Below are 72,089 nucleotides of genomic sequence, written 5' to 3' on the forward strand. Positions count from 1 at the left end.
GTTTTAAAACCTTTCATATCTCAAAATAGTTTCAAATGCAGGATTTCTGGCAAGTACACATGTATACTGTATACAGCCACCTCAGCAGCTTCATTTGAGGTTGCAATTCATAATTGTTTATCATCATCTTGTTGCTTTTTTGTTGTAAAACACTACACCTACGTAATTCCCAAAACTATAATCAGGTAATAGAGAAATATATAATGTATTTGTTTGAAATGCTACATAATCAATTCCTTGAACGCTTTAGCGCCTATTAACTATGGCAGCTTAGCTACAGTGAGTTAATAATATGATACCAAGTATCAAAGCGCAGTTCAGTATATGCACATAGTAACTGCGCTATATGAATAAACATTATTATCATTTCAATTATCTATGTCTATGAATTATCATAAATATACATTAAGAGAATAAACCAAATCATCACCAATTTTTATACAAATTCATTTTCTGAATCCGTTGAAAGTTAGAAATGTTTGCATTGGATTTCAGTCACTCATTGAAAATTAATGTACATGATAAAAGAATACAGTCAACAGCTGATGTTTCAGAAAGCTGTTATTACATTTTGCATGACTTCACGAGCTGGAATATGCAAGCCTAATGTTTTTTTTTCAGACACTTTAATTGCTCAGGCATATAGGTCTAACTTTACAACCAACTTCCTGGCATGACTCAATGTCCAGTATATATACTCACTAGTTATTCCAATATATTAATTGAGTCTATTATTATTCAGAGCTGCCAACCTGAACAAGAACATTTCAGTATTTTAAAAGCTGAAAATCAGTATTTTGGCGAGGAAATCAGTATTTTCAAAGAAATACCATAGGAAAACACATAAAACTGAAACTTGAGAAATCAGTATTTTGCATGACACCATCAGTATTCTTCTCATTTTCAGTAATAAATACTGAAAATCCGTACTACTTGGCAGCTCTGATTATTGTATTTAAACAGTCATTTGGTCCAATGATATCTTGTCATAAATGTTTATCAATTTCATGAACATAAAGTCAATTATAATCATGATTGGTATAAACTGCCCATGAAAGTCATAAATCAAAAACTTGTTGAAAATCCATGGGAGGCTATCTTAAAGTAAAATTTATTTGCCAATCCCTTGGAATAAGTAAAAAAAAAATATCAGGTCCAAATATCATCAATATATTTCAAATATTTTTTCTGATTTCTCCCGGTGTCACCTTACTTGAAACTAAAAGTAATCAATTCAATGACCAAGACCTTATTACACCAAGGTTAGTGATCAATTCAAACAGTCTTTCTGATAGGCTACTGGCCAATCTCTTGAACAGGTTGAGCATGCACCACTGACCTTCATTGGTCAGTTTTATTTTGTGATCAATCACAAACCAGTGTGTGTTACTAGACCCACATTGCCCTGAAGTCAATAGCACAATGAACATGGGTCTCTTCATAAAGTTGTGACATTTCAGCAATACTAATTATACTACACATTGTTTGTATTGTTTGAAGACTGTACATTTCTTATTCAGACTTACATTTACTTGAAACTTTGTGCTGTTTATGAATACGGTACTCATTTTTATGAAAATATTGAGCAAAACAGTGTATAATCCCGTTACATGGCCTGGAGTGTCCATGTAACATCAGGATACATGCATTTAGTCCCAACAAACACATTATGGCAACTAGGTTGGCAAAAACTTAATACAATATGCATGTATAGTATAATTAGTATCGAGTTATGCTGAAATGTCATACTTTGTGTCCCAACATCACGGAAAGACCACATACACATACAAGATAAGAAATATATAATATATTTAGTATAAATTTTAGTCATCCCATACTAAAGGTTTTCATAATTCAAAACAAACATGGCTGCCCATCTTTGACTAAAGGGAGCAGGTAGCAATTAAAAAAATTGGGTTTCTTTTTTCTCTACATTGTCATATTTCAAATTCAAGCTCTTACTCCAGGCAAAATTTTATACAACAAGGTTCACAGCATTTCAAAAAAAAATCCCTGATAATTATTTAAACACATTCACAGTTTCACATGTTTTGTGAAAAATAAGTGAAACTTAGAATGTCATAACTTTCTTATTTTAGATCCGACTTTGATGAATTTTTTAATAGCATTATGCTACATGTATGTTGATTTTTCTCTATTTATTCCAATTAACGTTTTACATTGGTGGACTTGACCTTTAAAGACATCAGTTAGATAGACTGTACGATGAATCAAAATAAACCAAACTATAGAATGACATCATGTCACATAATCAGGCCGGCCAGCATTCCATGCATGCATGACTACTCAAACTCAATGGAGTATTTATTGACGAGTCGGTTGTAATTTCGTATCACAGTCTGAAATTCATAACAATTATGAATTGTTTAAATGGTTGACATTTACCTGCTTCCTTTTGATCAAACGAGGGCAGCATACATGCTTGCCCTTCTAAACCTGACTCAGAGCTACAGGATACGAACTACCCAATTTATTACCCATGAAGTGAACAACGATCTCAACATCATAGTCCTCAATCTCCAATTGGTTTGGTCCATTCTTGCCGATGAAGTACAGAATGGTGTATAGCGCCATCTCAAACTCTGGACTCGTACCGATGAAGGAACTCCCGACTGGTTTCACTGTGTCCTTCCATTTGAACTGGAGCGTGACCAGCTGAGCGCTGTTATCAGCAACAGCTCTTCCCTTTCCCTATTCACAAGGAAAAAAATATATAAGTACTATCGTTGCCTTAACCAATTTTTCTCTATTTGTTCAAATAAATTGGATGCTAGAATGACGTATCAGGACAACTACCCGCAGGACAATTACCCCCGGACAATCACCCCCTGAGGACAATTACCCCCCGGACAATCACTCCCCGGACAATCACTCCCGGACAATTTCCCGAGGACAATGTATCAATATAGTTGTTTAGCACCCCCCCCCTTGGAGTAAAGCAGATTGGAGGCACTGTGATTCTCCTATCAAAATTATACTAATAATACACATCAAAAATATACTGTTAAGGATTGCATGCAAGAAGAACGATGGGAACAACTTCAACACATTTGGACTGTACAAATGTAATGAGAGCTGGTAAGGACACAAGAAAAAGTGTAGCGCTACAAATGAAAGAAAATAGCCCAAAGTTAAAAAAATGAGTTCCTACTCCTGAAAGACTGTACTTACCCTCCTCCTTGGTCTAATCCATCCAGTGTAGTCCACATTCCCTCTCTTCTCCTCAAGATAGAACTGGATCCAATTATGGAATCCAGTAACTTCCTTGTTTTTCGTCTCTCCTACAAATACATGCTCAAAGCCTGAAGAATCGCATTCACCTCTCCTGAAAGCATCAATAAAATTGAAAAAATATCAATAACTAGATTGATCTTGCTTTATTCTACCATCTTTTATTAAGCAGCTGTCTATACAATAGCTGCTTCTTATTTCAATTTCAGTAGTCTATACGACAACTGCTTCTTCAATTTCTATATCATTTGAAAAAATCTAGTTCACCTGACCCGCTTGCATAAAATTACTATTATGGTAACTTTACCATCCAATGGTAACTACCATGGCAATGCTGATCAATAGCCAATCAAAATCAAGGATTACATGGAAGTTACCATTGCATGAATGGTAACTTTGTCAAGCAACAGGCTCCCTGGTGAGTGTTTCATGGAGCTGTTCATTAGTTACGAATGACTTTATGCATGACTGGTGATCGTTTATTGTGCTATAGGATCCATGGCTGTGTAGCTGACTTAGCATCCAAGAACATTTACCAGTCACGTGTAAAGTTGTGCGAAACTTTACAAACAGCTTTATGAAACAAACACTGTAAGGCAAAAATTGAAATACATGTGCTGACGATGAGCCTGCTCAAGGTAATGCACATTTAATATGGTAGTAACCTTGTAGGGTGATTTACTTGATCTACTTAGGGTGGCATACCATCATTGTATGATTTTCACAGAGATTCAAAATCTTTACATGGCTATTATTTTGCTTTATAGAGAGGAGTTGTACACATTTTTTTATGATTATACCCCTTCAACACATCAAGGGTAATTACATATACATTTTATGATTATTGCCAGGGGAGGGGGGGGGATAGGAGGGTGAAGAGGATTTGGAGGAGGGGATGGGAGGAATAGGAGGGGCGAGGGGAAGGGGTGAAGTGGGGGTAACAAGGAGAGGAAGAAGATGAGAGGCAGGAGGGGAGGGTGAAGATAAGGAGGAGCAGGGGGGGGGGTGGAAGAGGTCAAAGAGAACAAAAGTGTTAGGAGCGGGGGAGGGGAAGGGGGTGAGGAGGGGAACAGGAGCAGGGATGAGGAGAAGGGAAATAGTAAGGAGGAAGAGTAGGAGGGCGAGGAGGGGGAAGAATGATTAGAAAAGGAAAGCTACTTACTCCATGCCTCTTGTTCTTCTGTATAGTTTAAACCAGAGATCATACAAGGTATGCTTGAAATCCCTTACTGTACCAGATATCTTTCCCTTGTCTAGTAGCACTTTGTATGCATGCTGCATCACCTAGATTTATCATTAAAAAAGAAACAAGTAAAATACAAACTAGATATTGAAGAACAAAAGGTTCCAACACAAAGCATTTGATGTTGTTGACCCTAATACTACCAGACTATTTCTGGTCAAGTAGTGGATCCTGGGGGGGGGGGGGAGGGAGCATGTCTCCCCTTTTGAGAGCCATAGTCAAAATTTTAATGGGAATATGCCACTTTTACCCAAATGTGCCCCCCCCCTTAAAAGTGAGGACTTTTTATTCCTTGTCAAATTTCATCGTGAAAATGTGCCCCCCCTCCCCCCCATTGGAAGATCCTGGATCTGCCCGTTGACATATACCACACTGATGTGGGGCTTTTGTGCTAGCCCCCCCCCCCCAACCATCCCTCAAGATTTTGTACCCCTACCATGACTAAAGAAAGAGGCATGAAAGCCACCATGTAATCTGAAGGGCTGCATATCATTTCTTTTTATAGAATGTATTAACAACTGTAAATTTTCATTTTGCATTTACATTAAGACATCAAATAATACATTTGCAATGAGCCCAAATGATTCACAGGTAATCAAAAGTACTTTGAAATTAATTTCTGTTTTCTTTCACTTTGATAAATAACTCGCAAAACACACGTCCTGTCTTTATTCATTTAAAAATAATTTTCCTCAAGGAACCCCACTGTGTATTAGATCCATCACACTGTAGAAAATGATAAAAAACACTTGCTCAATTAATTTTACACATGTACATGTATACTGAATTACATATTTTTAATTTGGGTTTATGAAGCTGTGAAATATTTTGTAGCATTTCAGTAAATAAATTTAAAAGCCAAATTTGCATAGCTAAATTTCAGTAATAATTTGATTTTACTTTAATTACGCTAAAAATGAGCTGTTAATCTTTGAATAAAGCCCCAAATCTGCAAACTTTTTGTTTACAGACTCTTATCAAGTGTAAGTTGAAACAAGTGGAGCACCTCTGGCAGTCTCACCTGCATTACACGATTCAATATAGCAGCAGTGGTGACTTTGAAAACTACTATAAAATAATTATTCACAAAATGCACCATTCATATATTGATATAATACTATGTTCATTGACCCTGACATTTGACTTGATCATGTGACCTTAGACTTATCAGTGATACTTGATTATCCTTATAAATGTCCACATGTCATTGAATTTATCCATAAACTTTCAAAGTAATAATAGCAATTCAGCAATTACTCAAAAACACGGCCAAAGCTTATTGACCTTAGATGACATTTGACTTTGGTCATGTGACCTGAAACTTGCAGGGGATGTTCATTGATATGTGATTTACCCATAAACAGAATTGCCCCCCCCCCTGTTAGGCATCAAAATAAATGTGGCTTCTTAGAGGTAAATAACACCACATGAGTAGTGTGCAAAACTTTTCATAAAAAAAGAATGGGCCTTATTCTGGGTGCTACATAACTTTTAAAAAGCACTTGCCTGGTCAGGCAAGTAAATTTTTAAATAGTTGAAATATACTTGCCCCCAAATCTATTTCACTTGCCTGAAAAAATCCTTCACGAAATATTAATGGATTTCTTTTTTCAATGTGACTTTATCTTGCCTGCCATTGCCAAAATTATGGTCAGTATCATATTGACCCTAAGTTTTGTCCTTCTACTGTGAGAATTTCGATTGCCCAATTCGGGCAAGTAGTTTTGGTCTTTACTTCAAAACACTTGCCTAACTTTTACTTGCCTCGGGCAATCGGGAAAGTGCTTATGTAGTACCCTGCTTATTATATCCTAAATTTATAATACCAAAAGGTTTAAAAAGGGAAATAAAATCTCACCTTTGTTTCCATGATTCTGTCAATAAATATCTGGTTCTCTCTAACTTCTTCATCTGTTACTTCTTCTGACACACCTGTCTCGGATGCATAGTTGTCTAGAAGGCTGATAAAAGCTACAATAAATGTAGGGATACAGTAGTGCTCAAAAGTTAGTGTAGCCCACCAGAAAAATGATATATTCTATGAAGTCGGGTTTAACTTAAACTCAGGTTTAAAGTTTTGGTTTAAGTTTCGGAAGTCAAAAGTGTCATTTTTTTTTATTAAGTTGTATGTTTCTTATATCTACTGTGCTCTTTCCTGATTCATCAATGGTGAGGACAATAATCTTGTTTATACTTTCTAGACAATTATGAATGATTTAAGAGCCAAATGAGCTGAAATATGATATCTCTACTGTTGGTGATTTATGTGACAATTGGCTATCCATACTTAAACCACAACTTTAAACCTGACTTCAGAATATGGGCCAATGTGTTCAAGTTCTGTCATGTTCATAGCTATTTAATTGTAAAGTCAGGTGATCAAATATTACATTCAATAAGAGAACTCTGGGCTCGCCAAACATTGTAATGTTGTAGTCTTTATTCAACACTCACGATGAAGGAGTGCATTTTGTGAAGGGGTTCACTTAAAGATAAAATCCAGTTTTGGTAACGATCTAAAAATGACTTGACAGAATCCGATATGATGACCACCCAAGTGTCTGTTTGTATGGATAAAAAATATGTGCCAAAGGATTCTGGAAGAAATTGTGTAATTGCTGAGAAATAAGCAAAATAAGTGGGGATTTGGTCACTTCCGTCGGGTCTTTATTCCAGCAATATTAATACACTGTCCCATGTGTGCCTATCTGTGTTGGTGATCTTTAGTGTGAACATTTTTCAGCGTAGATTTCAAGATTTCACAAAGTTCAGCTTATGTTACTGTACCAGATCTAGATCCTCGATTATATTCTGACAATTAAGCCTGGTTTTACAGACTTTCTCATGAAATCAGTGTTTACTGCAACTACTGGCATTTCTCTTTAAATGTACTTTTGAGTACTACTGTATGCATAACATTATACTTCATAAGAATGATTTGCTTGATTCTTATAACACATAACACATAGCAGATTGCTAAACTACTAAAAGTATAGGAAAAATATGAAGGAAGAAGAAAATAACTAAGAAACAAGAACGTAAATTTACCTACAATTCATATCAGAAATTGAGCTTACTGGAAATAATTCAAGCGTTGAATACCGGGTATCTCTTTAAGAGAAACTTTCTGGCCAGAATTCACAATTGGTCAATGAGACCACTATTCGAACAGTGGACTCATGAATAAAGTAGTATGGATAAACCACGGCAAAAGGTGTCAATTTGGCACACTGTGACAAAAGCGTGCAGTACGTAGTATTGGGCATCTATACAGGAAATCTGGATAAACCATGGACTCAACTGATGGGTTTTAAAAACCACCTTGTGAAGTTACTTTGGTATCTAATGGAATCTGGAAGTGCAATCCAAAAATCAGTGGTGTCTGACAGTTACCATAGTAATGTTTGGTACTTCTCAGCCAATCAAAATCAAAGAAGATTGTCAAAACTGACAACTTGCCAGACAAAAAATAAGATGAAATGCTCTCCAAGTGACATTTTACAATTTTTCAAGTTTTAGTGTTGCATGGTACAACACATATTCTTTCATGGGCATAAGAAGGTCCTGAAAAGGACCACTCTATCTCAATATTTCGGCAAGTGTGTTCTTGTTGTCTTCAGGGAAATGAAGACGAGATTCTATCATTTTACAGAAGACGACAAGAACGCATTTGCCGAAACATTGAGTTTGCGTATTCCTTTTCAGGACCAACATATGCCCGTGAAAGAAATCAAAGAATACCAGATGTCAGTGAAATCACTGCACCCTTCTTCTTCACCATGGAAACCTTCAGAAGTTACATCAAAATTTAAACAAGTTACTTTACCTTTAAAGGTTGGTTTCTGAAGTACTCCTTCATCCACTCTGGAAAACAGAGGGTCCTTTGCTTGATCAACATTTCCCTTATTACCGTAGTAAGTATAGCGCTGAAGATCGATCTCGTAGTCTACTCCAGGTTCCAGACGGTTCTCATCTAGCTCCCACAGTTTGTTACATATCGCTGACAGTTCAGCATCAGGATTGAATTCTTGGCTGATTTTGGAGAATAATAGTTAGTATATTTCTATCTAGTTAATAATAGTAATGGCTTTTATGTAGGGCGATATCAATCTACGACTACTCAACGCTGTTCACAATTATTATTACCCGGTCACTGGATTCATAGCTTTTTTTAGCAGCCTGTTAAGCCTACAACCACAGTGACATTTGTTTCCTACCGGTAGGGGAGACCGGGGTTAGTTGGAACATGGGGTAAGTTGAAAAATTGTAATTTTCTTTAACGCCTGTAAAGTAAATTTATGCAATACTACCCTCAATTTATTGTTATTAATAATACAAGGCAAAAGTCAGAACCACTACACCATGGTTTTTCTGCAATGCTCATAGCTCTCAAAGTTTGTTATACATGTAGACTGTTGACGGCTCAAGATCAGGAGTAAATTCTTTGCTGTATTTGAATAGTAATTATAATTAATAATAATCTCTAATAATTATACTCATGAATATTGAGTATAGACCAGTTCGTAGTTACTTCATGGGCAATTTTGGTAAAATGACCTTTCATTTCTTTCATCATGATAGGCAGATTTCAAAGCAAGATATTACGTAAGCTTGCCTTACATAGCAGGATGAAGAAATTGAATAGACCAGGTGACTAGAATAGCACACCAATGAACACTTTATGAAGGTATTTGTTGCATTCCTACTTTGAATGCATATCTTAGCATGTTGCACAATGTACTTGACAAACTGTGAAATACCAGTCGTTCGTGAAAGCATTGTTGTTTTTTGTGGATGTAAATGAAAACGACAATTCAAAAGAATATATGAATAATCAACACATCAAAGTTGGTGCTTATCTCATTAGATTTTAAAGCACCATTTCACTTTAGTACAAATGACCTTCTGATCATGCGTAGAATATTTTGATCATGCGCAGAAAGTAGGGACAGTGATTTTCCGTTTCAAAAAATTGCCTTTTCCGTTTCAGAAAATCTCAAATTCCGTTTCAGCACGTCAGAAAACGGAAATTCCGTTTCCCCATAGACTTTGTACACACGGAAAAATGACAATTCCGTTTCCACATTGAATAGCAAAATTACACGTACACTCGCACTAGTCCAACTTTGTATCTGCTACTGTACCAACAACACAATAGAATCCGTTCTAATCGGATCTATGCGGGTGTAAATAATATTTTTACAAAGACATTTAGCATGCATACATCCTCACCTCTCATATCATTAGCATTATTTCACGGTGAAATGATTTTTCATTGATAATTTGGGGGTTTTTTTGACATCGTTATCATCAGTCAACGGTTTTTGCCGATCCGCCATCTTGGATTTTAAGACCACGATATCGTGCTGTTACATCTTCAAACGTAGAGGGCAGCAACACACGACCGTTCATAGTACTTTTATAGTTGGAACGATCTTTGGTACAGTGCAGTGAAGCCCAACACGGCCGGCAGGCCGGGTATGTACGGGCGTGGGGTACTGTACAATCGAGTGTGCTGATGTCGGGTGCAGTCATGATTTGTGAATTGTCATGATTGTAGCGAAGTGAGATCGTGTTTTCTGGGGTTTTGTGGCCATTTAATATTCTCATTTTGTTGTGATTTTGGAGTAATTTCTGTTGCTATTCTGTGTATTTTGAGGGAAAATGCGTTTTCCGTGATTTTCCGTTTGAAATGCCACTTTCCGTTTCAAAAAGCATTTTCCGTGAATTCCGTCCGTTTTCCGCGATCGCGGAAAATCACTGTCCCTAAGAAAGGAACTACGAACTGGCTTATTATAGATAAATGATTGGTAAATATTTTTCCTTCATCAGGTTCTAACCATGGTTCTAACCAAACCTCAGAAGAGGAATAAATTCAAACTAAAGGACTGTTTTACTGTCAGTCTTTACTCTTTATCATTTTGAATTTCTTGCTTTTAGCAATCTCCCATCATTTGTTGTTTTAGAGATAATCATACACCCAATGATATTGACAAACATGAGGAAAAAAAAGGAAATTTGATGAGAAGAAAGCTCTTCAATGCACAATCAGAGAAATCTGACTTGTTTTCAATATTTTATGTATCATAAATCATAATGGAATAATAGGCCTATCTGGGAATCTTGGTTTCCATTTTTGCAAGCAGTAATCTCTACATATATTACATGTATGTAACAGCGCCTTGAGCACATTATCATTGTGGATTAGAAATACTCTATATTATTATCATTATTAACAGAAACTTACCTTCCTTTGCTGGCCATGTTATTACTAAGTCCGAGTTGGAAAGTGTTGAAGTCTGAAAAGGAAGGAAGAAAGAAAAAAGAAATAAAATCAATAATAAAACACTTGTTCCTGTGTAAAGGCCTACATGTACACAGATAGGAGATTCACAAGGCTTTATGAACTGTACACTAATCGCACAAGAAAAAGGTATTGAACTGGGGTAGTATTCTGAATTTTAAAACATATCTCAGATAAAATAAAATACTTTTAATCTCTGTTATTAATTAGATAAAATATAGGCATAGGCTGTAATGTCTTCGAATTGGTATTCAAAGAACCCCTTTTTCTTCATATCTGCACAAGACACGTTATGAACAGGATGAAGCATTATCCAATGCGAAAGGCTGTTTGATAGCACTCACATCTCATTCAACCAATGAAAATCATTTTTGCTGCCAGGAGGTATGCTAAAGACTAAAGAGTTTTTTTTCAATTCAATTTAAATAAACATTTATTTTCCTCCATTTTACAAAGTTACATTCATTATTGTTCACAAGAATACACTTCAAATCGATTTCTATAAAGAATATAAATATGAACAACTTATGTGTAAAGAGGAAGGCGTATGTCCCTAGAAGCATATGCTTGTGGCGGGATACGCCTGTGGATAAATATATACAATACACAAAATACAATACAAAGATAAGAAGGGCTAGAAAAGGAGAAGAGAAGTAGAAAAGAAAACGGGAAGAAAAAGAGAGAGGGAGAAGTGAGCAGGAAGGCGGGAAGGTGGAAAGCAGGAAGTTTGTGTCTAATGCGCTCTGTATCTGCTAGGGCCTATAGTCGGGTAGATACATGTACATGTATGACCAAAATTATCCCATGACTATAAAATTGGGTATGTATGCAATTTTTTTGTTGAAAGTTGTACAATGTAGTATAGGGTGTCTACTTCAAGAATCCGATGGGTGCCACCTGGGCACCCTTGAGCAATTTTTTTTAAATTAATGTCATAGGCCACGCCCACTTTTTCACATACCCCTTGAATATGAATTTCATATTTTACGGAATAAACAAGTCATATTTGGTATCACATTGAAGCAAATGAATAATCAAATGCAAATCTATGGATAACTTGGCATTCAGATTACGCATATGTCAGCTTAAGGTCATTTACGGTCATAAAAGGTCAAATTGCATTACAAAAAGTAAAGTAATACACGTACATAATGCAGAACATCTTGTGTTTTACATACAAACAAGGTAGGTATTATATGCATTTTTGGCAAGATTGAAGGCATGGCGCGTGTAAAATTGCAACAAACTCCCGAAAATATCATTTACAGAATCAAGTCCTCCTACGAAACTTACTGAACGATGTGAAGTCGATTCCCCCTAATATGATAAATATCCCTCAAATAGCATCATTTACTTGTTAGTTTTTCTTCTCGTCGACAAAATACAGACCCTGCTTCCATCTCCCAAATTTTTGGTCTAATTAGCTAATGAGGGTGCGCAATTTATCTTCAAACAGATTTTCAACTAAAAATAAAAGGGCTTTTCATCAAATGGAAACAACCTCAACTAAACCAACAGGTGTACAATTACCAAATAATGTTATCCATTTAATTTAAACCCAACCCTATCTGATAAATCCATAGACTTTGTTACTTTTTACTTCATTCCATTCAACAATTGCATTCCTTGTAATCCTGTGTAACTACATTCTTGAAATTTTTACTTGACATCTCAACTGTATAAATACCAATGACTCTGTTCATAATTTTCAGGCTGAGGATGAGGTGCGACACCTCGAAACATGTTCCGTTTATTAAATGTTATGTTCTATTCTTTATTTTTATCTTCATATCAAAGACACTACAAGGGAAAGACTAGGCACAAAAATTATTTTACACGTAAATCTATGAAAAGCGTTACGCAAAGTAGGCAGTGTCCATCATTTTACTGTGAAGACATTGGTGGAAAGTTTATTGACAAACAAACAGTAGCACTGCGGGCTTCGTCCAACGTACTTAGAATTTTTTTGTTTAATTCGTCATTGCTTTGAATGTTTTCCAAAAAGTATTATCGTAGGCAAAAATAATAAAAAAGTATGTTTTTTAAGTTATTCCATTTATTGGTGTCTATATTTTATCAAAAAATAATCATGGAAATTGCACATACAATGAATCAAGAATCTAGTCTTAATTAAAAATACCAACAAGCTTTAATTCATATTAAGGTTGTGAATATTTAAGGCATGACGCATGCAAAATTGCAACACTTGCATAGCCCTTGCATGAATTTCAGAAAAGCTTTTGGGCCAATTATAGTATTGGTTCTGTTAAAAAAATTATATTTTGTGAACAAATTTAAGCCTGATGAATATTTTTGAAAAGTCAATGAAGTTTTGATACCCAATGATATACTAACCTCGAAATACTGTGATCGGGTTTCCAACTTACTTGACTAGACCCCTGCTACTAATACCATGGTCACATTTGTTGTACGGCGAGTCGAAAACAGCCGTTTTATCAATTTTGATTCAAACCACCTATATGTAGTTGGACAAAAAATGTTAAAACGGCCGTTTTCGACTCGCCGTATTACGGCCGCCGTAGAACAAATGTGACCATGGCATTACAATAATGTAGACGACTACCTGACTTTTGCAAGGTGACCCGGGGGGGGGGGGGGGGGGGTGGGGGCCACTTACATTGGCGAATGGATACCATGCGCGACCAAAAAAACACGTAAAAAGGATGTCTTTTTCACGATAGGGCACGCCAGTACGTACGTAACGTGATAAGGGTGTCAAAAACACAAAAATAATGAAAAAAGGGTATCTATTTTGCTAGGAAAATTATGTGTTTAGGGTCGAATTTGCGGGGATGATAAAACAAAATTAAAATGTTTTATAAAGGATGTCCTTTTTGCCCCAACACTTCGTGTTTAGAGTCCGATTTGCGCGAGGTGTAGAAGGTGGGGTCGTATACTAAACCAAATAAGGTAAAGCCGACGACCGAAGGACCCGTAACAATAAAACATTCCTGTACTTGTTTAGGGGTTCATTTAAGGGAATATTTGCCAAGAGTATCGTTTTGTTTCCAATACTTGTTAAGGGTAGGGTTTCACACGCCAATACTTGTTAAGGGGTGCATTTTCAAAATATGGAAATTACGTGTTTAGGGTGCTTTTCGAGACCCCATGGTCGCGCATGGTATCCACTCGTAAATGGAAGTGGCCCCCCCCCCCCCCCGGCCCGGGAAGGTGACTTTGGTGTTCTTCCAGGTTCCAGCCATGTTCTTCGGTGATATGATGATAAACACAAGTTCTGATAAAAATTGCAATCAGTGAAAATGACTTGTTGCCTCATACCCTGTAGTGTTTGCTGGTATTTCAGCCTGAACTTGAGTTAGTTTTTCCATCCATCATGTTTCATAGGCTTTGTACCTACGTACACAAACTAAAGCATGCACGCCCACGCCATCGCCACGCAAAATTAACACTAGAACAGAGGAGATGAGCCGAGGCTGAGCTGAATCAGTGACTTTTTTTTAATTTAAACATATGAATTCTTGATTCTTTTGGTCTATCTACCCTGCCTGAATGAAACTTATCGGCCAAATCGTGGTTTTGGGAACCACTCGTAGATTTGTTTACGCGCACTTGTGTACAAAGTGAATGGAGGTGGAAATAGGGAACCATGCGTGTTACTGATAAAGCGCTGCTGTATGAAGTGAACGGTGGTTCCCTATATCACGATAATGCCAACTTAGCATATTTCTTAATTACTTAATTACTACACTGCCGTATTTACTACATTCAGAATTCTTACCACTTCATCAATTGAAAAGGACGCTTGAGAGCTACAGCAGCTTTTCAGTGTAGAGCGGGTTCGCTTAATATAGGCCTATGTGAACGCGAGTTGCACCGGTACTATACGGTCGCTCCTATCAGATATCCCCTAGCTGGGCCTGTAGCGCAGGCACAGATCTTCGATGCGCCGCAGCGGCACAGCGAAGGGTGTGGCCACATTGCCACGCCTACATGACGTGGGCGTTGTTATTTGTCTATGACCTGGGGCGATCTCTCGATCGTCTTACTTTACGGATATTGTGATGATGATTGTTTTCTGATCAAAGGAAAAGGTAGGCGTATATAAAAAAGTAATAATAAAAAAGGTAAATAAAAAATGAACTAATCTCCGAAAGTACTTCTTTAATTGACATTGGAACAGGGAATACATAGCTAGAGAATCGGCAAAAAGAGAGAGAGAAAATTAATCACTGCCCCGCACAAAGGACCCGAAACGCTATTAAGATCGTGCTGATGTAAATTTTGTTCTCTATTACTGCCCATCTACCCCAAGCAAACAAATAAAATAAAATAACAGCACTCAAACAGCCTGCATTCCGGCAAAATTTTTATCCATTTCCGATCCATCGATGTGCCTGATGGCCTGCCGGTATTGTCATCACCATCATCATCATCACTAACCTAGCATCATCACATCACATCATCATCATCATAGGCGGATCCAGGGGAAAAGAAAGAAAAAAAAAGAAAAAAGAAGGGAAAAGAGGAGATAAAGAAGAGGAGGAAGACGAGTGAATAAATAAAGATAAAGGAAGACTTGGAAAATAATTTCAGAAATATTTAATGTCACTACAGTCATAGAGTATAAATTTTTCGCTTGCGCTTCGCGCTCGCATTGCCTTAGGTGATTTATATATCTTGCTCAATAAGGAGCTTAAATATCAAATTTTGAAAATTATGTTTTATCTTATGAATTTTAACATTTTCTGCTCGCGCTGCGCGCTCGCAAAATTTGATTTGTCTGGTACCTATTATTTTCCTGTATCATTCCATAACTGAGTTCTCAAATATCCCTATTAAGTTCAAATTGTCAAAACGTAACAGCTGCACACTCGCATTTTGATTGGCGATTTGATATGCCTGTATATCCTAAAAATATAACCAACTACATTGTACTTAAAGGGGAATCCAACCCAAATAAAAACTTGTTTTTATAAGAAAAAGAAAAATCAGACAAGTTGATATATAGGTGAATGTTTGAAAAATATTGGACAAATAACAAGAAAGTTATGAATTTTAAAAAGTTGTAAGTATTGGTAATCACTATACCCATGGAGACTTCAAATTGGCCGCTTATGTGATGTCATAGTGATGTAAGGCAAGGACTACTCTTCCATGTACTCCAATACATATTCTGGCTAAAATGTCATTTTCCCCCGGCTAGTTGCCAATCTTGCAAAGAGCTTCGACGAATTCTGGCAATTAACCAAACCGAACAGAGTGTTCACGCCCTCTCGCGGTACATCCATTACAGGATCAGGAGATACACAGATCGCGAGGTCTAGCCAAGGGCGGAGAAATTTCGGTAATTTACTTCAAGTTGATACAGATCGAAATCTAGAAATGGCGATCAAATATCTGAACAACGACCATATCAAAGGATTTGATAAATACAAGGTATGTAGAGTCCTCCCACGATGGTAATCGTACCTTTAAGAATATTTCAGGCTATCCATCTGCAGCTGCCCAACCACTTTGCCTGTTTCACGTTCACTAACCTCAGCCAGAGCTCCGCCGGCGCGCCGGCCGCCTGCGACGGTGGAGCTCAGGGGCCTGTTGCATGACGAGATGAGCGGTCGTACTCGTAGCGTAGGAACGTTGAGGGACTAGCCAGGCGGTTTCTAGAGAGTAAAAATCATTTACTGACCTATGCTTACTCTCAATGAAGCCAGGTATTCTGGCCAAATCGTGGTTTCGCCGTTCGGGAACCACTCGTCGATTTGTATACGAGCACTTCAGAGCTACCAAGTCTCACGCACGTGCGTGAGACTCACGCATTCAGGGTCCGTCTCACGATCTCACGCATGGCACCCATTTTTCTCACGCATATCGGTACCCAACAGAAAAAAAGAGGAAAAGTAGCATTATTCGCCAGATTATACGACTGGCTGACCGCCTTCGCGTCTAGCCCGGCACACGAGACGAATCAAAAGTGCAGTCAGCGCACAGCTAGTACGTGATACGATGACTAGCGTGCGTGCATCGCATAGTTTTGAAGCCATATCTCATGCGCGCGCGCGTTGCGCGCGCACCTTTTCGCAACGTAAGAGTGTAAGTACTGGCCGCGCGCGCTCAGAGACGTCGAGTCATGAAAATCTCACGCATTACATTTTTTTGAACTTGGCATCTCTGGCACTTGTGTACAACTACAAGTACAAAGACAAGTGAAATGATTGGAGGTGGAAATAGGGAAGCGTGCGTGTGACTGAATAAAGCGCTGCTGTATGAAGTGAATGGTGGTTCCCAATATAATGCCGGTATTCCTTCCAATTCATGTGCGTGTACCGCCAAAAAACCTGAAACTTTCGCCCCTGAGATTTCTACTTTCCTTCTATTTCTAGCCCTAAAAAATCACGTACCGTACCTGGCCTGGGATACAATTACAACTTCATTTCCGACATTTCTACCAATTCTACACCATCGATTTTATTTCTAAACAAGAATTCATCAAAAAATGAGAAAAATATGAAAAAAAGGAAGAGACTAGCCCGATGTTTACGCCACCATCTTGTTTCCTACTGTGCTTCCCCAGCGTTACAGACAAGACAAATCAGCGCTTTCCGTTTCATGAAGACAATTTTGTCTTCCAAGACAAAGTCCGTGACATCTATATCGTTTGATATCAATATTTATCGGGAAAATATTTAGTCTTCATCGTCACCTGAACCTTTTTGAAATTATGTTACGACTTTTCATATTACATCATTTCAATTAATTGAGATCAAATAATTTGTTGGTAATTACCCTTTGTAGAAATGATGTATGGAGCTTACTTTATGAGGTAAAAGGAGAACGAAAATTGAAGATTCACAAATAGGTCTGGAATCTGCTGGATAAAATTGAAATTTTGATTATTTCCCTTAGGCTTATCTAGAACACGGTGCACTTAGTTTTTAAGGACACCTTTCATCGATTTTCCCCAAAAAGAAGCCCTTGTCCGAAAATAAATTTTGAAATAACTAAGTAATTTCGGCATTGTATTATTCCAATATTCTGATTTTTGTAGAATACTCATTTAAAGTGATAATTTTGCAAATTATGCTTTAAATGTTATTTGTTGATGTGGGGTTGAATAGAGTAAACACAATTAAGGTGTCTGATTGTATGACTGTGAGGCTGAAAAGGAAAATATGAGAGTCTGCTTTGTGAAAATCGAATTTATTTTATTCATCAGAATATGCAAGAAATTCAAAAGTGAGTATTTAGGGGTATACATTTACATGAAATTAAGTTCAAATAACCGAGGACAAAAGAAACTTGCTGCAAACATGTCAAGTGGGTAAAGTAGCATTACAATAACAAAATATAGAAAAATATGTGAAATCAATTGAACAGGGAAAAATACTATTTACTTTATAACAAAATGCTAAAAATGACATCAAACGTTTGTCATCTTTGAAGTTGATAACTTCATGGAAGTTTATATAATATAAGCTTCAAGAATATAAAAAAATATCAACATTTCAAAATTAAAGAATCAAGACATCATTGCTTAATTTAGGGCCTACCCTAGGATTAACATGAAACAAATTGTTTGGGCCTAGATTACCGCAGAGAAAAATGACACCTGTTTTGAAAATGATGCCAGCCACGTGACTAGAACGGTTCTACGAAAGACCCTTTCATGCAACAGGCCCCATAGTACCTCAGGCTCAGGCGATGTTTAGTGTAATACCTATGTTGTTTAGCCATCCTGTATGAAAGATAACATTTCTATCTTATTGTTCATTCTTTGATATCTGAATTGTATGTATTCTTTCTGTTCTCTTCACTTTGCCAAATAAATAATAATAATAATAACATTATTATTATTATATTTATTATTAAGAGAGAATACAATTTTGATGTCAGGCTGTTCATCAATTTTTTTAAAATGTTGTTGAGAGAGTATGCATGCAATTCTATTACGTAACATTCGTATAAGTCTTCAGAGGATAGCATTTCCCAGGTGTTAGGCAGTGAACTTCACACAATGGAATTCAAAGCAATCAAAATTCCACACAGTCCAAGGATCTCTATAAAAGACCCATGTCAATGCATAGAAGAACCCATCTTTTTCAAGTGTTACGGCAGTGCGTACACATCTCCTTCCCGATGTCTACCGACCACGAAGACGACGTTATTACACAACCACGATCCCCTCGGGGAGAGTCGGGCGTGGAAGGCCGCCTTGAATCTCAGGCGAAGGAAATTTGGCAGCTCTCGGACACTTTGTCTCGATTTTTAGCTGACCGTAATGCGGCCTATCGGCATGCAACCATGCCAGTAAGGGTAGGAGGGCTCCTCCACCCAGAACCACCGGGTATGCGAGTCATACCCCTATGATGGACATGGGCGCTGCCCCGTCCAACTTGGACTTTGCTGACCTCGCGAACCCAATACTGTAAAAGCTGATATTTTCGCGTACAGAATCGCGGGTGTCCCGACATTTTCGCGGGTTGTTAAATTCGCGATCGGAAGATGTACGAATCATTTTCACAGCATTTCAAAGAAGTAAATCCAGTGCAAATCTTTACCACTCAAAATCTTCATGCTGATATGTCTTTTGTACATAAATATGTCCCTGTAAAAACAGTTAGAAATTATGGAAAAGGTGGCTTAAATTTCACTTTTTTAACCTTTAGATCTAAAAAATCATCATGCCACAGGATCTAATAGGGTTAAGCAATCTTTGGAATTTGTGTTTTGTTTGATTAATTTTTCAAAAAGTTGGTAAAAGTGCAAACTTGTGGAATTTTGTGAACAGAATCTTCACCCTCAAAATTCTGGTCATGTGACTTATGAATATTAATGAGTATGCAAATAGCTACCAATACGTGTGTATAGAGTCAATCAGATGACAATAAAATCAAATTATTTCATGGAAAATACATTTTATTATTACAGTGAGTGTATAAATATTGATAAAATAATGTTAGAAAATAATTTAGGCTCTGATTTCGTTCGAGACATTAAAAAAGTGAAATTCTAGCTAACTTTTTGAATCACTAACTGTACTTTCTAAGCCTTATTTTTTGTACTTATAGAGGTGCATATCTCCATTTTCTAACTATGCAGGAAGTTTTCAATAGCAAATCTTTGCTGTTGGGGGCATTGGCACTGACTAAGAAATGTGTCAATATTTTCGCGTGTTGTTAAATTCGCGGCCGATCGGCAATTCGCGAAATCCGCGAAAATAAAACCCCCGCGAAAATAACAGCTTATACAGTAGATCATAGCCTCGATGAGGATGATATACTGAGTCTCTTCCCAAACGACCCCGAAAACGACTTGACCTTGCTAGGCAATCACGATTCGGCATCGAGTCATGCAAATGATTACGACCCTATTGAATTTATCTCTGATGTTGCACCTATTTCAGCCCAGAAAAAATCTGCTGATATTGATAATTCGTTCGATTTTGATATCTATGATTCTAACCCTGATCTTGGCTCTGCCAAGTTTGACAAATTAGCAGATTTGTTAACAAAAGCAGTTACTCTTCCCCCTAAGAAGGAGAGTCTTCAGAAGATATCTGAACGATATTTAACCCCCTCCAACGCTGAAGCAGCTACTACCCCCAAGATTGATAACGAAATATGGGCAATCCTCCCCGGGAAAGCCCGCGGAACCGTTGTCAATCTTCAGAGATTGCAGCAAAATGTTGTGAAAGGTTTTCTGCCATATGGAGATATTCTAACTGAAATCTACGCCTCACAATCTGAAAATCGGCCAATTGATACCAATCGTATCAAGCAGATAGCAATCAACGGTGTGACCCTCTCAGGATTTGCCTCATACGAACTGAGCATGCATCGTAGGCAATCCCTGAAGCCCTTTCTGAATCCCAAGTACAAAGGGATTTGTAGCAAGCAGGTTCCGCTTGACAGTAAACTATTTGGAAAAGATATCCGTGAGACCCTAAATGGTGTTGCACAAGCTTATAATGTAGGCCTGACAGTCTCGAGCCAGAAAAAGGGACAACGGCCAAAGAAAGCCCCGAACCATCCATATAAAACGGTCGAATTTCCAGCAGAACAGGTTCGCCAACCATGGGCATGGCCAGCACACCAACAGGCCACAGTGGCATCCCCGCCCATCAGAACCCGTGTGTACGGTGTCTCGCCCACCTCTGTAGCCCAGACGGAAGCCGACTGAATTTCGTCGACGAACTTCCTCCTTTGCTCCGCCAAACAACACACAACAAAAAACTAGTAAGTTTAAATCCCAACATATCTGGAAACCTCAAGTTTTTCAAAGATATTTGGTCTGAAATCACATCTGATCCTTGGATTCTAGATACAATATCTAGTTACATGATCGATTTTGTTTCGACCCCTTTTCAATTCAGTTCACCTCCCCAGTCTCAACTCTCCTCTGATGAGGTGGATGCAATAGATAAAGAATTATCTAAGCTTCTCTCAAAACAAGCAATCAGAGAAATTAATCATTTGGAATGTCGATTCATTTCGACTATCTTTACTGTCCCAAAAAAGACTGGTGATTTAAGACCAATCATAAATTTGAAAAACTTGAACAAATTCGTATGATATGAATATTTTAAGATGGAACAATTTAATTCGATTAGAAATTTGATTTTACCTGCAGATCTACTGACAAGCATAGATCTTAAAGATGCATATTTTTCTATTCCTATTCATCCTGGGTATCAACCCTTCCTTTGTTTTGAATGGAAAGGGCATTATTACTGTTTTCAGTGTCTCCCATTCGGCCTTAGTTCAGCTCCACAAACTTTTACGAAAGTTATGAAACCAGCTATTGCCTCCGCAAGGAGTAGAGGCATAAGAACAGTGATTTATTTAGATGATATTCTTATTCTTTCCCACACTCAAAAGGAGTGCATTGATAATACTAATTTCATGGTAAATTTGCTATCTTCTTTAGGATTTTCAGTCAATTTTGAAAAATCTAATTTGAATCCAAGTCAGAAAGAAACCTTCCTCAGTTTTCAGATTGATACATCCCGTATGTTATTCAGTTTACCCCAAACTAAGTTTGAAAAAATGATTTCTCTAGGGAATTTAATTTTATCATGTCAAAATGTAAAGATTCGTACTCTTGCCAAATTTATTGATCTCGTTGTGTCATCTTTCAAATGTTTCCCGCAAGGTAAATTACACTTTCATTGTTTGGAATCCGAAAAAACAGCTGCCTTACAAAAAGCAGACAATAGATATGATGCTCCAGTCATTCTATCTAATAATGCCAGACAAGAAATTCTTTGGTGGCTCTCTCTCAAAGCTGATAGTACTATGTTTCTGCACCTAATCATCTCGCACTAATTAATGTATCAATAGCAACAGATGCCAGCATGCGAGGATGGGGAGCAGTTTTGAACAATGATGACTCATATGCCCAGAGCATATGGAATTCCGAACAGTCTTCACCATATATCAATAATCTTGAACTTTTGGCAATCAGGAATGGTTTGCAATCGTTGTGTGAATCGTGCACAAATACACACATTCATATTCAATCGGACAATACAACGGCTGTTTCTTACACAAACAAAATGGGTGGAAACACCCAAGATTTAAATGACATTGCTGAACCATTTGGAATGATTGTCTTTCTCTAAACAATTGGCTTTCAGCCTCTCATTTAGCAGGGATTGAAAACTCCAAAGCTGATAATTTATCCAGAAGGGACATGAACAAAGAACTACAATTATTACCTTCTGTTTTTGATAAATTATGTCTAAAAGAATATGATAATATTCACGCTGATATTGACCTTTTTGCGTCTAGTTTGAATTATCAACTTCCCTTGTATGTTTCTTGGAAACATGACCTTAACGCCTTGGCTTCTGATGCCTTTACTTTAGATTGGAATTGTTTTATTCCTTATATTTTCCTCCCTTTTGTCTCATCCCCAGGGTCCTTCGCAAACTACAAACGGACCGATTAGAGAAGTCAATCCTCATCGCCCCTGTATGGAGGGGACAGGTGTGATTTCCTGTTCTACTCAAAATGTTGATCGCTCCTCCCCGTCTCCTTCCCGAGAATTGCCTGGCACCGCACCCCCACCCCCCAACCAACCTCCGGTTAGCCGCCTGGACTCTCTCAGCCAGCGATGGCAAGCAGCAGGCTTATCGGAGCACGCTTCCTTCTCCTCGCTTCATCTTGGAGAAGCAATACTAACAAACAATAGGCGGTTTCAAACCGCCTCGATCACAAGAATCCCCGTTAAATTACGAGAACTTTTTAAGGCTAAAAAATACCCGTTAATTATTCCTGCATTCACACCGCCCCGAAACACATCCTTCGGGATAAGTTCCCGAAGTTACGAGCATGCGCAGTATCGTCTGATAAGCAGGAAAGGCGCGAGATTCAAAATCACTAGCCCAGCAGCCACCCACGCCGCCGCGCCCAACGACACGCTGGGCAAAAAGTTCCCGTAATTTGCTTTCACATTGCCAAAATACCTGCGACCTTGGAAATATCCCCACGAAAGTTCTCGTAATTTCGCCAAGTACCCACTATTTAGCGGGTATTTTCTTTCGGGGAAATTACGCGTAGTTTGCTTTCACATTACCAAAATACCTGGTATTTTCTGATCGGGGTAAATTTCCCGATCAGAGAATACCTGGAACTGGCGAACTTCGAGGCGGTCTGAAACCACCTAATATGATGGCGCTTGGAAGCAATGGTATAGTTGGTGTAGTGGAAAATCGATTGATACATTCAATCATCTATAACTGATGTTGTAAATTTTCTTAGTTCACAACATACTTCGAATAAATCATATTCTACTCTTAACACATCTGCTCTTTCTTCTATTTTGCCGAAGATTGAGTGTTTTGATATTGGCAAGCACCCTCTTGTGATCAGGTTAATGAAAGGGGTTTTCAACTTTAACCCCCCTATGCCAAAATATAATAAGACATGGGATGTTTCTGTTGTTTTGAATTATTTTTTATCCCTTGAAGGTAATGATAACCTTTCGCTTCTAAATTTGAGCAAAAAATTGCTCTCCTTGTTTGCTCTTGTTTCGGCCAACGTACCCAAACACTTTGGTACCTAGATCTGAAATATATGACTTTACTGGATGATTTGGTTACCTTTCATGTCAGAGAAATTCTTAAAACCACTAGTAATAAAGTAATAAAAGTGCCTTCATTTGCTTCTAATCCTGAACTTTGTGTAGTATCAGTCCTTCGAGAATATCTGAAACGCACAGAACCTCTTCGTGAGATCAGTAATGAAAGCAAACTATTCATATCTACTAAACAGCCTCATAGATCAGTAACGTCTAGCACTTTATCTCATTGGCTAAAATCATCCCTTAAAGCCGCTGGTATAGATACCTCTTTCTCTGCTCACAGTTACCGAAGTGCCTCAACCTCCAAAGCCTTTGCTCATGAAGTGAGTCTGAACGAAATAATGCCAACAGCTGATTGGTCTAATGCTGGAACCTTTTGAACATTTTATCTCAAACCCATTGAAAGTTCCTTTACCAAGACAAATCTTGGTTCTGCTACAATAGCAGAAAATTAAATCATGCTTATTGCTAACTATATGTTTTATAAATATCTTAAAATTGAAACGTTATGATTATTATGCTCGAACTGTTGAAAACCATTGAAAGTTCCTTTACCAAGACAATGGTTCTGCTACAGCAGAAAATGAAATCATGCTTATTGCTAACTAATAAGTTTTAAAAATATCTTAACCTTGAAACTGTATCACGCTCGAACTGTTAGCATTTTTACGAGTATTTGAATGATATCAGATATTATTTGTATAAACAGGTCCCTTCGGACGCGAACGTTGTATTTATGCACATATATATATATATATTAACAATGCGTGAAAAATGTAAAAAAAAAAATTTAAAAAAGAAGAGAGAGAGAAACAAAAATAAATGAAAAGGATTAAGAAAAAAGGATGACAGAATATCCTTCAAAGATCATGATTAAACATACATGGTTAAAAAAAAAAATGCTCATGATTGTTATTCTTATGTTTCCTTTGATTTCTGCATGTATTTGCTTTGAACATGCTATCCTCTGAAGACTTATACGAATGTTACGTAATAGAATTCATAAATTATGCAAATAATATGAAGTATAATTAGAATTCTATTAGTAATAATGAAGTATAAGTCGAGGAGGATCCCTCCCTGTTTAATCTCATTCTCTGAATTTTAGACCCTCCCTCTGTATACCATGCAGAATTCAATCTATTTTTGTGCGATGCATTTTGTTTGATTGTTGGATGTTATGACCAGTGTTGACATCATTCCCCGAGAATGATCACGAATGGTTGTCCTTGATGACCACGTTTGAATGTCTTTGACTGTGTTTACATAAATAGGTCGTTATGAACCTGTGTTTTTTCAAGGTTTTCAGCACCGACTAGATTGTTTTTCAGTGATTCCCTTGTTTTTTCTAAGACCAAAATATAATAATTAAACAAATTTTGACATCTGTCTGTTAAAACAACTTGCCAGTTCTAAAAAACTTCATAAAATCTTATTATGCGGTTATGTTATGAGCCGACTTTGAAAAGATGGGTTTTATTCATTGACATGAGTCTTTTATAAAGATCCTTGGACTGTGTGGAATTTTGATTGCTTTGAATTCATTTGTGTGAAGTTCACTGCCTAACACCTGGGAAATGCTATCCTCCTCAACTTATACTTCATTATTACTAATAGAATTCTAATTATACTTCATATTATTTGCATAATTTACGAATTATCAGACACAGTTCTTATTGAAATGCACATTTGCATATCAATATGCATTAATACCGGTATTGAATTTGAGATGAAGAAAACTGAAATTCTATAGCTTCTTTACCTTGAGATGTAACACTGTTTTCTCTCTGTGCTTATCAATGAATTGTCATTATGTTATTTCCTTTCTTTACAGTATAACAGCCTGGATACATCACCAGTAGCTGTGTATGTTATGCATCCATTTTGGAATGCTGTGGTCAAGGTAAGCTTTCCTATTTCATCAACAGAGATTTGTACCCCTATTCTTTCAACAGAGCGTGCCACTTGCACATTTTACTAAAATTTGACCAATAGAAAACAAGTGGGGGCATCGTGCTGTTGTATCTCAATCAGAGGGACGAGGGTTCAAATCCAAGCCATTGCATGTTTTCATTCAGCAAGAAATTAATCCGCTTTGTGCTGCACTCAACCCAGGTGAGGTGGATGGGTACACGACAGGATTAATTCCTTGAAATGCACTGAGCTCTGGAAGGCTGCTTGAGCTATAAAAGCTGGGGTAATGATAATGCACCTCGGAATAGTTTATTTCTAGATTGATGGCACAATATAAATGCCTATTAATATAATTATCATATTGAAATATTAAACTGCCAAGAAAGGAATAATGTTTTTCTTTTTTCACTCAAAACAATAATATGATATTTTACAGTCCCTTATTTATATCGTCAGTAGGCCTATACTGTACATTACATGTAGGCCTATTGCTATTCTACTACTTAGAGATGATCAATTGCTTTTTTTTGTCTTACCTGCGAAGCAGAGTGAGACTATAGGCGCCGCTTTTCCGACGGCGGCGGCGTCAACATCAAATCTTAACCTGAGGTTAAGTTTTTGAAATGACGTCATAACTTAGAAAGTATATGGACCTAGTTAATAAAACTTGGCCATAAGGTTAATCAAGTATTACTGAACATCCTGTTAGAGTTTCATGTCACATGACCAAGGTCAAAGGTCATTTAGGGTCAATGAACTTGGACCATGTTGGAGGAATCAACATCGAAATCTTAACCTGAGGTTAAGTTTTTGAAATGTCATCATAACTTAGAAAATATATGGACCTAGTTCATGAAACTTGGACATAAGTTTATCAAGTATCACTGAACATCCTGCACGAGTTTCACGTCACATGACCAAGGTCAAAGGTCATTTAGGGTCAATGAACTTTGGCCGAATTGGGGATATCTGTTGAATTCCCATCATAACTTTGAAAGTTTATGGATCTGATTCATGAAACTTGGACATAATAGTAATCAAGCATCACTGAACATTTTGTGCAAGTTTCAGGTCTCATGATTAAGGTCAAAGGTCATTTAGGGTCAATGAACTTTGGCCGAATCGGGGGTATCTGTTGAATTACCATCATAACTTTGAAAGTTTATTGGTCTAGTTCATTAAACTTGGACATTAGAGTAATCAAGTATCACTGAACATCCTGTGCGCGTTTCAGGTCACATGACCAAGGTCAAAGGTCAATGAACTTTGGCCGAATTGGGTGTATCTGTTGAATTACCATCATAACTTTGAAAGTTTATGGATCTGATTGATGAAACTTGTACATAAGAGTAATCAAGTATCACTGAACATCCTGTTCGAGTTTCAGGTCACATGATCAAGGTCAAAGGTCATGTAAGGTCAATGAACTTTGGCCATGTTGGGGTTTTTGTCTCACCTGCGAAGCAGAGTGAGACTATAGGCGCCGCTTTTCCGACGGCGGCGGCGGCGTCAACATCAAATCTTAACCTGAGGTTAAGTTTTTGAAATGACATCATAACTTAGAAAGTATATGGACCTAAATCATGAAACTTGGCCATAAGGTTAATCAAGTATTACTGAACATCCTATTAAAGTTTCATGTCACATGACCAAGGTCAAAGGTCATTTAGGGTCAATGAACTTAGACCATGTTGGAGGAATCAACATCGAAATCTTAACCTGAGGTTAAGTTTTTGAAATGTCATCATAACTTGGAAAATATATGGACCTAGTTCATGAAACTTGGACATAAGGTTAATCAAGTATCACTGAATATCCTGCATGAGTTTCACGTCACATGACCAAGGTCAAAGGTCATTTAGGGTCAATGAACTTTGGCCGAATTGGGGATATCTGTTGAATTCCCATCATAACTTTGAAAGTTTATGGATATGATTCATGAAACTTGGACATAATAGTAATCAAGCATCACTGAATATTTTGTGCAAGTTTCAGGTCTCATGATTAAGGTCAAAGGTCATTTAGGGTCAATGAACTTTGGCCGAATCGGGGTATCTGTTGAATTACCATCATAACTTTGAAAGTTTATTAGTCTAGTTCATTAAACTTGGACATATGAGTAATCAAATATCACTGAACATCCTGTGCGTGTTTCAGGTCACATGACCAAGGTCAAAGGTCAATGAACTTTGGCCGAATTGGGTTTATCTGTTGAATTACCATCAAAACTATGAAAGTTAATGGATTTTATTCATGAAACTTGTACATAAGAGTAATCAAGTATCACTGAACATCCTGTGCGAGTTTCAGGTCACATGATCAAGGTCAAAGGTCATGTATGGTCAATGAACTTTGGCCATGTTGGGGTTTTTTGTTGAATAACCATCATATCTCTGTAAGTTTATTGGTCTCGTTCATAAAAAGTGGACATAAGAGTAACCATGTATCACTGAACATCTTGTGCGAGTTAGAGTAGTATTCAAAGTCAGCACTGCTGCTATATTGAACCGCGTGATGCAGGTGAGACGGCCAGAGGCATTCCACTTGTTTGTTGAATAACCATCATATCTCTGTAAGTTTATTGGTCTAGTTCATAAAAAGTGGACATAAGAGTAACCATGTATCACTGAACATCTTGTGCGAGTTAGAGTAGTATTCAAAGTCAGCACTGCTGCTATATTGAACCGCGTGATGCAGGTGAGACGGCCAGAGGCATTTCACTTGTTATTTGTTCTCAGGCAGTTTAAATTGACTTTGTGGGGAGAGGCTTTCTGTGTAACTTAGAGTCACACATAACTTTCTTGCCAAATGCCTCTGTTCAATAATAGATCACCTGTATGCTCTGTTAATTTCTTTTCTCAGTTATATCCCATGTGGTTAGCTCCAAACCTTTTGACCTTTGTTGGGTTCCTGTTTCAAGTGTACCTGTTCCTGCTTGTAGCCTATTACGACTGGGACTTCTTCAGCAACAACAGGACCAGGACCGACTATCAACCCATCCCTAATTGGGTCTGGTATGTTGCAGCAATCTGCCAGTTCTTGGGACATACATTAGGTGAGAATCAAACTTACATGAGTGTTAGGGTTATTTTATTATTAAAATCAATAATATGTGATGAGCAGTTTCATGCTAGAAAAGTCAGCCAATTTCACAATATTATAAAGCCTGCTTTCCAATCAACCGATGAACTTCTATTTGTTATATGGTAATGATAAAGTACTACTGGATAGTAATGTAAAAGAGTGAACCAGTCACCCACACACTCTCAACGTTTGATATTCTCAATCACCAGATGGTACAGATGGCAAGCAAGCTCGGAGAACTGGCTCAAGTACACCACTGGGGGAGCTCTTTGACCATGGAAGTGACAGCATCCTCTGTGCTCTCATGCCCATTGGACTCTTCTCAATCTTTGGTAAAGGTTTCGAGGACTTTGGAGGGTCCAGCTGGATATTCTTTGCGACGCAGTGGCATATTATTGGTACATTCTTCATAACGCACTGGGAGAAATACCTTACAGGGGTTCTATTCCTTCCGTGGAGTTATGACTTCAGTCAAGTGGTAAGATTTCTTCCCCCCTGGGGCTGTTCTGTTTCGAAAGACGTACGACTGCGGTAACTTTTCCATTGTTGTAAGAACCATCGGAATACATTTAAGTGATTGACTTCTGAGCCTTAGTACCAATACCATTAATGGCAAAATGACAACAATATTAATAAACAGTTCTTTTGTAGCGCATATCACATTATGATTTTAACGTCTCTAGCGTTTCCAAAGGACTTTGATATTATTACTCTCGCTTAGGCTTGGAATCTGTAATTACTTACACCCCACACTCATTTGAAGGAGTAGATTCCTGTCAGTTACCCATTCACCTCACCCGGGTTGAGTGCCACACAATGTAGAACAATTTCTTGCTGAAGGAAATTAGGCAATGGCCTTGATTTGAACCCATGACCCCCAGTTAAAAAGATCAAAGACTAATCCACTGGGCCACAATGCTTTGCAAAATGACCATAGTTGTGAATCTTTAATGAAACAGGTACAGGATGTATGGGTACTGTGCCTTGATATCTCATGTAGGTAGATTATTTGTACCCTCCTGACACTTCCAGCCTACTTGTTGACTCATCACTGACTTCCTTGGTTAATTCCCTTCAATTGTCGTTTTCTTATGCCTTTCCCACCTTTATAATTCTCTTCTTTTTATTCTTCTATTTAAAGCATAATTTGAGAAGTAAACTTCAATTTGTGCGTTCAGTATCATGAGAGGCATTTTGGGAAGACCAATTTGCTTTTATCCTATAGACTGGTAACATGCATCATGAGAGAGAATTGAAATATTATGCAACTGAATAACAAATTCCATTTCAAGCCCAGGGAAACATAAGAATTAATCAGTAGATATGTACTAGCCCTTTACATTTACAAACTTTGCACTTTAGCAAGTAGCACTTAGCACAATGATATGTCATAATAACCCCTCTTTAGCCGAGCAACTGTTTGGTGCTCTGCAGTTCAAATATCTTCCTGCTGGGTTAACCCTAGTTCCTCGCATTGGTTAAATGCTGCAAAATATTTACGAATTACCTGCTGTAGGAAATTACTGACCTAGAGGAGATTTGAACCTCTGGTTCTCTGATGAAGCGATGTGATTCAAAACCACTAGAACAATGATGTATTTATATTTATTTCTTTTCTTTCTTTCTTTCTTTCTTTCTTTCTTTCTTTCTTTCTTTCTTTCTTTCTTTCTTTCTTTCTTTCTTTCTTTCTTTCTTTCTTTCTTTCTTTCTTTCTTTCTTTCTTTCTTTCTTTCTTTCTTTCTTTCTTTCTTTCTTTCTTTCTTTCTTTCCTTCCTTCCTTCCTTCCTTCCTTCCTTCCTTCCTTCTTTCCTTCCATTCTTTCTTTCTTTCTAGGCTATTGTTATAGTATATCTGCTGACTGGCATATTTGGTTTTGAAGTCTGGAAGGTCGTTCTCCCACTCGGAATTCAGTTTAATTATTTCTTTCTTGGTTTATGCTGTGGTAAGTGTGATATACTATAGTTATTACAGATTTGATAGGAAATATGCAGTTGAATGCACTGTATGCAGGAATCCTGGGCTCCATCTCACAAAGAGTTACGATTGATATAATCAGTCTCAACTATGGAAGGCCAGCAACGTCAACATCTATTATGCATGTTTGTTCAAAACATTTTCTAGATATGATCTATATTTATACATTCAGAGATTTCTTGAAAAATTCAGTGTGCTTCTCTTTGTTTACAAAGGACATCGTGCAAATTCCCTGAAGAAAAAATTATGACATTGATGGATTTCCATATACTTGAGATCGATGGGATCAATCATAACTGTTTGTAAGGCAGGGCCCCGTGGTAAAAGTAGAGGTTGCATATCAACCCAAACGCTTATATTTATTTGAATGCAATGGATCTGGTGCAAATAGCAGTACACCTATAAAATGCCTCCTATTAATCAGGGTAGGAGCATATATAACCAAAAACGTGGTAGCTCATTTTATTTAAAGGCTGCCAATCAATAAAAATGCAAGCAAATCTTAAGAAAAACAGCTGCAGTAATCATGCATTCATTTTTGAAGCATTTTAGATACTTTAAAGGATATGACTCTTGTGGACGCATCCAGTAGGGTCAAAGTAATCAAAAGCACACAGTAGTTGCATCTGAGAGTACAATTCTCAAGGGTTCACAGTGCAGTTTTAGAGAGAAATCTAACACTCAACTTACATTTAATCTGTGAAAACCACAAGCATTGCACAACTGTGATGTGTGAAAAAAGGGGGTAGAAGATGATTTTATTATTTGTCATTTTTATTTATTTTATTTTTATTTTTATTTTGTTTTATTCATTTTTATTTATTTATTTATTGTTATTATTATTATTATTATTTTTTTTTTTTTTGGGGGGGCATGGGCAATTACGGTGAGTTGTGTTTTAGGTTGGATGTTAATATTACCCCTCGTCTATACAGGAAAGCTGTTAGGTGCTAAAAAGTTATGTTCAGTATACATGATATGCATGTGCATAAACAGAAAAAAATTGCCTTGTCTGAAAAGTCTTTGTAGTAATATCGTTGAAAATTGCATGCATTATCAAGCATAATATTTCTTAAATGTGGTAATGTTACAATTCGATTGTGATCCTTATCCATAATCAGACCATTAGGTGTAAAAAAACGTTCAAGAATATTCGACTGAAAAGTAGACACAGGTCATTTCTTTATTTTTTGTTTCCTTCTACATTCTATATCTAAACAAAGCATATCCTCTTGAATTGTAATGAATGTAAGAAGATAAGACAACTTTGAAAATCAGAGAGGAAAATGTGATATTTTTTATCAGGTCTATCCAAGCACATTTCATCCATGTACCAAGATGATCTTTGAGGAAGATGCAAGATTTCTTTACTGACTTAGAAAATCAATTTTCTACCCCTCCCCCACTGTAAAATATTTCATATATCTCTTTAATACCATAGTAATCCTAATTCCTATTGAAATTTTTCGACTTGGGTTGGGTTCTAATGAATTTTTTTGTTCATAGAGAATGCCTGATTATAATTTTGCTTTTAAATCCAGAGTCGCCAAAACAATTTCATATTGAATAGATGAAAAATATTATTTCAAACAAGATGGTAATAAACTTTTCCCCTTGTAATGATGAATTACAATATACAGGGTGGAATGAACAAGTTTTTAATCCCCTTTGCAGCTAAACTTTCATTTGCTTACTATTCTCTGATATTTTCTCATACCTATAATAATCAAAGCCCTTACCGCGGGGGGGAGGGGGGGGTGGTTCTGATCAAACCCCTTGACATTTTCAAAAGCAAGAAAACATGGCAGGAAAGGAGGAGAGAAGAGAAAATGGATCGAACCCCCTAATTAAAAAACGAGGACAAGGTGCGATAGCTCAGTTGGTAGAGCAGGGGTTTTGGATTCTGGTGACCCTGTTTCGATTCCCTCTTGATGTGCTATTGCTGCCTTTGATAAGGCATTTATCTTAATTACCAGGTCCCTTGGAGACTTGGAGATGACCTTAAGTCATCTGTCCTCTGGTTGCGTGCTTACAAGCATTTACATGTATGCTTTCTTAGCAATCGCATAAAGAAAAATCACTAATATTCCAATTGTAGATGGTTTATGTTTTGTGTTGATGATATTTTAGTTTAATTTTTTTCTTTATTATGAACAGAAGATACCACCTTCCTTTGTTTCTGGTTTATTGTATCGTGCGGTAAGGTGGTGTCATTCTTTATACTCGCTTAGCTTTCAGGCCTAATGAATTATTTTCTCCCTTGAGAGTATATATTCAGAATTATTATTTTTTATTTTTAGTAACTGTGATAGCATCATCATCCCAGGAGAACAGTCAGCACACCAATCGACTATTTGATATTTTGGCTTACATAGCTTGTACTCCTGCATAGTTTCTATGACACAAAGTTTAGAGAATAACATGGGTGGATGGGGCTGCTTACTGTGTGGGTCAAGTTTCACAAATGCTTGTTATAGTAACAAATGCATAACAAGGCTACTGTCTGCCAATCAGATTGAATGGTTTCAGTAGCTTTTAACTGTTCAGGGATGCCAGTTTTCAGGCAAAAGCCTGAATTCAGGCTCTAGCAATTTATTTTCAGGCCATAGTTTTAGCATTTCTGTGTACAAAATATTGTATTCTAGGTGATTTTCAGGCCCTCTAATCAATTCCAACTGGCATCCCTAAATTGTTGTTGCAACTTTGTTTAATATAAGAAGTTTTATGAAGCAGGCACCTGTGCTTTGATAGCGAGTAATGCTTTAGCTTGATATGCAAATACATGTAGTTTCCAGTAATCTTAATCTGCTTTTTGTCTATAATATGGACTTGGAGTCGCGTGGCTCCTGAGCTGAGACTCGATGTCGCTTGCTTTATTGGTGTGTTGTCTTGAACATGCTGAAGGAAGATTGAGACATGATTTTCATGAATTTTGACCTTTGATCTTTAATTTACCTCTATTTTAAAAATGGATTTTGAAGACGTACATTGATGTTCTGGACGTCCAGGAAATCCCCCTGTTTAGTATGAATTGTACATTTGCACATGTATATTTATGCTTCGGTATAACATGTACACATACATTATATATTAAGGGGGGGGGGGAGGTATAGGGCAAGCCCATCTGTCTAGTAAATTCAGTTTTTGGGGCATCACCTCTGTGATACACCCACATTTTACAGCTCAAATTTGGCAAAGCTCAAGATTCAGTTTTAGATTGTCAATTCAAGATTTGTGATTTGAAATTCAAGATCTTGGACTTTACTAAAATTATAGTTCCTTCGACCTTTTGGTACATACCATCCTAATACAGGTCATTTTACACACTAATTTCTTTGAGAAGCAGGAATGTAATTCAATGAGCCTAAAAGCAGTCTGTTTATGCTTGATACTAAATTGAATTTTGTTACATGTACATGTATCTTCCCACCTGCTAAAACTTTGGGAAGAGTTATGCTATCCTTAAAAACAGTAACTATTTACCCCTGGCCTAAACTCTTTAAAGTAAAGCATGTGTATGGGTTATTAACACCTTTTTGCATTTTATTGATTTTGCTCAGTTTGTGCCTATTTGTTTATAATCTGCTGCTCGTATGTATAAATCTTACCTTGCTTTATCGCGGTTTCAAATCTGTGGAAAAGGTGCTACATAAATCCAATTTCCTGTTATGTTATTGTCATTATAATTCTTATTATTTATTTATCATTATATTATTATTATTACTGTTATCATTATTGTAATTATCATTATTATTACTACTATACTATTATCATTATAGTCCATTAGATAATAAAAAGAAAGGATAGAACTGACGGAAATGTCTCTTGAATGAATTTGAAAGATAAATGGTAAATTTTCCCTATTAAATCTGCTACGATGTTTGAACTGTGTAAAGATTGATGATACATGCATAGAGACATGCTCGAAGACTTTCGACTTGCATTTTTCAAATAGTGAATAGAAGAAGGCAAAAGAAAGTAAAAAAAAAGTAGAGGAATATTTAGTCATAACCAGTTTGGCCAGATGCGATTTGTTGCTCAGCAATAACCATACTAACAAGCTTACGTTTTAAATGTATGTACAGTATGCGCTTTACTGTATGCTTTTGCTTATTGCTATGAATATCTTAACAACAATCCTTTCGATTTGAATACAAAGTGAAGAACCAAATATAAAGGCAAATATTTGAACATAGGTCATGAGTGTGGTCTGAATTTGAACTAATGCTATTAAAGTTGGCTCTAATTCGTTTGATATTGTGAATTTCACATAAATGTACACAAATATTTTTCATGGCCTTATTCTAACAATTTTGATACAGGCATCGGTAAGTTATTAATGAGTGTTATTTGCTCAACTTTATGATTTCAAGAAAAGCTTTCTTACTTCCGAAATTTGTGATTTTGTTGTAAGATTAATAAATTATCTTGTGATTATTAAAAATAAAAAGTTGAATTTCTATTAAACAGGGCTTGATCTTTTTTTATTTAGATTTTACAAATAGTTATTTACCTGTTCATTCACGATGAAATATATTCTTATACCCTTTTCATAAACCTATCCTCCAATTAGCCGCCTAAGAGTAATGCGGATAATTCAATAAAAATTGCGTTCACAAACTCCGAAAATAAGCCGCATTATTTTTACGAGCGCCCGTCCTGAAAAAGGCGGATAATCGTCATGACAACTGGACACGCCCCCTCCGATGCGGTTGTGTTGGAAAAGGGTAACCTTGTGACCGCACCATGGCAATTATCCGCATTATTTGGAAATGCGTTCATAAACTCAAAATCTTGTCCAAAATAATGCGGATAACTCTGGTCCTCCTCCAATTTTACGACCAAATTATGCTGCTATTAGCCGCATAATTGGGTTTATGAAAGGGGTAAAAGTCATTTGAATTCACAAGGAAGGATCTCGCATAATAAAAGAGCATTTAAACAAATTTTAAAGCCTATGTTCAGGAATATGTTGTACCTCAAAATCTGGAAGAAACACGAGATTTGGGGCACGTAACACAAAGCTTAGCAAGCCTGATTGATTACAATGTACAATTAATCATGAAAATCAAGTGTATGATTAATTTGCTAGCCTTTGTGTTCCGAGATCCAGATAATCTTGACCATTAATATACAGGATGCCAGGGGCGGTTTTCTGAACATTGTCTTTTCTCCATATATATTATCTTATCTCAGAGATATGATAAAATCGGTATTCTGGTGGATGTCATAACTTTTGTCACAAAAATTGTCATGAATTTTGTCTCCTCTCTTTAGCGCGCACCAAAAATACACGGCTTTAAATGCGCGCTAATCCTTTTATTCAAGCAAAAAGATATGACAAAAGTTATGACAGGGGGGTAGCAGTCATAAATTTTGTCATATCTTTTAGTACCAAATATCCCGATACCCTGCCGACTGAATGTCAAGCAAATAATTATATTATTTAGATTAGATTGTGGTATTAGTTTCACTCATCTTCCATGACAATTTTCAAAATTATTTTTTCATGCTACAATTAGTTAGGCCCTACATATTTATTCCTCCTTTTTTTCTCTGTTTTCCTTACTTTTCTACTTCTCCTCTAAAATCCTTCACAGCTCCCTGTCTCTCTTTGTAATTAAGCACATCAATATACGCGTAGTTGCGCGATGCCAGCAACTGTTTTGGGGATACGCCCTACCTGCCACGGGGCTTTCCTATTGGCTAGAAGGGCTCCAACTGGGAACTAACAATGATTTTGATTGGTTTGCTTCTGAAAAGATGGGTGGGAACTTTGAGAGATATGACAGGGAAAAGACAATGTTCAGAATACCGATTTGTGACAATCATAGCGGTGTCACATCTCGGAGAGAAATGACAAAAGTTGTGACAGAGTTCCAGAATACCACCCCAGGTCTTTCATATTTTTTGGGGTAAAGTAGCTTGTCATCGCTGAGAAGTTGTCAATTGGACTTTACAAACAAGGTGTCTCACATAATTTAGGCACCCCCTCCCAAAAGTAAATGTCTCAAAATAGCAGAATGTCGATCGTTACGGGACTTGTCTTTCAAAACTTCATACAAAAGTGTGCCCCCCCCTTTTAGAGTCACAGCAAATACTTTTTAATGGGAATATACCGTTCATACACAAGCTGGGAGGACGTTTTTTTGCTTGTCAACTTGTATGTGGGACAAAATAACTTTCATTTTATATTGACAACCCTTTTATTTTGGCAAATTTTCCTTGGATAATGTGTCCCCCCCCTGGATCCACCCCTGTATGAGACATTGTAATTCATTCCGCTTCAGTGATGGACTTTTCTTTAATGGACATTACAATGAATGGATCATGTATCTGGGTATCAGTGATAGATGATATCAGACTATTCATTCTACTTATTACAATTCACTTGTTTTTTTTCTCTTCTTAAATTCAGCCGGTGCAGTCGTCTTTTCATTGCCATACAGTATCTACAATATTTCAAGGTAAAGTGATTTAGAATTAATAGATTGCCATTTGATTTTCATTCTTACTGGTCTGCCTCTCCCCCAAAATAAATGAATTAAAAATGTGGGGAAAAAGAGCAAACCTATTTTAAGAACTTTCTGAAAATGATTGCATTTCTGCTTTAAACCATAAATCAAAGACCGTTGGTAGTTTTAGAGTGAACAATAGTAACTTTTTCATACCGGGCCCCATTGCGTAAAAGTTATGGTAAGTTTGCCTTGCAATCAGTAGCGGACCGTGACCTGGACAAGACAAAGCATGGGGGGGCACTGCATTGTCTGTGAACAATGCTGTGTCCCCCCCAATGCTTTGTCTCCTCCGGGTCATTGTCCGCCACTGCTTGCAATGGTAGCCTGCACGGGGCCCTTCAGTTTGATTAGCTGTTCATCAGCATTACCATGGTAGTTACCATTGGATGACAAAGAGGCCCTGCTCAGTGGAGATATTGGCCTTGCATGTGATTGGGTGAAAGCTAGTTTGTCATTCCAAATCAGTTTTTAGTTGCTTCTTTAAGGTAAATGCTAGTTTTGGTAACGATATCAAAATGAGTTTGTACAGAATCCAATGAAATGACCACCAAAGTGTCTGTTTGTATAAATAAAACGCATGTGCCAAAGGATTCTGGAAGAAATTGTGTAATTTCTGAGAAATCAGCAAATAAGCACAGGATTTGGGTAGAGCGTCGTGCCCGACGCTCTAAGCAATAATTATACACTGTCCCATGTGCGCTTATCTGTGTTGGGGATCTTTGGTGTGAACATTTTTCAGCGTAGATTTCAAGATTTCACAAAGTTCAGTTAATGTAACTGTACCAGATCTAGATCCTCGATGATATACTGACAATTAAACCTTGTCTTACAGACTTTCTCATGAAATCAGTGTTTACTGCAACTACATGTACTGGAATTTCTCTTTAAAATGCTTCCCTATTACAGATTTGCTTGATTTCGTGACCAATAGCTTTTAAGGGGAGAGTAACCTGATCAACTCTGTTCGTTGTCTTTTATAGACTATGCATTATAAATAACTTATCTTAAAATGAACCTTTTTAGGTAACTAAATTTGTCTCAGTTATACAGAGAAGAGATAAGCGTATAATTCTATTTGTATAATAGCCTTAAAAACTGACATACTGAAGTTTTCGACCTGCACTCATCATAGTAAAATTACATGAGCGACTAGAACGCTAGATCGAAACAATAAATGGTAGAACCTAAAGAGACATAAGATGCTAAACGTCTTTTTGAAGAGAAACTAATGTTTTAGAGAGGAAATTAATCCTGTTTTTTGTAACATAATTATTTTCGATATGAATGTAATGAATAATGAATTAGTGTGTTATCATTCCAGTAGGCATATAATGCAAGAATACACTGCTCGGAATGTTGCATCATGGGTAATGAATTGGTCAGATATGTGCAGTTGATGACTTGAGATGGGACTATTAAAGGTCATGCCCTTTGATAATAATAATAATATAGGGTATTCACATTGCGCACATATCCACTTTGTTAGGTGCTCAAGGCGCTCGTATATAACCTGGCTAAGCTAGGCGTTCATAGCGCACACAGCTTTTTAAGGAATTACTTCCTGCCGGTACCCATTTACCTCACCTGGGTTGAGTGGAGCACATTGTGGATCAGTTTCTTGCTGAAGGAAATTACGCTATGTGTGGGATACGAACCCACGACCCCCTGTTTCAAAGTCCGAAGACCAATCCACTGGTCCACAAAGCTCCACAAACTTTAAACTGTAACCTCTCATTTCGTATCTACAGGGCATATCAGAATGGAACAGGAAAGAATCGTTCTTTCAATGAAGCCGTGTCGCCTCTGATACCGATGATACTCCTCTTATTGATCTCTATATTCTGGGCTTTATTCTCACCGACCGACATCTTAGAACACCATACCAGGATATTCCTGCTCACTTTCTCAGCCATATTCTCTAATATAACAGTAAGTATAGGCACATGCTGACTGACTGAGGAGGGCTGACGGGCATGTTTTAAAAAGGGCTTTGGGTTCGAGTTTGGTGGTTTCAGGAGGAGGGGATGGCCAAAGAAGACATGGTACATGAAAGGTATTCACACTGTATTTCCACAGTAAACTGGATCATCTCTCCATTCTAGCTGTAACTATATAAATGACTAAATTAATAGGTGTATAGAGAGGGAACCTTGACAATATTAAGTATAGGCACATGCTGATGAGGGATGACAGGCATGTTTTAAAAAGGGCTTTTGGTTGGAGTTAGGTGTTTTCAGGAGGACGGGATGGCAAAAGAAGACATGGAAGAGGCAAGTGGAGGAGAGTAGGGGAGTTGGGTTGATGATGGAGGGTGCACTGTATCAGGCAAAGTGCATGAAGGGGCTGAGGGCGCTTGATGCGAGTGTGAGGCGAATCCGATTATCCCTGTTCACAGGAGAAATCAGAATTATTATTAAACAGCTTTGTGAAACCGCCTCCATGTAAGGCTAAGAAAAAGTTTGAGTGTGGGGGTAATTTGTGGAAACATGAAAGCCAGCCAAACAGTATTTCCGCGGTAAAGTTTGTCTTTCTATTATTTAATGGCTGTAAACTACTTCTATAAAATGGCCAAATTAGGTTTAGAGAAGGAACAACTACAGTGCCATATCTGTGACAAGCTCATTTCCATGTAGTTTCATTGTTATTCCTTTATCAGATGTCCTTATAATCTTGCCATTTTTCATTCCATTTAGGTGCGGTTGATCATCAGTCAGATGTCAGATACGTTAGCCTATGCAAACAACTCTCTAATGATGTTATTTGGTGTGGCAGCTTTTGTAGTCTGTGTTCTAGGTCTAGCAGAGTATGAGGTTCGCATTCTTCATGGTGTGTTTGTCATCATACAACTTCTGCATTTCCACTACTTAGTTACAGTGGTAAGTATTCAAATCCACTAATCTGAAATCTGTTGCATCCCTGGTCCTGGGCCCAATCTTACAAAGAGTTGCAATTGATCTGATCAATCGCAACTATGGAAAGCCAGCACAGTCAACATATAAAATGCATATTTGTTCCCCTAAAAATTCTAGATATGAATGTATATCCATAAAATTCATTGATTTCTCGAAAATGTGGTATGTTCTCTGTTTGCAAAGGACATTTTGGAAATTTCCTTCAGAAAAAAATCATGAAACCGATGAATGGCCATAGAGTTACAATTGATTGGATCAATCATAACTCTTTGTAAGACGGGGCCCTGGTCCTGGGCTCTTTCCTACAAGGAGTAATGATCGATTCAATCAATCTCAGCTGTATTGAAATCTATTCATATCATAATTTTTCTCTATATCTCTTTAGTAAACAAAGAGAATCACACTGAATCTTCAAGAGAAGGATGAATGTATGAATATACATCATATTCAGAATACACTGAACAAATTTGCATTTTAGATGTTGACTTTGCTCGCCATCCTTAGTTGTTATTGAATCAGTCACAAGTCTTTGTAAGACAGGGCCCTGATCCACAAGTGGATGTTGATGACCATTAACAAAGTAAGAGAGATCAATATTTTAAATACATTTTGGAATTAAGTCCCACCCGCTTTGCGATTGGCAGGAGGGACTATACTGATCATTCCTTTCTTGACAGTATCCCACAGTTTATTGTTTAATGTTTGAGTGGTCTTGGTACAGATGACATCAAAAGGAAGAAGAAAGGCTTCATTTGCATCATCCGTTATATTTGATATTTTTATGTTATCAGACAATAGGACAGATCAAATATCAAAGCAATATCATTTACACCATGTGATATGAATCATAGTTGATAGCAATGTTCAATAAAAGTTCCAAATAAATCAGAGTGAATTGTATTAATAGCCACATATTAGTATTTTGTGATAAAGAGTACCAAAGTGTGACATCACGATGTCATGACAACGAACTGGCTGGTTATGGGCCCTGTTGTACAAAGAGTCACGATTGATCCGATCAATCGTAACCATATGGAAATTCATCAGTGTCATAATTTTTTCTACGAAAAGTTTGCACAATATCCTTTTTATGCAAAGAGAAGCGCAGTGAATTTTCAAGAAAACAATGAATGCATGAATATTCATCACAGCTAGAAAATATTTTGAACATGCACAATAAATGTTGACGTTGCTGGCCGTCAATAGTTGCGATTGATCGGATCAATCGTAACTCTTTGTACAACAGGGCCCAGGATTGAGTCACAGCTGCACGATCGTCTGTACTCATTTGTATTTGCAAAAATGGTGATGTGTTTTGTCCCTGGTTGTTACCGTCATTCTGAGAGTCATAGGGTGCTGTTTCATAAAGTTGTTCCTATTAGAGTTAAGAGTAACTTTAAGAATGACTTGTGATCCTTTCTTGTGGTGGAAGGTATGATAAATCAGCGATGGTTTAGCGCATAAGAAAGGATCACCAGTTATTCTTAAAGTCGCTCCTAACTTATGAACAGCTTTATGAAACGGCCCCCACTGGTTCATTTGTTTAGAACCAGGCTGCCATGACACCATGGCAACTGACGTCATCGCTTTGGTCCTCTATTTTATTATAAGGCACATAGGGTTGAAAAGAAATATCAATCTTTGTCAAAGGGTGCAAAGTTCACGCTCGTTGCTGTAGCTGTAACATGAATGAGAGCACACCTTCGAATGAATAAGGCCATTTAGCCGTTCTAAACATATTTTAATCATCTCACAAGTTTGTATGAATATTTTTCCTATTTTTCTTTCTAGGTTAATCAACTATGTGATCACTTCAACATCTATGCCTTTTCTATCACCTCACGACCTAGGCAGAAGAACCATGTCAAATGATATGAAACAAGGTCTGTGATTGGTCAATACTCAGGTAACAAGGGCTATGTGCAGATCAACAGCCAATCGGAATCCAACATTCTGTGTTAACCCATCTTTTAATTCCAGTATAACCCCAATTTTCTACAAACTCTTTGAGTTATCTTGGGCATAGGTCTTATTGGGTTTAACACAATATATGATCAAGGTCTCTATGTTTATCCTTTAAGAAAGAATTTTTATTGCAATCTATTGCATATCTGAGCATTTTCAACATGTCTGCTAAAATCTGTGCGCCGACCTCTTCTCATCTACTTCCTTGGACTAGTTCAGTGGAAACCAGTTTAAAATGACGACGTTTGAAGCGGTCTTAAAAGCGATATTAAGTGATCTGCCAAACCAGTTTGAAAAACCACCTTGCGATGTGATTTTGACACCGTTCTCACTACCTTCCTAAAACTAGTTTACTGGAAACTAGTTTAGTTGAAGCTAGTTTAAGTAGTAGTGAGAACGGTCAAAGCGATCTTCCAAACTGGTTTCCTGAATCAGTTTCCGGTAGGAAGCATAATGGGAATGGCCTCTTTCAAACTGGTCAAGTTTAGGTGAGGGCACAACCGTTCATCAGGAAGCGATCCATGCGCGGAAGTATGAGAGTGTGTCCATGATGGGAGTGCTACGCAGTATGCACTGTATGTAGATGCCTGTGTGAAACATGTCACCCCAAGGAGAGCATTCCCATAGCAACAAGACCACTTTCTGTGAAATTGTTCTAAACACCATTTTTAAGTAAGTAGATGAGAGTGGGGTCGTTGAGACAGTTTAAGCACACCTGGTGCCCGTAACACAAAACTTTTATAGCAATGATCGTAGAACATTATTGTACGATTGATTCCATCGACTACACTGTACAATCAATCGTAAAAATCAAGCATACCATCGATTGCTAACCTTTGTGTTACGGAACCCAGGGGCCCGTCTTACAAAACAGTTATGATTGATCCGATCAATCGCAACTATGTAGAGACAGCAATGAAAACATCTAAAATAAATCTTTGTTCAAAATATTGTCTCGAAATGATTTACATTCATACATTCACTGTTTTGACAATTCAGTATGCTTCTCTTTGTTTTCAAAGGACATTGTGCAAATTTCCGAAAAAGAAAAAATTATGACATTGATGGATTTCCATATACTTGAGATTGATCGGATCAATCGTAACTTTTTGTAAGATTGGGCCCAAGGACTTGCTTTACAAACTAACATTGATCTCAAATTTTATCTTTGTACATAATAAAATCAATTTTGATTTGTGTGTGATGATTGAATTGATCACAAGTGTATCTGTGAAATGAGATTGTGAATTCATCGTAACTGTAAATTGAGAACTGAGTCGGTATTCTGAGTCTTGTATTTTATCTTTGATTATTTTAATTGTCACAGTGATGTGAAATGAGGTATATCATTGGCGTATTAACTAACATGCTTGTGTATGCAATTTACACATTAAAGAGATCCCAAGTACATATAAAAATGTACATATGAAAATTACAGTAATGAAGATGAGATGGTGAAATGATTTTCAGAGTGCTGGCCTAGGGTGGATGTGTAGTGATGTTTTTTTTTATTTTGCATGAAAGTGCAAATAACCATACATGTGTACTGGCTGCACAGAAATGTTGTTAGTGCTATTAAATAGATGCTCTTTTATAACCAGTAATATCGCAGCATTGCCTAATGTTATAACATGTTATGTACGTCTTGGATTAACACTTGACATCACAATCCAAAAGATGTGACTTGGCCCACGCCCTTTTAACACTAACAACATTTCTGTGCAGTCGGTACTGAATAGGAATGTGGTAAAAGGAATTAACTGTTGTAAAATATTTCAATCATTAATGATTGCTCTAATGGTGCAAAGGATATACTTCACATTGAAGTAACTTCATCTACATCTTATATTGAATGACATGTTTATGCAATATAAGTAAATTATGCAATGATTGAGTGATCCAATTTCTTTGCAATTTTGAATTTGATTTACACTATCTCTTGGCTTTCACTTGCCCAGGCTACTTTTACAATTTGACCCGTATTCTGAAGTCAGATTTAACTTCATAGACCACCGTCTAACTAAGTGCTAAGGTTACGGGGAGCCAAACTTCCAAAAATTCTCTTTATACAGTGCGTCCCACAAAAAAGGAAACCAAGATTTAGCGATGATTTATCATAACTTAATCATAAATGCAATAGACAAATGACCTATCAATGCAAAGCTTAGAATCTCCTCTTTCATCTGATATTACTTAGATTATTCCTCATTCACGCATGAGTGAGCAAAAACAATTTGAAGAAAAGATACTATGACATGACATTTGGCAGGGGGGTATCTGAATTTCAAAAAGAAAATCACATGCCTAAAAATTTCATGGTATCAAGCACTACGTGCATTTTGCATATTATTATAATTACATGTATTAATATTGTTCAAATCCAGTCTTTTTATGTCATCCGGGGGCCATATGCACAATTGCTGACCCTTTCTTTTGCTGTAGTTTTAGCACCTATTATTCATATTCTAGTGTTGGAAGCCCTTTTTTTACTTTTCAAACTAGCTTTAGTTTGATATTGAGAATTGATACAGTGTTATATGCCTAGCAGTTGAGTTGTAAACTTACTGAAATGCTCCCCAAGGGAGCAGAGAAAGTGCATACAATGTATGTGTGCAATCCAGCATGGGTTAACTAGGGTAATAATATACACATTGTTCTGATGTAAAAATGAATGTTTTTATTGTAAAGAAGTTAGGCTCAGACGGAATGTGATTTTTGCTGCTTTTATCAGTATTATTTTTTTAAATCCATTGAATGTGACTTTTATACAACCGTCCAATGGCTCGATGTTATTTTTATTCATTTCATTTGAAGTGATTCATTGATACTACATCATAACATGTACATGCAAGTATCAAAGTGCAGTTGAGTATGACATATTATTATCATAATCATGTTTAGAATTAGGAAGTTGTAGATATTGTAGCCTTACTGTTAAATATGACATAGTATTCATGTATTATTTTTCAAACTTTTCATTTCATCAGAGGCGATTTCATGCTAGAAAAATCAGTCATTTTAACAACATTTTCCAATGTGTTGTCCAAACAAACAAAGTACTTCAATTTGTTCTGTGGTAATAATAAAATACTACTAGTTAGTCATGTCAAAAAATGACAACCAACAAAATATATCATCCGTGGATGTATTAAAGGTGAAGATGTTGCATGTCATACGGGACATTTCCAAGTCTTGTACAACACACAACATTTTTACCTTTAATTCACATATACTTTCATTGGTTATCAGTTTTTCACATGACTTTCCTCTATATCCTTGAAAATAAAGACAAATTCATTGCTCAAACATTCAGCTAAGAGACAAGAAATAGTTGTTAAAATATCCTGTACTACACATATGGAATCGCCTTCAGCTACACTGACAGAGCCATGTTGATTATCATGCATGTTCCTTTGGGTCGAATATCGACCCTCAGAAATTGGATGAAGTATGTGTTAGATTTGTAAAAAAGAATGTCTTAACTTGTCAAAACTAAATGGAATTGGATTTGTGTACTTTGTTATGACTAAATAGTTACATGGTAAATTCATGTAATTATTTAGTCAAAAGCTATTCATTATAGTTTTAGAGCTTTGAATAAATCTGCAAGTTTAGCCCTAGGCCTATTGTGTGAACCTCACTAATGTCAGAGATGTTTAGTATGTTCCAGCAAATAACATCAAGATATGATAATAGGTCACTCTGTCTATGTATCATTGCCCTACATACCATGCAGCTTATATTTTTCATGTTGCTATGTAAACTGAAATTACTGCTTTATCTATTTTAATTTATGTTTGTGTTCTTACGACCCATGGTCAAAGCCATCTATTTGTGTTATCCTTTTTAGATGCGTACTTTTTTCCTGTATATAGGGGGCGGATCCAGAATAAAAACAAGAATCAAGGGGGGGGAGCCAACCATCACCACGAAAAAAAGCCAATCACATTACACACGTAAAGCATTTTCCAGTCCTCAAGGGGGAGGGGTAGGGTGCATGTTACACCCTGTCCATATTTTTAAAAAATCCATATTTTATTGTTTGAAAATAGACATGAAATGAAATACTCTGAAAATTTGCTCTGCCCTTTTGATTGTGGGCCCGGCAGCCGCTGTGCAGCGCCAGATCGACGAGGCTCTTTCCCTTTAATCGTCGAACGCCAAACAGGGTAGCAGCACCTCCCATCTTTTAATGTCTTTTTGTCTGATGCGGCTGGGGTTCGAACCCCTAACTCTTGCTTTTTTATGTTAGGATTGCCCTATATGAATGAGATAAACATCCTTGATTTTATTTTGTTTGTAAAGCCTTTTGCATTGTTGTTGATTTTAACTATGATTCCTAAATGAACTAAAGTCATTACGGTGGAGTTTAAATTCACATGTGATCCGAAGGCTAAAAAAAAGACAATCATCTGGCTTTATCGTACTTTTAGAATCATCATCTTGCAAAGAATATCTTAACTTTTTTACTTCCCATGTTCTTAATCTGTCATTTTATATAATTTGTTTTTGTATTGTCATATGTGTACATGTTATGTTGCTGTATTTACATTCAGAAGAAGAAGTGATAGAGAGAGAGAGAGGGAGAGAGAAGAATGATGTATTAATAATATGTTTGGCTAATCTGATAGATACCCCCATCCCACCATTTTTTAAAAATTGTTTTGGCCTGTTACATGTGAAACAACATGAATGGAAAGTGTTGCATACTTCATTGGAACTTGGCTGCCATTGATGCTTTGACTCGAATCCATAATATTCAAATCCATTTTACAGATTTGTTTTTAAATCATTTTTGTATTTGGATCGTCAAGTCACTGGCCAGCAAGCATGGATGCGGTGTGCAGCTTCCTTTTTTTGCATGAGTGTGGGGCATAAAGACATCATATATGGTGTATTTGTAATGAAATGTAACATTTGCTCTTGAGAATGACTTTATAAACGTTGACTGTTGTCTTTGTATATTTGACTGTTGCACAAATTGGACTACAATTTTTCATAGAATTGACGCTTACTCGGATTTTACCAAATTGACTGAAAATGACTGCATAAGATTAATTGTATTAAACAGAATCATTATGCATGATGATCAAATGATAATGAATAAAGTTTGTTTGAAGGTCAAACATGCCTGTACTTGGGTCTCTTTTTATGATGTAGAATTGTTCAAGATGTTACATGTAATGAAGGAATGGAAGCTATCCACCCTCTCTATCAAATTTCTCCTATTTTCCAACAGTCTTGTCACTACTTTCTTTGTCACTACCCCCAACACCAATCTCCTTCCAACTTTCCATTCTCACTTTTTTTTTCTCTTTCCTACTTTAATTTTCAGATCAGTTCCACCTTTCTCTCTCGTTTCTAAATTCCATTTTACAGCTTTTACCTCAACTTTTCTTTCTGCCCTCCATTTCTACAACTCTTTATCAATCCCACTTCTCACTCTTCATGCTGTGTTCACCCCCATCTCTTTGACATAACATCACTGTAGTGTGTGCTCATATACAAGGGAATTGTTTGTTGTCTGGAGGGAGGAATGGGAGTCGAGGGAAGGAATTGGGGAGATAAAAAAAGGGTGGGGGGGGGGGGAACAGGGATCGAGGCGGGGCGGGGAGCAGAGAAAGGAAAAGGAGAAGGTGGATTGATTGGGGAGGAGGGGGGGGGGGGGGAGAGAAAACGAAATAAAGATGAAAATGACAATGAATACTTATATGTCTGTATCTTGTACTATCAAACGTACCTGTCAAACGCATGTATATTGCATATATACTATCAAGCCAATTGTGTTTTATATTCCTATTGTCTTTTCAAAGCTGCGGTCATGACTAATGCAAGGTCTTCTTACCTCTCCCATAATCGTACCCGTAAAACTTCACAATTTTCTGATGATGCCGTATGGCCAAAAATTGATATTAGTGAAAGTTTGTGTACATGTATAAGCGGTTTACTTTTCTTTCATTATGTTTTTGAACGTGAACCAACGCAGGGACATTGGACTCATTTTAACTTCACCCGTGTATATGTCACCGACTTTCTCCCAACAAAAGAGAACCCGAGAGAGAGAGGGAGAGAGAGAGAAGGGGGGGGGGGGGGTGGTGTCTTTGAAATCTTTTGAAAGCGTACTCGCTTTTGATGGAAGAGGTAGAATCGAGTTCACCCGCTTGGAGAACGGGTTCCGTTGTCGCAAGAGTGTTACGTTTCAACGCAAGTCAACACATCAAGCGCAAGTCTATTATACGCCTATTTCATTGGTTGAAAATCTAGTTGTGCATGGCTTGTTGAGTTGTGATTGATCGTAAACTCAGCCTGCAACAAGCTTCATGTGTGGTACGCAGTCACACCGAAGAAGCCCAGAACGATCAATATATGTACTACATTACGACGACATATCGGCGATTTGGAGTGGGTCAATGTGACAGATTCCATCAGGGTCATTGTTATTCTAGCTAGGCTGTAATTTTATTCGAATATTGTACATGCCTCCGACAACGCCTCTCTATATCACATGTTATAAGATAACTGGCATGACTAGTGATAGACGCAGTAGAAATTGACTTTAACTCGTCCAAATACGGAGATTATCATCGCATTCAACGATCCGATGAGACGGATCAGGGCAAGCCTGGTTAATCAAGGAGAATGACTTTGGATATGAGCATGATGTCGTTGGCGACATGGATATCGGTATTTGTGATGTCTTCTTCGGTCGTGTATGGATGCTTCCCAATGGATACTGGCTCAACATCGTATCCTAACTTTTACGACGATGAAGGTAAATCATTTGAAATAAATCTTTATTTTTAAAAGTAATATTCTTTAGAAAGAAATGAAGGAATACCTGCTTAAAGTAGAAAAGAAGCCAATAGAATCGTCAATTCTTGTCTTCAATATTTCACACTCTTGCAAATATAAGTTTATGAAACAATAACAATAAAAACTAAGTGGTATAATTCCAATTGTTTCGGTCATTTTTATCGTTTTGGTGGAAATCGTTGCTTCCTGTAATTCAGTTTATACTTAGAAATAATCCTGTAGAATTATATATTTGGAATATCCTTAAGCCTTTTCCACATTTGAAATTTGGTACAGATCTCTCTAAGCAAATGGCGATATAACTGTCGAAAAATCTTTCAACTTTAGTGAGCACCACTTACTTTTGAAAAGTTCGTGAAAAATGATTTGTGCAGGACTTGGAAATAGTTATATGAATTAAAGTACAATTGCTGATGTGGTTTACGGTACACCATGTGGAGTGTTATAGAAACAGAGGACAGAAGAAGAGAAGAAGTGGATAGGCGAGAAAGTGGAGATTTGAGAGTAGAGTATTCTTTATTGAAAATAGTCCTGAAAAGGACTGTAAACCAGAAGGAATGTTGAGTGAGAACAGCTTGAGTAGTAGAACTGATGAGGAGATGCTGGCTTGAGTCGGCGAGTAGAGATGATGAGTAGTAGAGAGACTCGACACGGAGCTGTGATTCAAACAACATCTGAATTAAAGTAGGCGTTAATGATGAAGAACACATGGACTTCAGCTAGGACGATTGCATTGAAGATATATTTTACCTTTTTAAACTGTTTCCTTGCCCAAAACACTTCATAGAGCGACATTGCCCCCCTCCCCCACACACTGAGGCCATTGTGATGATATCTGGGGGGCGTTTCATGAAAGGACTTGTCGGACGTTTAATCTGACAAGTCCCATTTTATCCGACAGTTACCATAGTAACAGTACCTCTCAGCCAATCAACATCAGAGAAAGATGTCAGATCTGACAACTTGTCAGATGAAAATGTTGATGAAACACTCCCCTGCTTTACACGGAGCAGTGATTCACACTAATTGGCTTAGGGATGATTTTCTTTCTGTTAATTATTGTCCAGCCTAAGAAAAGTGTAGATAAACAGGTATTAAACCAACTTTAAATGATAAGAATTAGTGAAAACTGCTGGAGATGTCTGAAATAAACTGTTCTTTACATTCATTTATGTCTCAAGATCCAGCTGGCACAACAAATATAAAGGTTGTGCATACCTAGGTTTAAAATGTTAATTTGAGTGGCAAAGTTGTTACAAAATGTTCAAATGTATCTGTTTTTTTTCAATTGGCTAAAAATGCAAAAGAAATGTACCGCATATTCATTTTGTTTTCGCCCTTTTTTCATTGACACCGCGTGAAAATGAGCATTTCCGCCCACACAGATTTCTGCGAGCTTTACAAAAAAATTGGACAGTGTAACATTCTGTCATTTTCTTTTACTTTCCAGGAATACATGTGAAACAATATTTTTCAACTCCTAGGACATTTTCAATGTGTCAACTCTTTATCGATACGCATTGTAAAATAAAGTTTGAAATATTTTTTTTTCATAGTTTTGTATCTGAGAGCATTTTGTATTGCTATGTAATTATGGCGAACGGTGAAATTCGTAAATCAGGATTCGTTTTCAGAACGTTAGACAGAGGACGCAAAATAAAGCAAGATTAAATTAAAACAAAACATGACTTGGTTGAAAATAACCAATATTTTCAGAAAGATACGCTAAATATTGATTAAGAATGGAGTACAATAATAACAAATGAGATAGAAAGTGGTGACGACGAGATAGTGATGACGATGGCGTTGTGATAACAATGAAATAGATAGTGATGACGATGAGATAGATAGTGATGACGATGAGATAGATAGTGATGACGATGAGATAGATAGTGATGACGATGAGATAGATAGTGATGACGATGAGATAGATAGTGATGACGATGAGATAGATAGTGATGACGATGAGATAGATAGTGATGACGATAAGATAGCAGTGTTGCAGTGCCTTGATGCTCGGCCTTGGCCTTAAGGCGCCTTAAGGCCTACTTTTTCAAAGCCTTGGCCTTGAACATTCAAGCCTTGGCCTTAAGAGGGCCTTGGCCTTGGCCTTGAGGATTTTGAGCCTTGAAATTTCAAGGCTTTTTCAAGGCATTTTCAAGGCTTTTTCAAGGCATTTGGTATTTTGTACTTTTATTTGCTTTTATAAAAGTAAGTATAAATGTTTAAATTGTTCTGTATATCTAATGACACAAATGGTCAATACTACCAGTCAGCAGTATTAGCAGCTGTAGTAGTAATATACTAGCAGAGCCATCAATTGTGACTATCACCATTATCAAGAATTATCATCACATAATTATATAACAAAGAGAAGTGATGAAAATAACATTATTTATTGGTAATATCATGACTAATGATGATAATGACAATATTAATAATAATGATTATGATAAAGATTATAGTGATTTTATGACAGGAATAATTGTAACAGATCCGACTGCAATTTCGACAATTTTCAGACTTTAAAAATAGCTAACTCTAAAGAAGGATAACAAGGTTGATTTCTATTCCATTAGGATTTTCCTTGTATTATTTTCTTTGACCAACAAGAATGTTTTAAGTCTTAATGATTATCTGAAAAGATTTGGTAAACTTGAACACAATCTTTAATTTTGTCATTTCCAAATAGGATATGTCAATGGCATGATGAGCCAAAATTTTGAGGAGCTAAGCATGGCATCTAGAGCAAAATTTCTGCCCCAAAAAGTCGAAAGCGATTGAAGCGAGCACAATTTTTCACCCTTATACTATTAGAAAAGCTAATTTTGTGATATTGTGACAATATGTTCAGAAAATGATATCAAGTTCCTTTTATATGTTTATTCTTGGTGGTGGAACTTCTTGTCTCGCTCTTTTTTTTCGGGGGGGGGGGGGGATTCTGTTATTTATTAAACAGGCGAGAAAGAGGAATGGGAAGAGAGATAGAGAGGAGAAGGGGGGGGGGGGCTGGTTTGGCAGAAAATACTGCAAAATCAGTTAATATGTTGATTGACAGTACATCTAATTGAATTGTTTATATTTTGTTTTGGGTCTAGTGTCTCAGATTGACAAAACAAAATATTAAAGAAAAGCTACTTATTTTTAATCATATGGTTTGACAGTGAATTTCATTTCACTAGTTTCAAGGAAATAAACAAACAAAACTGACAAGATTCCTAAAAATGACTCGTTTTCAGGTCAGCATTTGAACATTTCAACTTGTGCTTTGTGCTCTCTTGCCCCCCCCCCCGAAAAATTCTCTGTAGGAAAAAAATGCCTATTTTCCAAAATCAAAAATACCTTTTTTTCCCAAATTAAATATGCCCTTTTTAAAAAAGAAATACATTTTTTATAGTAAAACATGATACATTTTAGGTTACAAAATCACAAAATTTTTGGATCGCGCTCGGACGCATGAATTATTAAGTAAGGTTATCTTTCTGTTCCCATTCACACACAAATAACGCTAAGAATGTCCAGTTTTCAGGTTGGAATTATCAAATTTGTAAATTTTGGAGCTCGCGCTTAGCGCTCGCATAATTTGATTGGTGAAATAAGTATCCTATTTATGAGTCAATGAATGTAGTCAAGAACAGCTTCCTTTCTGGTCACTAAAAATTTAAGCTCACGCTCAATTCTTTAGTAAGATGCACATCTTTTTCATGATTACAATAACAGCTCAGAATATTTCATTTTCATTTCTTATTACACGAAATGTCCAGAAGTTTGAGCTTTTGATTTGTGCTGGCAACATCTCGCAAGGCTGCCCTTTTAACAGTGATTATCGCAATAATTGACCAAAAATCGAGTTTTACAACTTCAGAATTGATTTGTTTTTTCAAAACCGCTTGCTTGCTATGCTTTCTTGCAGAAAAGTAAAGCCTAAGTCAAAGTATCTGTCCTATCAATTAGAAATCACCTAAAAAGGCTTTGCTGAACTGAAATTCTACAAAACACACAACTTCTTCATGCAGTTGTTAATCTCATTTGAAAATATCTGTTTGGACTAAATGCTATTTTTTTAGCTTTGACCCCAGCCCTCCCCCAAACAAAAATATGTTCTGCCTCTCCTGTCTCAGGGAGTAGAGAAAGACAAATGTTGAGATTGGTCATGCCAGGATCAGATCACCTTGGTAATAATAATCAATGCAATGTAAATCGCCTAGAAAAATAATTAAATGAACAAAGGTAACTATATCATTATTTTAATAACATATGTCTAAATCTATCATGAAATTATTTTCATTTATGTACAAGGGTTAAAATTTTCACTCGCTCACACCTTTTATACACTTTGTCTTGTGCGTCATGTCTGCCGCCTAAGAATTGTTGTCCCATTGTTACATATATTGAAAGTTTGAAAATGCCTTGGCCTTAGCCTTGAGGTTTTCAGGCCTTGGCCTTGGCCTTGGGTTTCCATGCCTTGGCCTCAGCCTTGGTTATTGAAGCCTTGGCCTTGGGTATTAAAGCCTTGGCCTCGGCCTTGGAGGTTTGAGCCTTGACTACAACACTGTAAGATAGATAGTGATGACGATGAGATAGATAGTGATGATGATGAGATAGATAGTGATGACGATGAGATAGATGACGATGAGATAGATAGTAATGACGATGAGATAGATAGTGATGACGATGAGATAGATAGTGATGACGATGGGATAGATGACGATGAGATAGATAGTGATGACGATGAGATAGAATACGATGAGATAGATAGTGATGGCGATGAGATAGATAGTGGTGACGATGAAATAGCTAATGATGACGATGAGATAAATGATGATGAGATAGATAGTAATGACGATGAGATAGATAGTGATGACGATGAGATAGATAGTGATGACGATGAGATAGATAGTGATGACGATGAGATAGAATACGATGAGATAGATAGTGATGACGATGAGATAGATAGTGATGACGATGAGATAGATAGTGATGACGATGAGATAGATGATGATGAGATAGATAGTGATGACGATGAGATAGATAGTGATGACGATGGGATAGATGACGATGAGATAGATAGTGATGACGATGAGATAGATAGTGATGACGATGAGATAGATAGTGATGACGATGAGATAGTGATGACGATGAGATAGATAGGGATGATGATGAGATAGATAGTGATGACGATGAGATAGATGACGATGAGATAGATAGTAATGACGATGAGATAGATGATGATGAGATAGATAGTGATGACGATGAGATAGATAATGATGACGATGAGATAGATGACGATGAGATAGATAGTGATGACGATGAGATAGATGATGATGAGATAGATAGTGATGACGATGAGATAGATGACGATGAGATAGATAGTAATGACGATGAGATAGATGATGATGAGATAGATAGTGATGACGATGAGATAGTGATGACGATGAGATAGATGACGATGAGATAGATAGTAATGACGATGAGATAGATGATGATGAGATAGATAGTGATGACGATGAGATAGATGACGATGAGATAGATAGTAATGACGATGAGATAGATGATGATGAGATAGATAGTGATGACGATGAGATAGATGACGATGAGATAGATAGTGATGACGATGAGATAGATGATGATGAGATAGATAGTGATGACGATGAGATAGATAGTGATGACGATGAGATAGATAGTGATGACGATGAGATAGATAGTGATGACGATGAGATAGTGATGACGGTGAGATAGATAGTGATGACGATGAGATAGATAGTGATGACGATGAGATAGATAGTGATGACGATGAGATAGATAGTGATGACGATGAGATAGATAGTGATGACGATGAGATAGATAGTGATGACGATGAGATAGATAGTGATGACGATGAGATAGAATACGATGAGATAGATAGTGATGACGATGAGATAGATAGTGATGACGATGAGATAGATAGTGATGACGATGAGATAGATAGTGATGACGATGAGATAGTGATGACGGTGAGATAGATAGTGATGACGATGAGATAGATAGTGATGACGATGAGATAGATAGTGATGACGATGAGATAGATAGTGATGACGATGAGATAGATAGTGATGACGATGAGATAGATAGTGATGACGATGAGATAGATAGTGATGACGATGAGATAGTGATGACGATGAGATAGATAGTGATGACGATGAGATAGATAGTGATGACGATGAGATAGATAGTGATGACGATGAGATAGATAGTGATGACGATGAGATAGATAGTGGTGACGATGAGATAGATAGTGATGACGATGAGATAGATGATGATGAGATAGATAGTGATGACGATGAGATAGATAGTGATGACGATGAGATAGATAGTGATGACGATGAGATAGATAGTGATGACGATGAGATAGTGGTGACGATGAGATAGATAGTAATGACGATGAGATAGGTGATAATGAGATAGATAGTGATGACGATGAGATAGATAATGATGACGATGAGATAGATGACGATGAGATAGATAGTGATGACGATGAGATAGATAGTGATGACGATGAGATAGATGATGATGAGATAGATAGTGATGACGATGAGATAGATAGTGATGACGATGAGATAGATAGTGATGACGATGAGATAGATAGTGATGACGATGAGATAGATAGTGATGACGATGAGATAGTGATGACGATGAGATAGATAGTGATGACGATGAGATAGATAGTGATGACGATGAGATAGATAGTGATGACGATGAGATAGAATACGATGAGATAGATGGTGATGACAATGAGATAGATAGTGATGACGATGAGATAGATGATGATGAGATAGATAGTGATGACGATGAGATAGATAGTGATGACGATGAGATAGATGATGATGAGATAGATAGTGATGACGATGAGATAGATAGTGATGAAGATGAGATAGATAGTGGTGATGATGAGATAGATAGTGATGACGATGAGATAGTGGTGACGATGAGATAGATAGTGATGACGATGAGATAGATGACGATGAGATAGATAGTGATGACGATGAGATAGAATACGATGAGATAGATAGTGATGGCGATGAGATAGATAGTGGTGACGATGAGAAAGATAGTGATGACGATGAGATAGATAGTGATGACGATGAGATAGATAGTGATGACGATTGGATAGATAGTGGTGACGATGAGATAGATAGTGATGACGATGAGATAGATAGTGATGACGATGAGATAGATAGTGGTGACGATGAGATAGATAGTGATGACGATGAGATAGATAGTGATGACGATGAGATAGATAGTGATAACAATGAGATAGATAGTGATGACGATGAGATAGATAGTGATGACGATGAGATAGATAGTGATGACGATGAGATAGATAGTGATGACGATGAGATAGATAGTGGTGACGATGAGATACTTGTATAAAGTAATGACGATGATAGATAATGATGATGATGAGATAGATAGTGATGACGATGAGATAGATAGTGGTGACGATGAGATAGATAGTGATGACGATGAGATAGATAGTGATGACGATGAGAAAGATAGTGATTAAAATGAGATAGATAGTGATGACGATGAGATAGATAGTGATGACGATGAGATAGATAGTGATGACGATGAGATAGATAGTGATGACGATGAGATAGATAGTGGTGACGATGAGATAGATAGTGATGACGATGAGATAGATAGTGATGACGATGAGATAGATATGACTATGAGATAGATAGTGATGACGATGGAAATATATAGTGATGACAATTGGATAGATAGATATGACTATGAAATAGATAGTGATGACGATGGAAAAGATGGCGATGGCGATTGGCTAGATATGACGACTAGATGAAAATAGATACATGGTGATGATGCGAAATCGATGGCAATATTCCATAGCGTTATTGAGGATTGTAAATACTGAAGACTATATATTCTAAACCGGGAAATTAGAATAAGACACTATATATAAAGCATCATCAGATTTTTTGAGTCATTAAACTATGCCATTACCCCATTCATTTTTACCAATAATTTAGACAGGCGATTTTTCTTCGTTTCTTTCAGGCGGAGAGGTGTGGCAGGGGTCTGTGGATTTCATTGATTACTGGTGCGGGATACCTGAAACATCATACCACGTTGATAGCCAAGACACTAAGCGACGTCAGCTACGGGATATTTCTGAGGACATCGATATCAATAATTACAGACTTGATCACTCGATCGTTCTCTTCCGCAGCAAGAGCTTTGAGTTTGGACCTGGTGTCGACCTCGTCTATGATCGAGGAGGCGTTGGAAGAAATGCCGAGGGGTGTCCTGTATCCTGGACGCGGTATGGGCAGAGCAAATGCACCGTGGAGGAAGCGGAAGAGATGGCCGCCCTTCACCAGGCGCAGTATGGCTACCACCTCCTATGGAATAACTGCCACCATTTTGCAGAATGGTTCCTTCGCAAACTAGTGACCAATCAATGTTCACTCGCTCCGGAATATAATAAGGATGATGCCATTGGGAAGATAATGGAAGAAAAAGGGAGTGTGGAAAGTTTTCAAGTAGAGGAAGATATTAAGGAAGACGAGAGCGAAGTAACAGATGGAAATGAGAATAAAGTAGATTGATGCGATTTTTCATCATTAAATTAAGTTTATTGCTATCCTAAATCATAGAAAATTGATTGTTGAAAAAATAGTTAATCACTATTATACTTTATGTTAGAAATGTAGCTTAATATGACCCCCCCGAAACACTATCTTCATGACGTCTGGTTCAACGTGCAAAAGAGGAGGGGATTGTAAATCATAGAAAGAAATATATGTGTATGTCCATGAGCACTGAGGGGATCAACAGATAGATGATGTTTCTTAATCAAACATTATTGTAGTCGGTGGTTTCCTCCGAGAGCTTCGTGAAACACAAGATTTGTCTGCGCTGACTAAATTGTCAGCGCTGACAATTTTAGCCAGCGCTGACAATTATCGCGTTACAATATCAATAAAAAACCCCGAAATGGAGTCAATAGAGGAGTTCAAACTGCTATCAGCACTACATTTTTGGAATAGTGTTGCAGGTTTGTTCATGCGATATGGTTGATAGAAGAAATGAATAATTACGTGCAAGGGTAGACGAAAATGTACATCCAGTGGGGGCACCAGGATTCCCAAGGGGGGGGGGGAGTGGAGACAAAAGAAAAGGCTTGGTAGGAAAGGCAAGGGCGGATACTCAAATTTACAATGTATGTCATAGTTTTCACTTTTCTTGGGGGGAGGGGGTGGAGCGTATATCCCTTTGCCACCCAAATTGTTGACCCAACTGATTCACTGAAAGTACTCACTCAAAGTTTGTACAAAAGAAAAGGCTGGGTAGGAAAGGCAAGGGTGGAGACTCAAATTTACAATGTATGTCATAGTTTTCACTTTTCTTGGGGGAGGGGGGTGGAGCGTATATCCCTTTGCCACCCAAATTGTTGACCCCACTGATTGTTGCTGATAATGGCTTAAACCTCTAGCGTAGTTTCAGGGCTTCAAAACCGAATAATACGTACTCACTCAAAGTTTGTACAATCAGTGAAGAGGGAGTTTAGAACTCCCACTCCCTCTTTCCTGGTATAATAATGTGGACAAAGTATGTGTTAAGTATTCAGGAACCGTATTCATCAATTACGGAATGCACTACCCACTTTTGCTCTTTTTTTATTAAGAATATTTTCTGAGCAAACAAGAGAAAGGATATGGGAGAATAATAAATACACCACTAAAACCTCAACCTTTTTATGCCTCAAGAGTTTTCCTTTGCCTATAATGATGTTTATGTTTGCACAGTCACATTATGTCCTCAATTCCAATGTTTCCCAGATTTTATGATTTTCCGTTAAAAGAAGAATAAAAATATACAGGAGACAGACAGAGTCTGAGCTCTGCTAGAATAACAGTTGCATTCTTTTGTAATGAATCCCCATTTTCTACCGATTTTTACAAGAGTGAAATTCATGATGAAAAAGAAGGATCGAATTATTGTCTTTGAAAAAACAAACGAACGCACCATCTTTAGTAACACACACACCCACACCCACACATATCACACACACCCTCCCCTACACATTCTTTGGATTTGAATATTTGATTTAACAAACAATAAAGTAAACATCTATCAAAATAGCCTTAAATAAAATTCAAATTCGTCCCCTTCTCTAAGAATGTTAATATAGCTAATTCAAATTATTATTATGTCACTACTCCCTTTTGTCACTAAAACTACAGGTGGTGGTTGCCCCTGCCACTGTTGAAGAAATGGAATGAAAATTGATAGAAGAACCAGAAGGTACCAGGAGGTATATAGGGCCGCGGAAGCGGGGGGGGGGGGGCTTCAGCCTCCCACTTTTTTCCAAAACCGTGCACAAAAACGTAAAATTACCATACGATTGTGATATTTTACATGGCCTACCCCCCCACTTTTAAAACCGTTCCGCGCCCCTTCTATAGCGACGACTTATAGTATACCATGGAGCTTAAGACTCATTGCATATACGAATTTAAATTGAGGGCCATGGGATGAAACGAAAATAGGAAGGTGCAATGTTCATAAAGTTCATGCAACGGCCAGATCAGATCAGGGACCCTTTGCATCAGAGTTGCAATCAATCACAACTCTAAAAATTAATTGCAACTTGATTTCCAACCAATCAGAAGTGCCTGCATGGGACTTACGCTTGATATTTTTGACGTACGTTTAGACGAATCACGGGCCGCCTCAGCTCCATCAAGGTAACATGAGTTTACTTTCACACGGGGCAGTTTCTTTTACAATAATAAAGAATAGAATCGTTTGAATGGTTCACATCCTGAAGGTTCTGAAGTTCGTTGCTTCAAAGTTCACCCTTTGTCGAAGAAATTCTCCAGCTAATTCACCTTTCCCCCTTTAATCTCCTATCACAATGTCGTCTGTTCCGTCTATACAATTTTAGTTAGACAGGGTTAGACACCCGGACTTTTTTTTTGGTCCATCATGTAAAGCGACTAAATTGTTTGGGAAAAGGAAAGCAAAGTTTTCAAATATACATGTCTTAACCTTCTTCATTTATTTTTCATCCGATATCGAAGAAATTTAGATTGTTGTTTTTTTCCCCGGGGTTGTCCGCCTCTCTTCATTCAAATGAACTTTTTGTTTGGATGGACTACTGTTTTAAAGGCAACAATCTACTTTTTCACATATGACCGAATCGTATCTACATTATGAATAAACTCTCGGACACATAGCTATGTCAGGCAAGATTATGCCTTGTCAAAGGATTCCTTTTCTCAAAATATAAGCCTTTATATAGAAATGTCATAAGGACGCCACTGTATAATACCTCTCATTGGTGGAAACTTTGTTATCATTGATAACTTCATGGAATAAACAATTGTGGTTGGTTATTGAAAATTGTTTTCATGGCAGTTACAATTGACATGATTGAAGGTCGAGTCCATCCCAGGAAAATGCTGATCTGAATAAGTAGAGACAAAAAAACTAGCATAGTGCTGAAAATTTCATCAAAATGGAATGTAATATAAGAAAGTTATGACATTTTAGAGTTTCGCTTATTTTTCAAACAAAAAAGTGATATGCACAACTTGCTGAGTCAGTCGATGATGTCCATCACTCACTATTTCTTTTGTTTTTTATTGTTTGAATTATACAATTTTTATTTTTTTCATAGATTTGACAATAAGGATCAACTTGACTGAACCATATAGTATTAAACAATGCTAATTCCACATGTTCAGGGAGGAATTAATCGTTGTATCACTTGACAATGAAGAAAAAATAGAATATTTCATATAATAAAATACAAAAGAAATAGTGAGTGGATGATGTCATAGTTTCCTCATTTGCATACCAGCCAGGATGTGCATATAACTGTTTCGTGAAATTAAACAAAACTTTAAATGTCATAACTTTCTTATTTTACATCCGATTTTGATGAAATTTCCAGTGTTAATGCTTGTTGGATTTTTTTCTTTTTATTCAAATCAACTTGGGGTGGACTTGTCCTTTAATGTCCGAGTTACAATCATCTCTGTTCAATATAGTCTCTAAAACTCCTAAAGAATCTTTTGTAGCGTTCAGTTTCATAAACTAACATAATTATTCATCATTCTCACACTTTCCAACCCTAGTGCACAAGTGTAAGAAAAGAGTAAACAACAAATGCAATAGAGGTCATCTAAAAATATCTATATAAAATGATTTTCCATGTCTTTCATTAAAATATTGACCAGTTTTATGACTTCCCCTCACCTTTTTCTTCTGGAAAACGCATTTTCAAATACCTTGGGTAAAACCATCCTTGACCATTGTGAATTAAAGAGAGTTCATAAATCAGGAAAAATAATGTATCAACTCTAAAATGGTATTCTTATATGGAAACTGGTTTGGGTTTAGTTCATTTTAAAGATAACTTTAGTTATGTTTGTGAAAGTGATTAAAGGAGGAAACTGTCTGTAATTGTGATATTTGATACTCAAGAACAGGTGTTTTGCTGTGATGCTTGGAATCATAAAATAGTTGACTCAGTTATTCTGAAGTTTATGGGCACATGCACATAGATTAGCATGTTTGGGACAAAACCAAGATTGCAGGCCTAACTGATTTTTCTGCACAAGTTGATTTTGACAATGAAATTTCAAAATGAATTATCCGAGAACCCTGATTTCCTTCGTCAAGGATTTTTAAGACACGTTTCCTCAATATCATGAAAATAATTCAATATTTCCCAATGACCATTTTTTCCATCCAACTTCTTCTCACAACATTCTGTTATTATTAACATATTGAACTAATGCATGGGCGGAAATCCCAGGGGGGACACAATATCAAATGTATCAAATATCCCCCCTACTATTTTGGGTCTTTGGGAATAAAACGTGCGTTTTGGGACGAGATGAACTTTTTTTTTTGCTTGTCAAATATAAAATACATTTTCGTCGAAATGACCTTAAATTTTAGGTAATAGCCTTTTTTTTTGGCTTGTCAAATTTTCCAGACCCTTGTCCCCCCTACCTTTTGGGAGAGATTTCTGCCCCTGAACTAATGACATCCAACACAATGAAACATGGCTTGCCGCTAGTCTATTATTGAACTATTATTATTTCAATTTTTATTTACTTATTTTTTTTACAAAACACAGTTGGAGCAAAACATTTCATCAACATTCTCCTGAAAAGAATGCATAATGCATTTCAGAACTAAACCAGGAGCGGATCCAGCCGGATTAGACACAATACCATTTTAAGGGCAACATCATTTTTGCACAATAGTCGCCCTCTCATAACTATTTGTCTAATCTTGCTGAATCCGCGCCTGGCCTGAACATACCCATAAACCCCAATACTTTTCTACAAACTAAAGGAATTTATAGAAAGATAAAGCAAACATTGCATTTTACCATAGAAGGCCTTGATAATCACTATACATGTTCATTCTATGTCAGACTCTTGTATTCCTCCCATAATAAGTTGTGATGGGTAGGGGAGACCAGGGTTAGTTGGAACATGGGGTAAGTTGAAACACTGTAATTTTCTTTAACGCCTGTAAAATAAATTTATGCAATTATGTCCACAATTTATTGCTATTAATGAAACAACAGTGTCGAATTATTATTGAAATAAAGTAAGGGCAGTATTGCATAAATTTATTGTACAGGAGTTAAAGAAAATTACAATGTTTCAGCTTACCCCATGTTCCAAATAACCCCGGTCTCCCCTACTGTAATGTAAAGTCTATAGGACAGGATGGGTGGCTCCCAGAGTACGATAACAATGAGCGACAAAGCACTTAAAACAAAATTCATGTTCAGTGCACCTAAATACAATAGAAGCTGGTGTGTTTCTCAAGTACTAGTGCTACACATTACAAAGTTTAACCTAGGAAAACAGAAGAACATCATTTTGGCAACAGCAATGGAACCAGGGTCCCTGTCTTACAAAGAGTTACGACTGATCCAATCAATTGTAGCTCTATGGAAATCCATCTATGTCATAACTTTTTATACAGGAAATCTGCAAAATGTCCTTTGTAAACAAAGGAGAACATACCAATTTGTCAAGAAATCAATGAATTTATGGTAATACATTCAAATCTAGAAACGTTTTTGAACAAACATGCATTTTCTATGTTGACTTTGCTGGCTTTCCATAGTTGCGATTGATCAGATCAATCGTGATTATTTATAAGACTGACCCTAGATCATGTATTAGTCAAAAGTCATACCATCATCAATTATAAATTGTGATTAATTACTGGTTCTGTAATCAATCCTATGTCTTTGAGTTAATAAAAAAATTGCAATGGGTAGCTGACTTCATAATGAATAAAAAAAATCTTGCAATTGTAATTTGTGATTGATTGCTGGCTCCACAATTAATAGTAAGTCTTAGAATCGATTGAAAATTTGCTAAGGAATGATGCTCCATTTTGGCAGTAGAAAACATATATAATTTCTACAGTTGAAATGGATAACTGCAAAATATATTTTCAATATTATATTTGTAATTAATTCAAATAAGTTTCTGGCAACACTTCATTAGCATTCATCCATCCCAATATTGCAATCATAAAATACATGTAAATGGTACAGCACTTTTGTAGAATCTCAAAACAAATGACATTACCAGTGAGAAACTGATCATGGCATTAACTTAGTCATATTCAATGGACATGAATACATCAGAGGTTCCATGACATCTGCTCTGGCGACATTTGCTCCAGCGATATTGGCTCTGGCGGCATTTGCTCTGGCGACAATTGCTCTGATGGAAAACCTGCATGTTAAAGCCAAACATAAAACCTTAAATAGACCCTACTCGTAATCTTCACGTTATTTTGTGTTGTTTGTGGTAACTCCCGTAGGAATTCGGCAGGACAGCATTTTGCTGGTAAACACCAAGCTGGTATATAACCAATTACCTAGGAAACATTTTACATACAATGGCTGACCTTATAGACAACAGATATTCCTCTCAGTCCATCTTATCAAAGTAAAGACAATGGTAGAGTAGGGATTTGAACTCACAACCTTGCGATTAGGAGTCCAATGCTTTAACCACTGGACCACACGACCCATCATTCTGAACCAAAAGCTCTATTACAAACATAACTCTATCCCTATGCCCTCTGAGATATTAAGGTCAGAGCAAATGTCGCCAGAGCAAATGCCGCCAGAGCAAATGCCGCCAGAGCCAATATCGCCGGAGCAAATGTCGCCAGAGAAAATGTCATGTCACCTCATAGGATAATGGGTTTGTTTTAAGAGACTGGGATTCCTGGGAATTAATGTCAATCAAATGAGTGCTTCATGGAGAGCTGTTGAATCAGCTTAAGTTAAGTCAACTTAAGCTCCAGAGCATATAACATGTACGATATTTAAAATAAGGATAGAAAGTGCTCATTCCATTAAGTGTAATCTGACCAATACTATACATAAGTAGCGAAGGCATGAGTGTGATGGTGCGAGATTTCGCATCAGGTGTTTAGAGCGTCTTTCTTTCACCAAATGCAAAATTTCGCACCATTGCACGAATAAGAATATTCGCTTTTTGTGTTGTACAACGCCTCAGTATTTAGTGAAAATATGAAAAATAAACAAGAGTTTTTCCCTGCAGTAATCTATGAAAAGGTAGCAAAAAAATAATGAAATATGCTCAGAATACCATCCTCATGTGCACAAGATCTAGACTTCATACTTTGATGGTCCAGAAAGTACTGGAAAAAATCACTATGTACATGTATGTGTAAAAACTAAAATTATTGTTGAATGCAATTGAAGTCAATGCAGTGAGCAATAATTTTGAGAGGATTACTTTCAAAGCCATTGCTAATTTTTACTAAATCATAAACAGATTCATGAGGACAACACTTCTTAACATCAAGTAAACAAATGATATGAATAGCACAACGCAGCTGTAAATTCAACATCATCAAATAAAGATTAAATTTCAATGAGTGTGCAAAGACGCTTTGGAAACAGGCAAGAGATTCCTAATCCACACAACGGTGCCAGAAAAATGCTTGACTATCAATATCACTAGAGTACCAAAGTGTGACATCATCAATTTCACTTTTTGCATTTTTATTCCATATTTTGGTAGAGCTTGATGAAAAACCCCCACAACCAAAATATGGTGGGACTCGATCCGTGGAGCCCCAAGACAAGACCTCATGAATACATAATTATCCCCATTGAAGTCAAGTGTAAATTGGCTTAGTTTCAAACAATAATGAACCAGGTTATCCCATTACCATTACATTTATTGGGGCACGTAAGAATTTGTTTGCCACATCTTGGGGCATGGGGCACAATGGATAATTCATTCCAGAAGTGCCTGAGGAGGTTTTATACCAAGGTCTAATAGATCAAACATTGGCAGTCTATATATGGGGCTGCTTTGGCTACTTTAGATTAGACTTGTCATGGACCGTATGTGAACTTCACAAGCTATAAATTAGTTTTTCAGGGCTTTTGGGGTCTGAGAGGTTGTTTCATGAAAGTTGTCAGCACTGACTAAATTGCCAGAGCTGACAATTTCAGTGAAATCCTTGGTTTGATTGGCTGAGAGGCACTAAACTCTGTTACTATGGTAAATGTTGGAGAAAGACAATTTGTCAGTGCTGATAACTTCATGAAATGGTCCCCTGGTGCGATCCAGCTCCTTGGCCGCCCCTGCTTATCAGGTTTTGATACACATAACATATTGTATTTATTGAATTAGCAGACACAAAAAGATTTAGACTATTAAAGGTGTATAAATCATAAAGTCCGCCCCCTTCCAACACTGACAAAATTGATAGAAGAGAAGCTTATTGAGTGTACATGTATGACTTAATTAATGTATGTATGACTGTGTGGAGTGTTGTGGCCCAGTGGATAAGTCTTCTGACTTTGAAACAGAGGGTCGTGGGTTCAAATACCAGCCATGGCGTAATTTCCTTCAGCAAGAAATTTATCCACACTGTGCTGCACTCGACCCAGGTGAGGTGAATGGGCAGGATTAACTCCTTGAATGCATGAGCGCTGAGAGGCAGCTCGAGCTAAAGCCAGGGTAATAATAATAATAACAATGCGCCTCGGAATAGAATAGTTCTAGATAGATGGCGCTATACAAATGCCTATTATTATTAATTAAACGCTTTCATTGATTCAGCTTGATTATCCACGATGGACAACACCCAAAATAGATTGCAACACAACTAAGAAAGATATGAGGAGATTGAACCATCCCCATGAAATCAAATGTATTCTCAACTCAACACCAGTAAAGGAACACTGCAAAAACTCTGGTGTTGATTTAACACCAGCCTGGAATCTATATATTTTCACACCAGAGAAGTGTTAAACAACACCAGTTTTGTTTTGGTGTAACACCAGAAAGGTGTTAATACAACACCAATCAGTATTAAAACAGCATCGGTTTGATTCCAAACTGGTGTTGTGTCAAAACTTCTCTGGTGTGGACACGTATAGATTCAAGGCTGGCGTTAAATCAACACCGGAGTTTTTGCAGTGAATGTCCTTAAATGGTAAAAATATCTTGCTTGTCAATGCTAAATAAGCAATGACCTATTTTGTTTTTTTAACATCATTTTCAAATGTGTTTGATCCCATAGTTGTTGAACCAACAATTGTTGTTGAGAATTTGTAATATCTGACAACCTTTTTTTTTTCACATATTTCAATTGGATAAGAAGCACTCCTAACTAATGTTAAAGGAGAATGAAACCATTGGAACAAGATAGCTTGTGTGAAAACAGAAAAATCAAAGAAACAGATCAACAAAAGTTTGAGAAAAATCGGACAAATAATGAGAAAGTTACGAGCATTTGAATATTGCGATCACTATTGCTATGGAGATAGCAAATTGGCAATGTGACAAAGATGTGTGATGTCACTTGTGAACAACTCTCCCCATTACTTTAGTATATATTTCCCTTGAATTGCCTCTTTTATCACATCTATCCATAGATCATGTGTTCTTTCTACATGAGGGCATGTAATACATATTTTTTAAGAATACATCATGGATAAAGAGTTTGTATCATCATAAGAAAAAGCAAAAAGAGACATTTTGAGGGTATTTTATAGTCCACCAAAGGGAAAGTTGTTCATCAGTGACATCACACATCCTTGTCGCATTGCCAATGGGAGGATCTCCATAGTATTAGTGATTGCAATATTCAAATGCTCATAACTTTCTCACTTTTTGTCCAATTTTTCTAAAACTTTCTTTATTCTTATTCTTTGATTTTTCTGTTTCTACACAAGCCTATTTGTTCCAAAGGTTTCATTCCCCTTTAAGTAAAACAAAGTTTTCAGATACAAATCAAAGGCCTTTAATGAAATGCTCCCCAGTTTGATAGACTTCAACATTCCCCAATAAAATAAAAACAAACACCTAGATATTTCCAATAAAATCATAAAAAAAGGAAGGGTTGGTTTACATGTATGTCGACTGTTAGAACTTGAGATTGAATGCAGCTAATTTGAAATTAAATTGATTGACTGATAATGCTTTGTACAATATACAAATATTTCACATGATAAAAAAAATGCACAATTTCATTTCTAAAGAATTTAGTAGTAGCAATTCTACACGATACAAGCGACAGACAGACCATTCTCCCCTGAAAAGATTCTAATTTCCATTTACATACATATCGGTCTGCTGATGTGGCTATTAAACTCGATACTTGCCGTTCTCTCCTGATGATACTTTGCCTGACCACAACCTTCTCTGATGCAGCTTCAACAAGAAAATTTAAATTTCATAAAATACACAGACGACTGTCCGTCATGACATGATGAATTCCATAATATACAAATCAGTCCATTGCTGAGGCTAAATTCTCACTATAACAACAACGAGGGCGCTTGTTTCTTTCCTGGCCATGCCTCCTTGGCATACTTCTTCTTCTTTGGTCCTACAGGTCCAATATTAACCACCGGTACGGGTGTAGGTGCAATGTTTATGGTCGGCATGGGTGGTGCTTGTTCTACATCTGGAGCCAGATTGAGGGGTTTAAACAGTCCTAAGGTGCTACTTGATCCAAACGGAGTTCTGGACGATGGGGATATTGGTGTGTCCAGGTCGGTGGCAGATGAAGGTAAATCATCGTATAGATTACGACCGTAATTAAATCCTTGCATTGTTTTCACCGATGGATCACCCACCAGACCTGAGGTGTCTTCTACCTTCTTTTTCTATACAAGATTAAGATGAAAAAAAAAGTTTTAAAATTTCTTAAAAGTCATTGAAAGTAGTTGCAGTAAACACTGATTTCATGAGAATGTGTATAAAACCAAGATACCATCATAGATCTAGATGTGGTACAATATACAAAATGAACTTTGTGAAATCATGAATTCTAAGCTGAGAAACGATCACACTGTAAATCACCAACACCGATAAGCACATGGAGACGGCAATTTCACGTGACGTCATCGATTTCCTGCCGGCCACTGTTGTGGGCACGCTAAATCACCTCCCACCATGGTTACGTCGGCTGCGCTTGGCTTAACCCAGGTACTTGCAGGTGAGCAGGCTTCGCGTGCGGCGCTCACCTGGGTTAGCTTGGCTTTAGTTGCGCTGCACGTACTGACCAAAGGAAATTCGATTTAACTCAAGAATCAGTATTAGATTTGCTTTATTCATTTTGTACTCCTATGCGAAATCATTGTAAATTTATGTTCAGTTGTTGGTTGTGGAAACAGGGCAGGTAGAGACAAAAAAATCTTTCTATCGGCTGCCTGCAGAAATTACGCGAGGAAAAACAGACTCTGGAACTCTCTCAAGTACGACAAAGAAAATGGCTTGCTGCACGTAATCCGAATTTCAAGCAATCAAGTCTTAAGAACATTCGGGTGTGCTCAGATAATTTTATTTAAGGTAGGAAATCGACATGTGTGACATAATAATTGTGTGCTTATCATAGAAATATTTACAAATGTAAAAAAAAAGTTTTAGTTAGAGCTCGATGAGCCCGAGCTCTCTTCCCGACATGCTAGCTCGCACTGCACATGGCCTACCCTGGACTGCAACAGGGAGGCCACGGCGCGCCATGATCACTTCGTCCCGGTTGCTGTGGCATGCTACAGCACGGCTGAGGCCAGTGTCGCCTTGGACAATGACAATACCGGGGTAAGTAATTGTCTGTAAAATACTCTGATCAATACTCCACTCCTTTTTGGGAATAGCATAAGGAGCAACACCATAATTTTTCCTCGAATCTCGCTTGCGCTGTGTTATTTAACGATTGGAAGTAAGGAGAACGTGAAGGTCGCTTTACGTTGTTAGCCGCTATGTTCGATCTGTATGCCCTCCAAAAATGGTCGCCGCGCAGGTTTGCTAACAAAAGGATGACGTCACTGGAATCGCTCTATATTTGGATAATTGGATAAAATATCCAACATTTTACTAAAATACCTTGATTTTAATGCTTCCTCAGCAATTACACAATTTCTTACAGAATCCTTTCACAAAATATTTTTTTATCACATACAGACACTTGGTGGTCATTTCATTGGATTCTGCACAAGCTCATTTGAAATCATTACAACTTGGATTTGTCTTCTGGTGGAACTACAAAAAATCACCCCCAAAGAAATAACAATATACTCCTTTGTCTCCCCAAATAAAAAATCAGTACATTCCAACTGTCTAACACAATATAAAGATGATCAAAGAAATCATCACTGAGAAGCATAGTCCATGCATGCCAATAAATAGACTGAGACCATTGATATCAAAAATTTAATTCATTTAACGTAAAAATAAATTAATTCAGTCATTTGTTTAATTGAATGGAATGTCAAAAGATATCTTGCAGGGATGTTTACATGGAAATTGACAATATGAGACCAATAGATGAGACCACTGTGGAGCGTTGTGGCCCAGTGGATTAGTCTCCGGACTTTGAAACAGAGGGTCGTGGGTTCGAATCCCAGCCATGGCATGATTTCCTTCAGCAAGAAACTGATCCACAATGTGCTGCACTCAACCCAGGTGAGGTAAATGGGTACTGGTAGGAAGTAATTCCTTAAGAAGCTGTGTGCGATCTGAACGCCTAGCTTAGCCAGGTAATATAGGAGCGCCTTGAGCACCTAACAAGGTGGATATGTGAGCAGTATAAATACCCTATATCTTATTATAAATATGCTAATCATCCACCCGCTTCCAGTAGTTGTCAACCTATAACAAAATGATATTCTTATCAAAAGAGCTGCATAAAAATGTTAAAAATGTCAATACCTTCATGGGGATGACTGACACAGATACAAGATTCCTGAATCGCCCAATGGAAGGGTCTACATCCTCTGAAATAAAAATGAAGCAAAAATTAAAATTAAAACATTAATTTTCGTGTTTCAACAATAAACAAGACAACCCCCCCAAAAGCAACAACAAGTGGAATGCCTCTGGCCGTCTCACCTGCATCACGCGGTTCAATATAGCAGCAGTGCTGACTTTGAATACTACTCTAACTCGCACAAGATGTTCAGTGATACATGGTTACTCTTATGTCCACTTTTTATGAACGAGACCAATAAACTTACAGAGATATGATGGTTATTCAACAAAAAACCCCAACATGGCCAAAGTTCATTGACCATACATGACCTTTGACCTTGATCATGTGACCTGAAACTCGCACAGGATGTTCAGTGATACTTGATTACTCTTATGTACAAGTTTCATGAATAAAATCCATTAACTTTCATAGTTTTGATGGTAATTCAACAGATAAACCCAATTCGGCCAAAGTTCATTGACCTTTGACCTTGGTCATGTGACCTGAAATGCGCACAGGATGTTCAGTGATATTTGATTACTCATATGTCCAAGTTTAATGAACTAGACTAATAAGCTTTCAAAGTTATGATGGTAATTCAACAGATACCCCGATTCGGCCAAAGTTCATTGACCCTAAATGACCTCTGACCTTAATCATGAGACCTGAAACTTGCACAAAATATTCAGTGATGCTTGATTACTATTATGTCCAAGTTTCATGAATCATATCCATAAACTTTCAAAGTTATGATGGGAATTCAACAGATATCCCCAATTCGGCCAAAGTTCATTGACCCTAAATGACCTTTGACCTTGGTCATGTGACGTGAAACTCATGCAGGATATTCAGTGATACTTGATTAACCTTATGTCCAAGTTTCATGAACTAGGTCCATATATTTTCCAAGTTATGATGACATTTCAAAAACTTAACCTCAGGTTAAGATTTCGATGTTGATTCCTCCAACATGGTCTAAGTTCATTGACCCTAAATGACCTTTGACCTTGGTCATGTGACATGAAACTTTAATAGGATGTTCAGTAATACTTGATTAACCTTATGGCCAAGTTTCATGAACTAGGTCCATATACTTTCTAAGTTATGATGTCATTTCAAAAACTTAACCTCAGGTTAAGATTTGATGTTGACGCCGCCGCTGCCGCCGTCGTCGGAAAAGCGGCGCCTATAGTCTCACTCTGCTTCGCAGGTGAGACAAAAACCAGTGTCAGAGGGGCACCTAAGTCAACCCCCTCCCCCATCCCTTAAGATTTCTACAACAAATCCTGCCAAAAAGCATCCCAACATTTTTTTAGAGGGGAGGGGGTACAAATTTTATGGTACGTATGGTCATACCAAAGTTAATAATTTACAATAGTATAAGGCAAAGATGTTTTTCTTTTTTTCTTTACATTATTTTTTTCCCAGAATATGTGATAAAAATCTCTTATATTAGATTTAATATAATGCACATTCATAAGATGGGACGCATTGTTGCATGGGGGTGCGGGGGGGGTTAATGTTATCAATCTAGATCTAGAACACCATACTATTGCACAGGATAGTAGCATCACATGTGAAAATGTCAATCAAATTCATACAATGATCATTCTTTGGCATCAGTTTACATACAACTTTCCACTCAAGCACCAGAATGTTATGGGCTCAAATTCACAAAGGTGGTTTTGAAAACCCACGGTTGAATCCATGGTTTATGCAGATTTCCTGTATAAATTATGCTT

At 37.1% G+C, this 72,089-nt stretch overlaps 4 protein-coding genes across 5 annotated transcripts in view; 2 read left to right on the forward strand and 2 right to left on the reverse strand.

The window, feature by feature from the left end:
* Nucleotides 1-2,356: 2,356 nt before the first annotated feature.
* On the reverse strand, nt 2,357-14,665 carry LOC121430818 (poly(U)-specific endoribonuclease-A-like). Its single transcript, XM_041628228.1, has 7 exons — nt 14,560-14,665; nt 10,743-10,794; nt 8,322-8,527; nt 6,354-6,466; nt 4,415-4,536; nt 3,193-3,346; nt 2,357-2,712 (listed from the first exon to the last, which is right to left on the reverse strand). The coding sequence occupies exons 2-7, from the start codon at nt 10,757-10,759 to the stop codon at nt 2,452-2,454; spliced, it is 873 nt and encodes a 290-aa protein (XP_041484162.1). The 5' UTR covers nt 10,760-10,794; nt 14,560-14,665; the 3' UTR covers nt 2,357-2,451.
* Nucleotides 14,666-16,055: 1,390 nt separating this feature from the next.
* LOC121430858 (ethanolaminephosphotransferase 1-like) lies at nt 16,056-43,022 on the forward strand. Of its 2 annotated transcripts, XM_041628280.1 has the most exons (10): nt 16,056-16,217; nt 25,696-25,764; nt 28,638-28,830; nt 29,069-29,337; nt 30,693-30,801; nt 32,991-33,032; nt 37,252-37,300; nt 39,100-39,280; nt 40,045-40,227; nt 42,055-43,022. In XM_041628280.1, the coding sequence occupies exons 1-10, from the start codon at nt 16,164-16,166 to the stop codon at nt 42,133-42,135; spliced, it is 1,230 nt and encodes a 409-aa protein (XP_041484214.1). In that variant the 5' UTR covers nt 16,056-16,163; the 3' UTR covers nt 42,136-43,022. The 2 variants fall into 2 exon arrangements, with proteins under 2 accessions (XP_041484214.1, XP_041484216.1); XM_041628282.1 differs by lacking the exon at nt 32,991-33,032 and having other exon boundaries at nt 16,057-16,217.
* A 5,624-nt stretch (nt 43,023-48,646) lies between these two features.
* Nucleotides 48,647-58,785, forward strand: LOC121430465. The gene is made up of 2 exons (XM_041627732.1): nt 48,647-49,000; nt 57,097-58,785. The coding sequence occupies exons 1-2, from the start codon at nt 48,868-48,870 to the stop codon at nt 57,645-57,647; spliced, it is 684 nt and encodes a 227-aa protein (XP_041483666.1). The 5' UTR covers nt 48,647-48,867; the 3' UTR covers nt 57,648-58,785.
* An 8,516-nt stretch (nt 58,786-67,301) lies between these two features.
* The window catches only part of LOC121431076 (nuclear inhibitor of protein phosphatase 1-like), a 13,933-nt gene continuing 9,145 nt past the window's right edge, over nt 67,302-72,089 (reverse strand). Inside the window, exons 6-7 of the mRNA XM_041628555.1 lie at nt 70,308-70,372; nt 67,302-68,260 (exon numbers count right to left, since the gene is read on the reverse strand). Coding sequence (XP_041484489.1) covers nt 67,910-68,260; nt 70,308-70,372 — 416 coding nt within the window. The 3' untranslated portion in view covers nt 67,302-67,909. The remainder of the gene's footprint in view (nt 68,261-70,307; nt 70,373-72,089) is intronic.

This window comes from Lytechinus variegatus, chromosome 17, assembly GCF_018143015.1.
Source record: "Lytechinus variegatus isolate NC3 chromosome 17, Lvar_3.0, whole genome shotgun sequence".
Lineage (NCBI taxonomy): Eukaryota > Metazoa > Echinodermata > Echinoidea > Temnopleuroida > Toxopneustidae > Lytechinus > Lytechinus variegatus.

Excerpts from the sequence above, each read along its gene's own strand:
- LOC121430818 (XM_041628228.1), bottom strand. Across the intron at positions 6,467-8,321 it reads TCAGAAACCAACCTTTAAAG|CTTTTATCAGCCTTCTAGAC; the intron begins GTAAAGTAACTT and ends CATTTATTGTAG. Across the intron at positions 2,713-3,192 it reads GGATTAGACCAAGGAGGAGG|GGAAAGGGAAGAGCTGTTGC; the intron begins GTAAGTACAGTC and ends CCTTGTGAATAG.
- LOC121430858 (XM_041628280.1), top strand. The coding sequence starts at position 16,164 with ATGGCGATCAAATATCTGAACAACGACCATATCAAAGGATTTGATAAA. Across the intron at positions 33,033-37,251 it reads CTGGTTTATTGTATCGTGCG|CCGGTGCAGTCGTCTTTTCA; the intron begins GTAAGGTGGTGT and ends TCTTAAATTCAG. Across the intron at positions 39,281-40,044 it reads CCATATTCTCTAATATAACA|GTGCGGTTGATCATCAGTCA; the intron begins GTAAGTATAGGC and ends CATTCCATTTAG.
- LOC121430465 (XM_041627732.1), top strand. The coding sequence starts at position 48,868 with ATGACTTTGGATATGAGCATGATGTCGTTGGCGACATGGATATCGGTA. Across the intron at positions 49,001-57,096 it reads TAACTTTTACGACGATGAAG|GCGGAGAGGTGTGGCAGGGG; the intron begins GTAAATCATTTG and ends CGTTTCTTTCAG.